Raw genomic sequence first — 72089 nt, 5'->3', positions numbered from 1 at the left:
GGTAAAACACAGATCCATCTTATATTGTTTTCATTTAAGAATCACTAACAGAACAAATACCAGAGAAATACCAGACTTATTTTAATAGTGCAGCCTCTCCTACCACTTAATGAATGTATTATATGTACTTATTCTTGCTAATTATATATATATATATACTTCACTAATGATTGCAGACATGCAACTCTGCACCGTAGGGGTGAGTAGTAATACTCTTTAAAACAACATCAAAATTACTCAGCCTCAAGAGAAAAGAAAGAACATATTGGAACACACTAGATAAAAACATAATATTACCGTCATTTTCGGAGGCAACTAGTTTTTTGTGTTTGGGCATCACTGCTGTTCTCCTGGTGGATGGTTTCACCTATTTAATGTGGAAGCGTTACTCTTAGAAAGGATGGTATTAGGATAAATGTCTAGCACTTCAGTACACTTTTATCTGCCAATGAAAGGATGCTGGTGTCATTTCACTTGTTGAAATATGAGAATGTACTAATTTCCTATCTCATTAACTTTTCATGAATGTTTAGTTTACCACTTAGAGTTGCAGCGCTAAGGTCAAAAGGGTAAAAAGTTTCCTTTGTTAACTTCTGACGAACAAAGCCAAATTAAAATCAGAATGTTTTTTTTAACGACATACATATATTTGTTAATTGAGCTTCTTACTTCAGTGTAGTTGGCTGAAATCATGCCCAAAACATTCATCTTGCTCTAAAAGCTTATTAAAGGTTGGAAAGTACAGTAAGTGTCCCCAGATAAATTAGGTCAAATTAATTACTAGATATTTCAATGACTTTTTACAATTGGTATTGCAACCTTCAACATGAACTGCATGGTTTGGGCTGCATTTTGGAAAACCTTCATCTTATAAGCTGTATAAAATAACTTTAACAACTCATTGTGGTATTTATAAACAATGTGGATCTGTACTCTTGTTGTTTAAACCCCATAACATGCATATAAAATAAAGATGCCAAGTGTTTACATGTTACAGTCACCACACTGTCTTGCCAACCCATGAGATATCCCAACCATGCATCTCACATGAACCTCTAAATAAATGTTACAGTATCTGAGTGAAGACAGATATGAGAGTGATACACAACGATCAATTGCCTTGATGCTGCCAAACAGCTTCTAAGAGCTTTCAACCTCTCACTGTTAGAGACAGGGTTCTTTATTGGCCATCAGATAAGTGCATGTTACATCATCATGGTAAAAAAATCCTTTATATTTTATACATGTACGAAACAATAGTAGGACTTATCTTCTTCAGTATGTAGCCTACAATAACGCAATGATTTCTGGTCTTTTATACAGGTAGCATGGTATTTTCACTAACTGCTCCTTGGTTACCAAATACTCATAATATAGAATGTAAAAGTAATTTTAATGTTACTAATATGTCTTGACTATTTCTCTCCAAGTTTGTTCAAACTACTAGGGATATAGAGGTTTCAAATGATACTTTACTACCTCTTCCTATGTCAACAGTTCATATAGCTTATTATCAGTGTTCTTGCTTTGTAGATGGTTTTGTTTGCTTTCGTCACTCACAAATTGTTGTTGTTCTACAGTCAACATTTCTGTCTGGTGACAAAGATCTAGTCAGTGGACGGAAACACTGACATTAGTAATAATAATATTAATCAAAATAACCACTGTTTTCACACCAGATGCCTTTTTCATTTACCCTTCCCACCTCATATAGCTGAAAACTCTTAACATTGGTTTCCAAGTTACAGTATTGCTGTCATACCAGTGTAACACGTGTACCTCCACCCTCTGGGAGATACTGCTTTAGTTACAAGGTATTGTGGTGCGGCGTACCTGTGAGGGTCCAGGAGAGCTGAGCTGTCTGCGATGGAATGGAGACCAGAACAGGCTTTTGATGACCTGATGTTCCTCAAGGTGTCAGTGCCTCCGGCTTAAGTGGCATCCAGGGGTTCTGGAAGTATTTCCCACCAAAGCAACTCTTTTACACCCCTGCCCAACAGACTGGGACATCAGGCAGGGGTATGTAGAATAGAAAGGAATTTATTTAATCAGTCACTGTAGATGGTATAATACAGTGGATACAGGGGTCTCAGAGGATCCCAGGCCTCTGGAAGGTGCTTTCTCAAGCATTGTGGAGCCTTAGATCTTCTATACCAGCTAGCCTATGAACTACTAAACATGGGTTTTAGTATATATTAGAAACATTAGGATTAATTCATTACAATTTGAGAAAATATATACATTATATCAAACATGTTGTATCCAATACATAGTTACATAAAAACACACAATCCTAAAAGAATACTTTTGGTTAAAAACTGGAGTATATATGGCAAAGAGTGAAGTAAATGTGTGGAGGGGGGACAGGAGGGTGGTGAGGGGCAGAAGAGAAATAAAGGGGGAAGAGTGTTGGAGTGGGGCGAAGGGAGGTTAAGGGTAATAAATGGAGGTAAAGAAGAGGATAAAAGATGTTGGAAGAAGTGAACTCAAAGGTGCTGACAAGAATAAGCAAAATGCAAGAGACTATATGGTTTAGACTGGTTGACACCATGGGGTATAGAATGAAAGACTTAGATGGACAATTCATCAAGATTTATTTTTCTTCTTTTTGTAACCGTGTTTCTCTTTTCCTATTTTTAGAGTTTTTTGGTATGCCGACTGTATAAGATGTTCATTATATCCCTTGTGTATGAACCTTTCACTGAGAAATTCTGATTGTTCTTTGAATGTTGTATCGTCCACACAGTTTCGTCTTAAAAGAAGGAAATGGCTGAATGGAATGTTATCAATGCATTTATGTTTATGGCCACTAGTCGGATGTAGGAATGAGTTGACACTGGTGCTTTTGAAGTGGGTTTTGGTAAAAAATACTATTTTTTTTTTTAAATGTATATCTCCAGATCAAGGAAGTGTGAGGACTCTGGATTCGCAGCACCCGCGCCCTGGTCCCTCCTCGCCTTCATTAACCCCCGCTGCCGTGGCGCGCACTCCTCGCTGGCGTCACTTACCTCCGGCGGCTCTGGGGGTTCCCCGTCGTCCTCTGCGGTCTCGCGCTCCTGCGGGATCTTCCCTCTCTCATGCGGCTGCTACCGTTTACGAGCGCGCGCCCGTCTCTGTTACAGAGCACGCGCAGGACTCTCTTAATTTATTCACTGCTCCTGCAGTGAGGCTCCGCCCCAACACACACAAGGATCAATCAGGCATAAAGAATACTCATCTGTATCCTCCTTTGGACAGCCTATCCAGGACAGCTCCATGCACTCCTCCAGGCCTGCCTCCTCTTCCTATTGGTCAGCCACGCTTTATATTGCCTGTCCTGCCATTCAGTCATTGCTCGACATAGTTTCCACTAGGATCACTATTCTGGCATTCTCTCTCTCATTCACTCAGGTTACGACTTGGCTTGGCGGACGTCCTTCTCTGGCTCTCGACCCCTGCTTGGACAACGACCTACCGGAATTTTCCAATCCCTGACCTTGGCTAAAACGGCAACGACGACGGCAATTCTACACCGGTACCGGCAAGTATTGCTAGCTAAACGTCACCTGGCCTGGCAACGCCAAAATCACCACACTCCGGACACGCTCCTTTTGCTGCGGGTGCATGCCCATATACGTTCCTCACCTCAGTAGAAGGGACGGGTCTGGTCTGCGGGCAGTACCGGCGTAACATTATGTCGAGCCCACAAGACGCAGACCAGACTGATGTGGACTCTATGATGATGGCCATGTATCAACAAATCCAGGCCTTAACGGATCAAGTGGTTCTCCTCTCCCAACAGGTACAGGACCTATCTCCACAGGCACCACCTGCGTCTGCGCCGCCGGCGCAGTCCGATTCTACTTCCACTTTGTCCTCAGCTCCGAAGATTCCGGCTCCGAAGCCCTACGCAGGGGATCCCCACGCTTGTCGCGGCTTTCTCAACCAGTGTGAGATCCAGTTCGAGATGGCTCCACAACTGTATTCTACTGGTCGGAAAAAGGTAGCTTATGTATACAGTCTGCTCACAGGTAACGCACTGGCATGGGCTTCCCCGCTCTGCGAACTGCGACCTGAGATTACCTGAGATTACGCAGTCTTCAGACGTGACTTTCGACAGGTCTTCGATACCCCCGCACGACAAGAAACTGCTTCTGATTCCCTGCTGCACCTTACACAGGGACGTCGGCCTGTGGCCCAATATGCCTTGGAATTCAGGACCATAGCAGCTGAGACTCGTTGGGGTCAGGAGGCCTTAGTCTCCGTCTTCTGGAATGGCCTATCGGATTCCCTGAAGGATGAACTCGCCTCTCAACCCATGCCAGGACTGCTGGAGGACCTCATCACCCAGGCCAATCGTATGGATCAGCGCCTTCAGGTACGCCGCGCTCAGCGTCAGCAATCCCGGTCTACGCCTTTTCGTGCTTCCTTCTCCAGGTTTTCTACTACCCCGAGACCCGCTTTCTCTCCGCTGCCTGCGCTGGAAACTCCAGAGCCGATGCAACTCGGAGTCCAACAACCTCAGGTGCCCTTGCGACAGCTTCGCTCAGCTGGAGAGTCGTGCCTTCATTGCGGATCTTCTCAACAGCGTACCTGTGACAATCCACCACCTTCGGGAAACGACCAAACCCAGTGAGTACGAAGGGGCACTTTCTGGGTGCTAAATCTCCTTGCCCCCTACTCAGAAGGGAACTCCCCAAAAGATTGACCATTCCCGTTTCCCTTTCTGGTCCTACCTTCCGTACCTCCACAGCAGCGTTTATCGATTCCGGCGCAGGAGGGAACTTCATGGATCAGACATTTTCTGAACAAAATCAGATCCCACTTTCCAAGAAGAACTCCCCCGTTGCCTTGGTCGGGATTGATAATCGTCCTCTCACTCCGGCATATATATCCTTGGAGACCGGACCTATCACCCTTTCTACTCATTCCCACGAAGAGACCGTAGGCTTTGACGTGATTCATGCCCCGGGTACACCGATTACGCTCGGACTGCCCTGGTTACAGAAGCACAATCCGCTCATCGATTGGGTATCTCCTAATCCCATTGACTGGAGGTCAAGGTCAGAAGAATCTTCAGTGTCTACGGAGCGACCGTCCTTTCTTTTAGCTAACACATCCAATTCTCAGAGGGAGTTACCTTCTCCTTACGCTGAATTTTTGGACGTTTTTAGCAAGACGCAGTCTGAGCTCCTACCTCCTCATCGTTCCTACGATTGTCCGATTGACCTGGTACCCGGATACACCTTGCCAAAGACCAAATCTTACCCTCTCTCGTTGCCCAAGACGGAAGCCATGGACGAATATATTCGTGAGAACCTTAAGCGGGGCTTTATACGTCATTCCAACTCTCCCGCGGGGGGCGGATTCTTCTTCGTCAAGATGAAGGATGGTACTCTCAGACCATGTATTGATTACCGGGGTCTGAACCATATTACGGTGAAAAATCGTTATCCACTCCCACTCATCTCCGAACTCTTCGACAGACTTCAGGGGGCCAACCTCTTTACCAAACTTGACCTCCGTGGGGCATACAACCTCATCCGCATCCGAGAGGGCGATGAATGGAAAACTGCTTTCAACACCCGTAGTGGACACTACGAATACCTAGTGATGCCCTTCGGTTTGTGCAATGCACCAGCAGTTTTTCAGGACTTTATTAATGACATCTTTCGGAATGTTCTCAAACGTTTTGTCATTGTCTACCTGGATGACATTCTTATTTTTTCCCAAAACTTACAGGATCATATCATTCACACGAAGTTTGTGCTTTCACGCCTCCGAGAGAACCGGTTATATGCTAAAATGGAGAAATGCCTTTTTCACCAGTCTACCACTTCCTTTCTTGGGTATATTATCTCCAACAGAGGCTTAGTCATGGACCCAGAGAAGCTGAAAGCCGTCATGGATTGGCCGCAACCCAATTCCCTCAAATCCATTCAACGATTTTTAGGTTTTTCCAACTATTACCAGAAATTTATCCGTAATTTTTCTACTATCATCGCTCCTATCACTACACTGACCAAAAAAGGGGCAGATCCTTCATCTTGGTCACCAGAGGCAGTCTCGGCTTTCAAAACACTGAATCAAGCCTTTGTCTCCGCTCCCATCCTTCGACATCCGAACACTAATTTCCCATTCACCCTAGAGGTTGATGCTTCGGACTGTGGGGCAGGTGCGGTTCTCTCTCAGAAATGTTCTCCCCAGGACAAGCTTCACCCTTGCGGGTTTTTCTCCAAAAAGTTTTCTCCTGCAGAAAGAAATTATGACGTGGGCAATAGGGAACTTATGGCCATCAAGATGGCTCTTCAAGAATGGAGACATCTTGTGGAGGGGTCAAAAGAGCCATTCATTATTCTCACGGACCATAAAAACCTATTGTACATTGAGAATGCCCGTCGTTTAGGTCCTCGCCAAGCCCGATGGTCGTTATTTTTCTCCAGGTTTAATTTTGTTCTCTCATATATTCCCGGCACAAAGAACGTCAAAGCGGATGCCCTCTCTAGGCAATACTCTTCTGAAGAGAGACTGGAAAAGACCACCGAGTCCATCCTTCCTAAACAAAGGATCATTGCGGCTGTGGCGTTGAAGAATCTTGAGAAGATCATTAAATCACAAAAACATCTTCCGACCGGTCTTGAGGTTCCGAAAGACTCTTTGTACGTAGAACCCAGATTCGTTCCTGAGGTACTGGAATGGGGACATGCCGTCTGCTCGGCAGGGCATCCAGGATTCAAGAAGACTTCGGATCTCATCCGTCGCACTTTCTGGTGGCCCAATATGGTTAAAACCATTCTTGAATTTACACGGTCCTGTCCGGTATGTGCACGTAACAAAATTCCTCGTCAGAAACCTCAGGGTCTTCTCTTTCCCTTACCCATTTCGGAGCGTCCCTGGTCCCACATATCGATGGATTTTATTGTGGAGTTGCCTAGGTCGAATGGCATGAACACCATTCTTGTGGTAGTGGACCGGTTTTCCAAGATGGCACATTTTATTCCTCTCAAAGGATTACCCTCCTCACCCGCCCTGGCTGATATTTTCTCCAAAGAGATTTTCCGTATCCATGGGACTCCCACATCCATCGTGTCTGATCGGGGCTCCCAGTTCGTCTCCAAATTCTGGAGGAATTTCCCCAAGAGACTGGGTATCTCATCTTCCTTTTCTTCTGGATATCACCCCCAATCCAACGGACAGACCTAGAGGGTTAATCAATCCCTTGAGAAATACTTAAGGTGCTTTGTCTCTAATTCTCAGGATGACTGGGCAGAATTACTTATCTGGGCTGAGTACGCTTTTAATTCTTCCAGGAATGAGTCTACCCGTGAGACCCCCTTCTTCATCAACTACGGATTCCATCCGGCTCGCCTACCGATTGCTAAAGACTCCTCTGGAGTACCAGCCGTGGACGAGCATATTGCTCTCCTACAAGATTCTTGGTCCAGAATCCAATCTGCACTACAAAAAGCATCCTTGACAGCTAAAACCCAGGCTGATCGTCACCGTCGTCCGGCACCCAACTACAAACCCGGGGACAAGGTTTGGCTATCATCCAAGAACATCCATCTCAAAACTCCTTCCCTCAAATTGGCTCCTAGGTTTCTGGGTCCTTTTTCCATCATGGAGCAGGTAAATCCAGTTTCCTTCCGACTCCAACTTCCTCAAAGCATGAAGATTCCGAATGTCTTTCACACCTCGCTTCTCAAGCCATTCATCTCCAGTAGCCTCTTTCCGGACCACACTTCTAAACCAGATCCTGTGATGGTATAGGGGAAGAGTACGATATACAGGCTTTACTGGATTCCCTGAGAAACTTATGGTGTGCCCCCGCTTCAGCTTGGATATATTACACACGGAGTGGTGCTGTAAGGGGCATGCAACTTGGTACACACAAATAGACAGACAGAGCCCCTGGTGGTAGCACTCTATTCCAAATTGATATGGTGATTTATTAAAATAACTTTATTAATGACAATAACGTTAAAATATTGGGGTCTAAAATAAGGATTAAATATTCCAAGTGTGTGCGTCTCTATTGGATAGATGTGTCCAGAAGAGTGTACATAATTGGGTTAATGTCCAGTGTTTGGGTAGATCACTGGCCCTAGTGTTCCTCGTGTAGAGTGAATTGACTAGAGTAATGTTTGATTGTCAGCAGTTTGAGCCACACATGCAGTGCCCCAGTATATTATACTAGTTGGTGCTCTTAGGTATGGGACCTATGCTGTGCTATTGTGTGATGGCATAAAGCATATTAAAGTTGTTGTATTAAACAAAACTTGGTCAAAGTGCACCTGTTATATGTTTCCGTCACCTCCCTATACAATATATGGTGTGCCCCCGCTTCAGCTTGGATTCCCGTCTTTCGAGAGGTAAAGTTCACTTCTTGGTCCACTGGAAAGGTTTTGGACCCAAAGAGAGGTCATGGGTACCCCTGAAAGATATTCATGCTCCAGGACTCCTCAAACGTTTCCGAAAGAAGTTTCCATCAAAACCATGAACCAGGAACGACCTTCCGGAATTCTCCAATCCCTGACCTTGGCTAAAATGGCAACGACGACGGCACTTCTACACCGGTACCGGCAAGTATTGCTAGCTAAACGTCACCTGGCCTGGCAACGCCAAAATCACCACACTCCGGACACGCTCCTTTTGCTGCGGGTGCGTGCCCATATACGTTCCTCACCTCAGTAGAAGGGACGGGTCTGGTCTGCGGGCAGTACTGGCGTAACAGGAAGTTTATATGATCCTGATTTAATTTGCTGGTGAATTTTTTATTGAAATTGTTGGAATTAATCTGCTGAACAAAGGAATTAAATGATTCTTCATCACCATTCCATATTACAAGAATGTCATTGATGTATCTCCTCCACAGCATTAGCTGTGGAGGAGAAACATCTACCCTCCATATATGGAAGGACTCCCACCATCCCATATAAAGATTGGCAAATGATGGTGCAAAACATGTCCCCATTGCAGTGCCACAAAGTTGTAAATAAAATTTGTGATTAAATAGGAAATACATTTTGTTTAAGAATGAATTCAATAGAATTGTGAACAAATTGACAATGTCTAAGTCAGGCCTGCACAACTCCAGTCCTTGAGGGCTTCAAACAGGCCACATTTTCAGTATGACTGAGCCACTAATTGAGCCAGCTGTGCTGAAGTAGGGGTATCCTGAAAACCTGGCCTGTTTGCGGCCCTCGAGGACTGGAGTTGTGCAGGACTAGTCTAAGTGGTAGTGTGCCATGTAATAATAAATAATAATCAATAGTGTAAAGAGCCTGAACATCTAGCGTGGCTAATTTATATGTGGGTTCCCAGGTGATGGTATTTAAAAGGGACAAAACAGATGTGGGGCCTCATGCACGAAGCGCCGAAAAAATCTCTTCGGCAAGTGTTGCCGATAGGCATGATTTTGGCGATTTGCCCTCGCAGTATTCAGTAAGGGACGAATCCATGCCGATCCCTGACGAATCTCTGCGAAAGCAAAACGCAGATGAGCCGGTGATAAAAAATCCTGGCTCCCGATAACCTGGCGATATGCTGTTTCTGCCGATATGTGTTTGAAGCAGAGAGAGACCCGCCGCTCTCTCTGCGCAAACATCGGTAAAATAAAAACATATCAAAACAACTTTTACTGATAGTGTACATGTTCCGCATTGGTTTCAGGTCCGGGGACCCCCTGCTTTCTGAGATACAGGCCTCTTTATGAGGTGCCGGTATCCCTCTGCATTTAAATGTCCCGATCACGTGACCGCGGAATGTAAACAAACCTCAGAGGGATACCGGCACCCCATAAAGGTGCCTGTATCTCGGGAAGCAGGGGGTCCCCGGACCTAAAACCAAAGCGGTTAAGCTCCGGAGACCCTCTGCACATCTACACTATGAGTAAAACACATAAATAAATAAACAATCATTCCTTACCTTTGCGGCTATGTGCTATGGTAACGAAGCAGCATGAATGTATTTTTAATAATAGTGTACTGTGAGCAGGGGATCCCCTGAGCTGAACCGCATTGCTTTGTGGACCAGGGACCCCCTGCTTCCCGAGTTACAGGCCCCGGTATGTGTCATCGGGTGGCAGTGTCGCCGCCATCTTTATAGCATCCCATTCGCGCCGTGCCCGCTATAAATATGGCGGCGACACTGTAACCGATGCCCCAAACCGGGGCCTGTAACTCGGGAAGCAGGGGGTCTCTGAGCCACAAATCAATGCGGTTCAGCTCAGGAGCCCCCCTGCTCCCGCACAATATTATTAAAATACATAAATGCTGCTTCATTACCATAGCGGATATCGGCTAAGGCAATGAAGGGTTTAAGGCAGAATAGCATGTCTATTGGGGACATTTGCCCCCAGTAAATATTGCAATAAACAACATACACACCTGTGTATTTAAAATACATAAACACCAATCAATACATTACACCCATCAATACATAGCACTCACCCTTTTCCGGTGGCCATCCTCATCTTCATCCTGGCCATGCCCCCTCTGCTGCTGCAAAACATACACAAGAATGAAAACATCCAATGTAATGTCCCTTAACCCCTTAATCACCATAGCGGTTATTAACCGCTACAATCATTAAGGGGTTAACCCACCCTCACCACCACTCGGGAGGCCTACTTACCCTGCCAATCTAACCCCCCACCCTGTGAGGACTAACCTCCCTCACCCACTACCCACAAGGGAGGCCTACCCACATACCCTTGGGGCCAATACCCCCTCCCCCCACCCCCAGTACCCACAATAAAAACAATACACTGCCCCACAATAAGCATCATTCTATTTATTCAATACATTACCCACCCCCTGTGCCCCCCCATAAATACATGACTTATTCTTTTACATACAGGGTTCATACCCCAGCCCCACGCGAGTCAACGGCGGGCTGGCGGGTCACCTGACAGACCTACAGGGTACCAGCAACTTGTTTCACACAGGTTCTGGAGGCCTGTTGGTGGGTTACGCCAAGCGCCATGGCCCCCAGGTGGTCTCCTTGGGACACCGTGGGCCACAATTGAGTCCCCACGGTAGGCCCGCGGATGTCTGGAAGCCCCAGGTCAGACCCACAGGTGTCTGCGGGGCCTCGGGTGGTTCTCACAGGGGTCTGGGGAACTCACGAGTGCTCACTACGGGTCTGCGGTGCCCCCACGGATGTGGGACCACTGATTCATCCCCGCACACTACGGGTCCGCTGTGCCCCCACGGACGTGGGACCACCAGTTCTTCCCCGCAGACTACGGGTCCGGGGTGCCCCCACAGATGTGGGACCACCGCTTCATCCCCGCAGGTGTCACCCGTGGAACCACCAGCCTGATACCCGTGAGATACCCGAAGATACCACAGGTGGTATCCAGAGGTCTCACGCAGAACCAAGGAACCAACCCTGAACGTAAAAAAAATAAACCTGGCCTATATATTCAATACATACATCCCCCCTACATACAACACCTACAGTACAATAATGTGCAAAATAACTATTACCCAGATAGGGATAATAGATTATTTGCCCATTATTAAACACATTAACTAGTATATTAAAATAAATAAAGTACTAGTGACCTCATCAATAAGAAGCCCCCGTCGCCAGCAACATCCTTGTCTTTCGTTGCCCACAAAATACATAGCCAATACATAGCCAATACATTGCAATTACATTCAGATATCAACTAACCCCTTAAACACCTTATCGGATATTAACCGCAAAGGTAATTAAGGGGTTAAGCCACACTGGCCCGATACCCACCCTTCACCCATTCATTTGTACAGTGGCTTCATCATGCAACTATATATATATATACAGATATATATATATATACAGTGTTCGACAATCCTATACATTTACACGCCCGGGGCGAGAGGATTTAACTTCCGGGCAAGTAAATATTGGCCCAAGCAGCACATGTGTTTGTTTTTTTAATTTCCCCCGCTCGCGCTGCTGTTTTTCCCACGCTCGCGCTGGAGAAATAAAAAAAGCCGGAGGCGGGTTCATGTTGTTGGGGGATAGTAACAGGGGACTTATCCCTGTTCAGTAATGTGCCTTTAATCTAGCAGTGTGGTAGTTAATTACTAAACACCACCTGCCTGATTAGATTGCTTACAAAAACCTGTCTGTTCAGACAGGAAGTAACTCCTCCCTAGCTCTGACTGAGAGCTGACCTTTGGAGAGACAGAGCAGAGGTTCTTGAGTCCCAGGAGAGACTGACCAAAAGAAACCCAGATCTCTGGAGCTGACGGGTCTTGAGCTCTGCACAGCAGAGCTGAATTCAAGACACAGGGAAAACTACTACACCTGAAGCTGAACCAGGAAGTGAGGTTTTCCCTCCAAGAAACAGATAAGACTTTTATTCTTAAGATACTGCTTATATCTGCTTATTTCATGTTATATGTTTTGGGGCTGCAAGAACTGCTTGACTAAGGAAGATGTGAATTATTGCATAGTGTTTCACTAGAAATACTCCCAAGTGAATGGAAGCTTTGTTCCCCCCCTGTGTTTGGATAATTTTCCTGATGAAAAGGAACAGGCACAATAAAGCCTATTATAATTTCACATTATAAAGCCTCCTAATTGTGTACTTCTGTAAACGTCCGTCCACATTGAGATTACCCCGCATCCGTCTCTCTGAGCAGTGCCTTCGCTCCTCCCCCGCCTCTCAGCAATACTTTCCCTCCTCAGCGCTTTCACTCCTCCCCCTTCCGGCAGCCAGCCCCTTCCGCGCCTGTCTGCCTCAGGCCCCTGCAGACCCCCCTCACCCCAATCTCTCCCGGCCTCCATGAGCCCCCTCACCCCAATCTCTCCCGGCCTCCGTGACCCCCCCTCACCCCAATCTCTCCCGGCCTCCGTGACCCCCCCTCACCCCAATCTCTCCCGGCCTCCGTGACCCCCTCCCACTGACACCCCAATCTCCCCCCCGACACCCCAAATCTCCCCACTCACTCCCGATCTCACCTCCAACTCCGTGTCCCCGGCCTCCGTGACCCCGCGTGGCAGCTCCGCCAGGTCGGTGACCCCCATCAGCCCGTCGTGAGAAGATGGTCTCCACTGTGTGTGTGTGTGTGTGTGTGTGTGTGTGTGTGTGTGTGTGTGTGTGTGTAGGGGGGGAGAGAGACCACAAGTAGTCAGTCACCAACCCACCCACCCCGTCATTCACCTACCCACCCACCCAGTCAGTCAGTCACCTACCCACCCACCCAGTCAGTCACCTACCCACCCAGTCAGTCAGTCACCTACCCACCCAGTCAGTCAGTCACCTACCCACCCAGTCAGTCAGTCACCTACCCACCCACCCAGTCAGTCAGTCATCTAAAGTCAGTCACCTAAGTCAGTCACCCATCCACCCACCCATCCACCCACCCACCCACCCAGTCAGTCAGTCAGTCACCTACCCAGTCAGTCACCTACCCAGTCAGTCACCTACCCAGTCAGTCAGTCACCTACCCAGTCAGTCAGTCACCTACCCAGTCAGTCAGTCAGTCACCTACCCAGTCAGTCACTTATCCAGTCAGTCAGTCACCTACCCAGTCAGTCAGTCACCTACCCAGTCATTCAGTCACCTACCCAGTCAGTCAGTCAGTCAACTACCCAGTCAGTCAGTCACCTACCCAGTCAGTCAGTCAGTCACCTACCCAGTCAGTCAGTCAGTCAGTCAGTCAGTCACCTTCCCAGTCAGTCAGTCACCTACCCAGTCAGTCAGTCACCTACCCAGTCAGTCAGTCAGTCACCTACCCAGTCAGTCACCTACCCAGTCAGTCAGTCAGTCACCTACCCAGTCAGTCAGTCAGTCACCTACCCAGTCAGTCAGTCAGTCACCTACCCAGTCAGTCACCTACCCAGTCAGTCAGTCTCCCTCTCTCCCCCACACTCTCTCTCCCCCACACTCTCTCTCCCCCCACACTCTCTCTCCCCCCACACTCTCTCCCTCCCACACTCTCACTCCCCCACACTCTCTCTCTCCCCCTCCCCCACACTCTCCCTCTCCCTCTCCCCCTCCCCGTCTCCCTCTCCCCGTCTCCCTCTCCCCCTCTCCCTCTCCCCCTCTCCCTCACTCCCTCTCCCTCTCTCTCTCCCTCACACTCTCTCTCTCCCTCACACTCTCTCTCCCGCACACTCTCTGTCACCCACACTCTGGATCTGGATATCTTATTTACCCTATATATCTTAACTGCCCTATACTACACTGAAATAATCTATACTGCTTTCTTCCAGATCTGACTCAAGCTTCACACGGAAGACATCGGAAGACAGGTAGGGAACACATCCCCTCTAATGTATAACATTGCGGGAGTGAGGGTACCTGGACATTGTGGGACTGCGGATCAGGTAAGATCCCAGGCGGGATTGCTGCTTTAGATATTGTGAAGCGGGGACGTCCAGACACTAGTTATGGGGTTCAGGAAACTAGTCATTCCCACCTGGCTTCTATTTCTAGATCCGACATTTACACACACACAAAACAAGGACTAATTGTAGTATAATGTAATACAATAAATACATTTATGTCAAAAATGAATGTTGTTCTGACTAGGAATTTATTAAATGTATTTTATTTATATATTTTATTTTAAAGCGGGGTTGGAGGCGGGACTAGGGGCGGGGTTGGGGCGGGACTAGGGGTGGGGTTGGGGGCGGGACTAGGTGGCGAGTAGATTTTTTGGTTGGGCGAGTAGATTTTTGGGTGATTTGTCGAACACTGTATATATATATATATATATATATATATATATATATATATATATATATATATATATATATATATATATATATATATATATATACACACACACACATGATGAACCAATATACAAATAAATGTAGAAGGGTTATCAAAAACATGCTGTACTACAAATACCACTTCTCCATACAGACACACTACAATAAAATCAATTTCCTTTAATAATCCAATCTGATCTTCGAATCAAAAGCCACAAATGCCAATCAAAAGCCACAAATGCCACTTAAAACATTGCATTTACATTGTATACATGATGCATCCAATCTATGCACCATATACATTCTGCAAATGAATGTTAACAATAACATATTCCAAACAAAATACCAAGACATCCAAACAAGTTTACTATTTAAACCAATCCAGTAACCATAAATCAATTAGCATTCATTAATTAAATCACTAAACAATTTACATTCCATCCCTAACAATTAAACAATTAACTAATTCAAGCGTTGAACAGAACAAGTTATCCTCTGACAAAATATAAGTACCAACAAGAATACAATATACAAAAGCAAGCCTCACCCTGACCTAAAGTACACCATACAATAGCAAAAATTACATCTATATAATTTTAAAATACATGATACACACATTTATGCATAGCAGCATAGCCAAAATAATTTAAAACACAGCAAATCAAGGTTTTAAAACAACATCATTTCTTACCCTGTATGTATATATCGATCTAGACATACATAAATACATACATAAATAAATACAGTGGCAAGAAATGATATACCAAAAATAAATAAATACACATGTAAAAAAACTTTTAAAAAAAAGTTAAAAGTTAAATAAAATACATTTCTTTAGTTCACTTACCATTACTTGACCCACTCACCGACTCCCGTTGAACAGCTTACTCTCGAACCAATCCACCACGCACAGGAACTCATAAAATAAAAAAACATAAAATAATAAACATTAAAATAAAAATCCAAAACAATCCACGGGTCTTCTATTTGTAATCCATCTTCATCTGTATTCTTCTTTCTTCTATATGCGGCTCTCTTCCGGGGTCTTCATGTCTTCTACAGCCACGCCCTGGCCTTTTTCTTCTGTAGGAGGTCCTTCCTCCTCGGCGTCTGCCTTAAAAATGAGACGACATAGGCTTTTAAAGGCCTATGACGTCACATTTTTGTAATGGTTCCCACGGCCCTGATTGGGCCGTGAAAAGCATGTGGTTTGGCAGAGAAAAAAAAATGATGACGTCACTTAAAGGCAATGAAAGCACAGCCAATCAGAATGGCTTTGCTTCAATTGCCTTTAAGATGATGTCATGAAAAGAAACATGGCTGGCCTCACATGGTACGGTAGCCAATCAGAGCGTGGGAAGTCTATCCCTACTCTGATTGGCTCTAGTACCATGTGACAGGCTTTCAATGATGTCACATCCGTTCTCCCCCAAGCCTCTGTCACATGGTATACTAGATCCAATCAGAGTTGGGATGGAGTTCCCATGCTCTGATTGGCTACCGTACTATGTGAGGCCGGCCATGTTTCTTTTCATGATGTCATCTTTTGTGGGCAACGAAAGACAAGGATGTTGCTGGCGACGGGGGCTTCATATTGATGTGGTCAGAAATACTTTATTTATTTTAATAATCTAGTTAATGTGTTTAATAATGGGCAAATAATCTATTATCCCTATCTGGATAATACAGTAGTTATTTTGCACATTATTGTACTGTAGGTGTTGGGGGGGGGGTGTATGTATTGAATGTATAGGCCAGGTTTATTTTTTTTACATTCAGTGTTGGTTCCTTCATTCTGCGTGAGACCTCTGGAGACCACCTGCGGTATCCTCGTGTATCTCCATGGTATCAGGCTGGTGGTTCCACGGGTGACACCTGCGGGGATGAAGCGGTGGTCCCACATCTGTGGGGGCACTGCGGACCCGTAGTCTGTGGGGAAGAACCGGTGGTCCCACATCCGTGGGGGCACCGCGGACACATAGTGAGCACCCCAGAACCCCGTGAGAACCACCCAAGGCCCCGCAGACACCTGTGGTTCTAACCCGGGGCTCCCAGACATCCGCGGGCCTACCGTGGGGACCCAATTGTGGCCCACGGTGCCCCAAGGAGACCACCTGGGGGCCATGGCGCTTGGCAGGACCCACCAACAGGCCTCCAGAACCTGTGTAAAACAAGTTGCTGGTACCCTGTAGGTCTTTCAGGTGACCCGCCAGCCCGCCGGGGACTCGCGTGGGGATGGGGTATGAACCCTGTATGTAAAAGAATAAATCATGTATTTATGGGGGGCGCAGGGGTGGGTAATGTATTGAATAAATAGAATAATGGGTACTGGGGGTGGGGGGATGGGGTATTGGCCCCAAGGGTATGTGGGTAGGCCTCCCTTGTGGGTAGTGGGTGAGGGTGGTTAGGCCTCACGGGGTGGGGGGTTAGAGTGGGAGGGTATGTAGGACTCTCGAGTGGTGGGTGAGGGTGGGTTAACCCCTTAATGTCTGTAGCGGTTAACAACCGCTATGGTGATTAAGGGGTTAGGGGACATTACATTGGATGTTTTCATTCTTGTGTCTGTTTTGCAGCAGCGGAGGGGGCATGAACAGGATGAAGAGGAGGATGGCCTTCATCGTGGCAGGCGGACATGGGTGAGTGCTATATGTATTTAATGTATTGATTGGTGTTTATGTATTTAAAATGGGCACATTCACTATTATCCATTTGTGGATAATAGTAATTGTGCCCATTACTATACTGTATGTGTTAAGGGGGGGGGGGGGAGGATTATTTATTTATAAGTATGTAGGTGTTTTGACATTAATTTGGGGGGGCACATAATTGGTACTGCAAGCCTGCGGTTAACACTCGAGGGCCCCCGCCGGCCTATAGTATCATTGATGTGCATATATGTGTATGTTAGGGGTTATAGGGGTTGTTGGGGTAATATATATATATTTATTTATTTAGATATATTTATTTATTTATTTAGTGTGGGGCTGTTGTGTGTGATTTTTTATTATTGTGGGTAGCGGGTGTGTGTGAAGGGGGTATTAGCCCCAACGGTGGTTGTTTAGGGCTTGCGGGTGGGTAGCGGGAGGCATTAACCCCTTCATGACCGTAGCGGTATTAACTGCTACGGCTGTGAAGGGGTTAAGTGCACCCGCAACCCCCCCGCAAGCCCTAAACAAACAACAAGTGCCAAATACCCCCTTCCCCCACCCCCGCTACCCACAATAAAGCTGGCACGGTGGGTTAACCCCTTCATTGCCTTAGCGGTTAGCCGCTAAGGTAATGAAGTGGGCTTTACATGCATTTTTCCTGCCTCGGATGCATGCCGGGGGGCTCCGGTGCTGGTATCAGCTCCAGAGACCCCCGGCGTCAATCACAGGCAGGAAAAAGGCCTGTTTTTTTCTAAGTGTCGCCCTTGCTGATGCTTCTCCCCACCGACCCGCCAACTTTGAGTTGGCGGGACGATTTGCCGGAGAAATGGCTTTTCGAGACTGCCGATCAGCTCCGATAAGAACCGAAAAAAAGGATCGGGGCTACTAGAATACAGCCGATTTAAAAAAGTGGTGAAAGGTGCCGAAAAGTGGCTTATCGCCAGCCGCCTGACGATAATTTTTTATCGGGGACAAAAAATGCCGATTTTGGCAAATTATCGGCGCTTACTGAATACCAAAGGCATTTTGTGGCGATAAAAAACTTTTTGGCGCTTTGTGCATAGAGCCCCTGGTATCAAGTAGGTGTGAGGGAAGTGTGAGCACTAGTGGTTGCAGATAATAATCCAAGTAATGAGAAAGATTAGCAGTAAGTGAGTTGATTCCTTAAATAATAGGTTGCCCAGGTAGATTAAAAGTGAAGTGAATTTTATAAAAGTAAGAAAATATGGGAATGGTGGGAGTTGGATCGTATAAGTTCTCAAACTCTGATTTGGTGAGCACTCCTGAGGATGGAACTCAGCTGCCTCTCATCTGTTGTTAATCCTATTCCCTCCTATTGGCTTGTAGCATGTGTATGATCTCACATCCTGCCGTTCCTTGATTGGTTGCTACCTTCTTTTATAGCCTGTGAGCCCTATGCTAGTTCCTGAGCATAAACTGTTGTTTATGTCTCGTGCTTACTGATTCCTAGCATTGCCTGTTCCTGTAAATTGAAAACAGGAGAACTGTCATGCGCTCAAGTGAGCAATTCCGGCACTCTAGCCAGTGAGGACGGAGTGTATCAGAGCAATGAAGACCACTACTTGAAATCGGTGCTGGGAAGGTTTAAAGTCCTTACCTCAATGTAGTCTCCGATCTGGGTCCTGCTCTGATGTTCCTCTGCTGCTCTTGCGTGCGTCCGGCAGAGAGAGTGAACTGAAGTGAAGGAGAATCCAGCGCCACTGCAGAGGCAAAGATCCAGGCAACTTCCGGTATACAATTGAAAAAACTTTATTCTAACAGCATAAAGCATACACAAGAACCCAGTTTACACCACAGTCTCCCCCTCAACGCGTTTCACGCTATGGAACAGCGCTTCGTCTTGGAGTCGGAGGGGGAGGCTATGGTGTAACGTGGGTTCTTGTGTATGCTGTATGCTGTCGGAATAAAGTTTTTTCAATTGTATACCGGAAGTTGCCTCGATCTTTGCCTCTGCAGTGGCGCTGGATTCTCCTTCACTTCTGTTCCTGTACATTGCCTGACCTGTGTTGTGACCCCTGATCATACCTGAACCCTTCTCTTCTATACCCCTGGACCTCGGCTTGATTTTGGGCTCCCGCTCTCTCCTCTCCTCGACCACTGCTAACGGATAACGACTGCTCTTCTCACTCCAATCCTGGACCACGGCAAGTAATACGACCTACCCAAACTCTCCTACCCTGACCCGGCTACACGACACTGACTCTGCAATCCGGACCTGGTAAGGCAGCGGTTATATACATCCCCACGTCAGCCCCGCGGTCTAGTCCAGTTTTTGGTGAGCACTCGTCACATTTGCCTCATGGATAATAATATTGGTGTTTACATTTTTTTTAGTGCTGTTTTTTTCTTGAATGGTAAGATTAGAATTGACACGCTTTCTTAAATCATGAGATTGAAAAAGGTCCAAAAAGTCCTTTTCAACTTCAGCGTGTGGGATACACTGTTTAAAGACCCATTCTATATCATAGTTCTGATTACTAACCAGGCAGCACGGACAGTCTACGATCCACTGAATTGCAGACACTTTATGTGTTTATTTGTACTACTGAATATATTTGTTCTTCACCCTTGGTGCCTCTGTGTTTGTCTTTTTTCCGGATAATACAAATGTGCTCACTCTGTTTATACATCTTAAACAGATCATGTACAGTTTTTCCTTGATTTGTGCAGCATCCTTAATTCTAATTATTTACCTACTTATGTAGATGAATCTCATAATGTATGTGGATAAACAAGCAAACAAAGTCAAATTGGGTCATAAACATATATTTATTTATTTTTTGGCCACAAATCTAACATCATTTATTATGAAGCCTTTTTGACAGTGTTGTTGGTAGCACTGCAGCTGTTGGTGACCTAGAACAGGGGTGCGCAAACTGGGGAGGGCAACCCCCAGGGGGGTGGGAGCTTTTGCTGGGGGGCGCTGTTGCAGAGGCCCCGCGCTCTTCCCCACGGCATTTAAATTAAAGGCCTCTGCAACACTTTAGTTACCCAGATTCAGCCGCTCTGTGACGCATCACCATGGCAATGCAGTGGGGTCATGTGACATGACGTCACACACGTCAAATGATGCCGCGGGTCACATGACGTGACATCACATGACCCCGCAGCATCATTTGACACAGCTCTAAGGTAGGGAGGGGGGTGCAGGAGACCCAGCAGGGAAGACAGGGGGGCGCAGCAAAAAAAGTTTGCGTGGACGTGAGTCCCAGCACAAAGCCCCAGGTATTTTTGGTGGAGGACTACTTAATATGGGTTGTTCAGTTAATGCTTCACTGCGTGTTTCTTCTCCATGTGTTCCTGCTGTCCTGTTTTGTAAAATGCGGCACATTTCTTTTAATGTATGTGCTATGTCAGGCCTGCACAACTCCAGTCCTCACGGATCACAAACAGGTCAGGTTTTCAGGATATCCCTACTTCAGCACAGCTGGCTCAATTAGTGGCTCATTATGACTGAGCCACTAATTGAGCCAGCTGTGCTGAGTAGGGATATCCTGAAAAGCTGGCCTGTTTACGGCCCTCGAGGACAAGAGTTGTGCAGGCCTGTGCTATGCTATCATTAGCTTCGACCTGTCTGAGCTGTGATTCATGCACCTTGTTTAAAATAGCATTAGTCTCATTGAGTTCACTTCTGATAGCTCTTTTCAGAACAATGCGTTCCCGGTGGTATTGCTTTTGTTTGATAAAAATACGCTCTTCCCTGGGTTGAGGCACCACCTGAGGACCTGTTGCTTGTGCAGGTCTTACTGGGACAGCTGCTGTGTGTGCTTCGAATATGGGTGGTTCAGCCAGCGGAAGGTCCTCCTACTTCTGCTCATCCTGCTTCAAACATTCAGAACCAGGATTGATGACCTGCTGTGGGTACTTGATCTCGATGTATATTCTGATGTCCTGAAGCAGTTTCTGTAAAAAAAATCAGAAAAGGACCACAAGGTTAGTAAAGTTTGTTGGCCAAATAAATAAATGGCTTTAGAGCACTGCATGACATTCAACACAATTTAGGTAACAATATGTAAATATGCACACACTTTTTAATGTTACTTTTTTTTTTAATAATAATAATTTGTTGGCTGGTCAAATTTTATATTGACTAATGTGACTAAAGCTCATTGGAATAAAGTAGAAGGTGGACAACAAACATCCATATACAGTAAACAAAGATTAAGGAAATACTGCAAACCTTTCACACTTCTTTACTATCATTATACTCAATGGGTGGAAATATGGGCTAACTTGGCCTAACTTTTGTTCGAGTGGACATCCTTATTTTAAACAAACACACTAAAGACTATTGTTATTGAAACAGACCATATCTAAATATTTTCAGATGTCTACATTTCTAAATTAAGTCAGTTTGTAATTAGTAGCAATTACATACGGTATGTATCTTCCTTGAGCTACCATTTTGTATTTAAGGGGGGGGGGGGTGGTTAAATCCTACCTGACCCAGAAGGGCTGATGATCTGATAGTCCTCTGAATTCCGCCTGTCCTCCCCCCTTCTGTGTACTGTATATATAAATATGTATTTACTTAATATTTGCCAAGGTAGAACCTTTTACATGGACTTGAAATATGGCCACCAAGGTCATCAAGAGAAAGCTGGAATGTCATAGCCTGATACTCCCATTTTTCCTATTGTCTAAAGTCCACAATCTTGCCCCTCGCTGCATATTGCTAACCTTGGATTGTCAGAGTGGGCAGACCATCTAGTGGCCAATGATGTGGACTGTGTGCTTAAATGGTGTCGTGGGCGCATGACCTCAATATCCTGCTGCAATATGCAGACCGTCTGGTTTACCATGCTGGTGATGGACTGTACAACATGAGACCCCATTGCCATGAGCTTCCTGTGTTGGCGACAACAGTGCTCGATTTGGATACTCGATGTTTAGAGTGATACCCAGACTCCCTGTCTGTGCTTTGTCGACATGGTGACGATGCAGCCAGTGGAGGCTATTTCACCCACATCCTCTCTTCCATTCTCCTCTTGCATTCAAAAGTTAGCTAAATCCTGTCGTTTTTGTCCTCTGCAATATTACAAAGATACGCCTTTTTCTTAGTTGCTCGACTGCTAAAACTCTGACACAGGCTCTCATTCTCTCCCATCTCTACTGTGGTAACCTCCTGCTGTCTGGCCTTCCTGCCTGTCACCTACAATCTATCCTTAACACTGCTGACAGAATCACTCTACGCTTTCCTAAATCTGTCTCCGCATCTCCCCTGCTGAAATCCCCCACCTAGCTTCCTATCAAATCCTGTATCACACACTCAATTCTCCTCACTTTAAAAGCTTTACACTCTTCTGCCCCTCCATACATCTAAGCCCTAATTTCTCGTTATACACCAACCAACTCTTGCATTCTGCTCAAGGATGTCTTCTCTCTACCCTTTTTGTGCCTATAGTCCTCTCCCGCTTTAAACCTTTCTCACTGACTATCCCACACATCTGGAATGCCCTTCCCATCAATATCTGACTAGCACCTTCTCTATCCACCTTTAAGACTCATCTTAAAACAAAGCATATGAGAAGCTCTGTGGCTGATACTATACACCTCTTACATAAACCTTGGCCCCTTGCAGACACACTTACCAGAACACATTACTACTGTCTCTGTACGTTCTTCCTATTTACCAATTAGATTATAATACAAAATACTGGAAGGCGCTATAACACTCCCCCATTAATCCCAGTGAGGATATTTATGGTCATATAAATATCTTAGTGTAATAAACCAAATGAAACAGTCTATAATATAAGTGCAGTGTGACATATACCTAAAACACTAAAGTAATGAAAAAGGTGATCAAAAAATATATAGGAGTATAAACCTTGGCTCAACCTACAAATAGGGGCCTATTCTAGTAGCTTCGATGACTTTCATCGAACGGTTAGTCATTTGTGTTATGACGGTATTCAGAAAGAATCTGAAACCATCTCAAACCATGAGGTAGGAAAATACCAATACCGCTCGGCGTAGCAGCAGAATGATATGAGATTTTTTTTCTGTTCTTCCCCTTCGACCTTCTCGCAACCTGAAATGCACAGAGTCCCCTCTCCCTGCACATCTCTCACAGGCGATCGCAGTGTTTATATTGAAATTTGAATACTAGTGTGCGGGAGCAAGGAGTCTCCGTAGCTGAATCGCATTTAATTCAGGTCCGGGTATCCCCTGCTTCCCGAGTTACAGGCATGGGGTGCCAGTATCTCCTATGCATTTAAATGTCCCGGTCACGTGACGTGGGAGATTTAAACATGAGGATACTGGCACCCCATAACGGGGCCTGTAACTCGGGAAGCAGGGGGTCCCCGGAGCTGAAATTAATGTGGTTCAGTTCCGGACACCCCCTGCTCCCGCACACTAGTATTCAAATTTCAATAAAAACACTGTGATCGGGGCGCTATGAGATTTCCTAGCCAGCTCAAATCTGAAGAGATTGACGGAAACAGATAGAGCAGCCTTAAGCGCAGACTTCTCTGTCAAGGAATTTATTATTTATTTATTTATAAAATATTTTACCAGGAAGTAATACATTGAGAGTTACCTCTCGTTTTCAAGTATGTCCTGGGCACAGAGTTAAGACAAATAATACATGGTTACAAATACAGTTACATAAATGAACAGGGTATACATTATATACAAGACATTGCATGCACAATTAAAGAAAATATATATTATGGGCGTATGAAACAGTTACAGACCAGATTAAAATGTGAGACAGCCTTAGATTTGAAATAACTTAAACTGGTGGTGGATGTGAGAGTCTCTGGTTGGCTGTTCCAGTTTTGGGGTGCACGGTAAGAGAAGGAGGAACGGCCGGATACTTTGTTGAGCCTTGGGACCATGAACAGTCTCTTGGAGTCTGATCTCAGGTGATAAGTGCTGCATGTGTTAGGGGTGAGGAGCTTGTTCAGATAGCTGGGTAGCTTGCCCATAAAGAATTTAAAGGCAAGACAGGAAAGGTGAACTTTGCGCCTAGACTCTAGAATTGGAACAGGCCATCAAGTAACTAAAACCATCCAAGGCCCCGGGGCCAGATGGCTTTTCGGGGCTACATTACAATGATCAGAGGTATCCCGAAAGGACAATATCTGAGACTTCGGAGACTGTGTTCAACAGATGAGTCATTTCTGAGTCAGGCACACGAACTATCGGAAAGGTTCAGATGTAGGGGTTATAGGGATGAAGACATCAATAGTGCCCTAGATCATGCACTAAAAATGGACAGGTCGACACTTCTAACACAAAAAACCAAGTCTAATAAACAATTAAAAATGCAAAATCAATTGACATCCACTGAGGGTTCACCATTGTTTATTACCACCTATTCTAGACAGGCCAATCAGATTAGAACAATTTTGAAAAAGCATTGGGACATACTGAAACTAGACAAAGACCTAGAGACATATATACAAGATCAGCCAAAAATGGTGTTCAAGAAGGCGAAAACAATAGCCAATAAAGTGTCGCCTAGTTTATTTGATCCCAATAAAAAGAATTATAAACTAAAAGTTAAAGGCTTTTTCAGATGTGGAGATTGTAGAATGTGCCGACATGCTTCCCCTATAAAACACATACTAAATGTGAACACAAAGAGAACTCATACTCTCAACTCCCTGATGACATGTAATACAAAATTTGTGATATATCTCCTTAGATGTACATGTGGTAGTTCATATGTAGGCAGGACAATCCGCCCACTAAGAGAGAGGATTTAGAACATGTTAGAACAATTAAAAATAAGGATGTGAGATACCCAGTTGCACGTCCTTTTGCAAAATGCCAATCTGGTTCCCTACAGAATTTCTCTTTTAGCGCGCTTGAACACATACGCCTTCATGTGCATGGAGGAGATAGAGAATCCCTCCTCAATAAAAGAGAAATGTTCTGGATTTATGCCCTTGGGACATTGGCACCCGGGGGCATGAATCTAGACTGGGAACTGAAACATTTTTTGGATTAAACTATATAGCACATGTACCTTGCACGATCACCTGCAACACAGAATATTATATTTATATACATGTATTAATTATGGTCATGTTATATTTATGTCTACATGTGACATAGAATATTGGTATAACCCATTAGAGATGTATATCTGAGATAATATCTGTTACAGTATATCTGATTATGGTCCTTCATAATAGCAAAAAATGTCTATCCTCATGAATTTGCTCTCCATTGTTTTCAAATGACATCATCATATATGTATAGTTATTAGTATCATAGACTTACATTGCCTCTTTCTTGATTAGAAATATGTAATTATTACAAGAGGGTCTGAATCAGATGAGCAGATTAATGATGTTGTTTCTGTGGGATTATGTTAGATATTGAACATGAATGATCATTTTGATGGGAGTGTACAGTACTCTCCAGATATCAACATAAGTACGCTTCTAACATATTGTCTTCCACCTTTTTTGCTTTGTTTTTAAACGTTGCGTTTTTGTAGTTTTTTGAATTTTTAATTAGAATACTGTAATATAGTATGTTTTAATGTCACTTATTTAGTGTTTTGTTTCATTCTGAGTGTTTCTCCGTTATGGAATATACTCCGTAGCCTTTCCTATTAAGAAAATATTTCCCCACTAGCTGCGCTATTGGTTTAAGTTATCTACCAATGAGCAGGCCGTTTCATAAAGTCACGCGATATCCATACAATGTGTGACGTCACCATTGGGGGCGGGAGCAAGAGTCTTTAACTCCAATGCTACTCCCATAAGGAAATTATTCACCCACGCCTTGCGCAATTGGCTAACAGGGCATCCAATGAGAAGGGTATCTTACCAAATCACGCGATAGTTACTGAGCGTGTGACGTCACTGTTGGGGGCGGGAGTAAGAGTACATAACGGAGAACCCAGTAGACGCGCAGCTACTCTTTGATAAAGGGACAACAGTCCTGAAACGCGTCAGAGTGTTCAATTGTACTCCAGATGACCACCAAATAAAGCCGTTTTTAACTGGAACTGGTGTGCAGCCCCCATATTCTACAGCAGCAGTGCTCCGCCATCGGACCCCACGGGACCACCCACTGCCTATTCAAGATATTGGCGTGATGCACGCACACTTCTGAGTCAGAGCAGCTGTTCTACTGAGGCTCCATCACAGATCAATTGATCAATAGGTATGTACTTTGGTTTACGGGGGATTTAGACAGTGCCTTTATGGTATATATAGAGTTCTGTGTCACTCCTCCAGTTGTACCTGTACACCTATCTGTATTACATTATATTGAGCCTCATACAGCTTATTACATGCTCTAATGACCAGATGTATTGTGATTGAAACTTCAATCAAGAAATTTCCATACAGCTGAGCCCTGAGGATTGGGATTATATCCCACATACACAACATACATTACAAGAAATTTGTTAAATCGCTCGCCCCAAGGTTGCTCCAAATGTTCAACGCAATTTTAGCGGGAGCTCCCATCCCCAGGGAGATGCAGCAGGCGTCTATATCTCTAATTCATAAGCCTGGTAAAGATCCGCTGGACCGCAAAAGCTATAGGCCCATAGAACAGGGTTTTTTCTAACATTTAATTTTGCAGTGTCTTAACATGCCAAACCACGCCACTTGGCAATGACAACTTCGGAGCTACTAGCTGCAAACATTAATTGAAAAACCCCTGCCGGCTTTCCCCTCACCTCCGCACCCCCCTCACCCCAGCTCCGGCGTCATGACGTCACGTTGCCATAGCAACGTGACGTCACATGACTTTACGGCGTCATTTGATGCCGCGTTGCCATGGCGACACGTGTGAGAAGCCGCCGGAGCCAAGGTAAGTTAGGTTTACAGAGGACCTGCAGCTCCCCCGGCACTTAATTTAAGTGCCTTTGGGAAGCGCGCGGGGCATCTGTAAACCCAGCACCCCCCGCACTCTGTCTCACAACCGCCCCTGGGGGTCGCGCCCCCCGTTTGCGCACCGCTGCCGTAACTAACACATTTATATTTTTTGCCCAACACTTTTATTTCTGCTATTTCTGTTTGTCTCCCAGCAAACCATTAGCAGTAGCTTACATGCTATTTGGGGTTTACCTCTGTATACTTTGGTGTCTTATACTCATATCCCAGTTTTGTATAGGTTCTCATTTTGTGGATTCTTAGGCCTCGTTCAGGGTGCTGGCTTCGGAGGGAGTGTGTGCTGCCGTGCGTGCTGCCGTGAGAAACAAAGTATTCAATTTGAATACTGGTTGTCAGGGTAGCAACCGCCCTGTCTCCGAAGCCAGGAGTTGAAGCTGACTACAGTTTCAATAAACAAAAATTTCGTTTTTTGGAGCTGCAGCAGCGTCACAGGGCCCTAGGCAGCCAATGAAATCATTCTTCAGAATGATTTCATGACTGCAACTTGGATACTTACCCTGCTGTGTGTAACCCCGCCCCCTCCCCAACGCTGAAAAGTCTGCTGGGGGATAAACACAGATCGCCCAGCAAACTGCAGCACTTCTTCCCTCCCGCCCTCCCTCCGAGTCCTGCAACTAGCACCCTGAACGAGGCCTTAGACTGAAATGCACTGCGTACAGATGCAGCCAGTTGTATCTCCAACCTGCCACAGCACATGTGCTGTGAACCGCGGACCAAACGTGGAGCGTTCACAGCAAAGTGTCGAGCAGGGGGAAATCCCCATCAGGATTAACACTGCAGGCGTCACTGCTTCTGAATGGGACTCCCACTGTGTGTATCCTACTGGGCTGCATTAGTCTAGAAGAGACATGCAGTGAGAGTAGACAGAATCAATCACTCTTTCTGCGCACCTCTACCAGGCGATCGCGTGGCTTTTATTTTATTAACATATTATTGAAGCAGGCATTAATTTCAGCCCCGGAGACCCTTTGCTTCCCAAGTTACAGGCCCTGATATCTCCAGCATGTTTAATTCTCCCGCGTCACGTGACCAGGGAGAATTAAACATGCAGGAGATACCGGGACCTGTAACTTGGGAAGCAAAGGGTCCCCAGGGCTGAAATGAATGCGATTCAGCTCCGGAGACCCCTTGCTTCAATACTATTGTCCCCATGCAGGCTCCTCTGTGATGGACAGAGGTGAGTTGGTGACTCATAGCCTGGGTAGGACTATCAGTATAGGTCTAGTCCATCCCCTCTGAACCCTAATCAGGGAAGTATCCCAAATTTAGTTAGTCTTGCTCTGGAGAGAATGGAGAAAGCATGGGCTATCAGTCTCTCCCATTGTGAGGATGAGTTGTCCCACCCCAGGCGCAGGTCTGGGGAATATCAAGACTCATTACCCCTACTACCGGAGTAGGCACCCTCGAGATGTCTGGGACTACAAAGATCTTACAGCACTGTAGGAGGAATTCCAGTGGCTGTCTATCAGGATGCACAATAAAGATCCTTGTTCACTTTTCACCTGCCTGAGTGTCAGTTCATGGGCAGAGTGGAATAAGTATGCAGTAGTGGGAACTGATCTTCGGAATACCCTGGAGCCGTTGAGTACCATGATAAGAACTGCAATAACAAGAACCCAAAAGCTTGTCCTGTTCTCCCTATAACAACGCGGCAGCTCAAGATCTCCTGCTCCAAACAGGTATGCACCATGACACCCCATGTAGCAGTAGAATCTCCCAGAGAAGGGGGGAAACAGGGCTACAAATGAAAACAGCAAAGGTGATCTCACATCTTTAACACAGAATTACACACTTACAACCTAGGACTACATGCAGACAGTTGAAACCCCCTCCTGTTTCTCCTGGAGTCATCCTGATGTTGTTGGGGCACTCCTGCGGCCCTCCTGGGGGTCTAGAGCCCAACCCCCTATACTTCCATTTTTATACTAACTAGTGACCACACAAGTCACCATAGCTACAGGGGAGTGACTGGCTCCTCACCACATAACTCCACCCCATGTGAGAGGGTGAGTTCCTTCTGGAATAGCAGTGGGGCTTAATCTTCAATTGGCTGAGTTGCAACAATATTCAAAAGGTCACCATTTAGCAACATCCCAGCAGAACTTAACCCCTCGTATACCTTTAGTAACCCAAAGTGGGTTACATGTGTAACGGGTTTCCCCCACCCCCCAATCGCAGATTGGCCCCTCTAGGGAAATACTACTCTGGTTACACATGGCTATAGTGTGGTGCACCTGCTGGCTTACAGGACTCCTGAGTCTCCCGCTTGATGGTATTAAGGGGAATGGCATCAGGACTAGCTAATGAGGTAATGCTGAGTTATACACTCATGGTACAGCGTCTCCATCTCTTCCAGCTCACCAGCGTAGTAGGGAGGAGTCTCTGAAGGAGAACTTCTATGTGCACCTTCTTCCTTAGTGACTCCACACACAGGACAGAAGCGATATCTTTCTTTGACATCCTTTATTAACATCAGACATGGACAGCCGCCCATCATAGTGGCTGGTCGTCTAGCCACTCATTCTCAGGTTGCCAACCCAAAGGAAGTCCCTGACCTTACACTCCCAGGCAAGGGCCCCGAAAGCAGGTCTAGCTCTTCCCTTACTCCCTAATGAAGTAAGAGGTATAGCCTTCCACACCTCTCCCTGAAGGGAGGGCCACAAACACTGCCAGAGCCCTGACAGGTTGCTGGATAGACTCACCTCACTCAGATGGTGAGGCACACACACTAAATTAGGAAGTTCTGCATATTATATAGCTTCAGTAGGCACCACCCCTGTGTCACTGTTAGTGGACACAGAGCCTGATGCCACTTCCTTCACTAAATAATACACAGCATATGAAGTGAGGGCAAACCCCATGATTACTCCTGGCAAACATGCCCTTTTAATAGGGATTATTGCACAGGAGGAGGAAGGCATGTAACCCCAAAATTACACAGGGCTACACATGAATAAAATTAAAGCCGCGTCATCGGCTGTTAGAGGTGCGCAGAGAGAGTGACTGCTTCTGCCTACTCACACTGTGTGTCTCTTCCAGACTGATGCAGCCCAGTATGATTCACACAGCGGAAGTCCCATTCAGAAACAGGGACCCCCGCTCTGTTAAACCTGGTGGGCCATTAGTCTGGGGATTCTGCGAGCAGGCAGGCAATTGTAAGGAAGTTGCCATCTGCACTATCCTGACCGACTATGTGACAAACCATCTGGCTGCATCTGTGCATAATTGTGACTATATAAAAAAAAAAGTAAAGCAACCCTAAGTAGTAATATAATATTCTTAGAGATGCTCTCTTCCCCTGGTGTTCTAGGTTTGCCTCAAACATTTTTCTTAGGGTCTTGGTTGTGCCTAAAGTCTGTTTGTTTGGGTTCTGGTTTTAGAAGTCAAAGATTAGTCATCTCAGCATCAAACATTAAGGAGGGGACAGGGACAACATGATTTAAGTTGAAATAGCAGTGTTAGTCCAGTTACATAGTAAATGAGTACTTCCGTATTTTATTAAGACTAACAATTGATATTATAGGACATGCTTTTGAGAGTTCTCTCTTCCTCAGGTCGGCAATACTGATTTACAAATGAATTCCTAGACCTGAGAAAGAGCGGAGGACTCTTGAAAGTTTGTCTTATAATATCAATTGTTAGTCCAAATAAAAAAGGTATCGCCTAATACTCAAGTACTCATTTACACAGAGGAACAAATAATGGGGATGATGTCATATACATGATTTCATTGAAAAACACAAGGGGGCAGTATTTCCAAGCTTTCATCACAATTGAACTAAATTTAGTACTGTATTATTGATGTAAATTGACTTGCTTTAAAAACGACTTAAAAAAATATCCCAATTGTAATATTTACTACAAATTGACAAAGCTTCACATTTGTTATTGGGAACTTAAAATTTGATGTGTGGGCAGAGGTGTGGGACATGTGTGCACCTCCACCATGCTGCTGCTTCAGCTGGGAACAATTCCTAGAAGATCCGATGTAGTGGACCGGGCCTCCCCACCCCACCTCTCCCCCCCTGCTGTGGCTGAAAGTGTGTGTGTGTGTGTGTGTGTGTGCGCGCATTTTGGACCCAAGAAACCACTTTTTGTGATTCTCTTGTGCTGTACTGGTATATTGAATCTCTAGAGATCCTTACAGACTGTGTGTGTGTGTGTGTGTATCTCTCTATCTCTTTCTATCAAAAAACAGAAGCGCATTCCCCATAGTGAATTACAGTTTAATACAATAATGGATTAGAGAGCATCCTTACACACTCACAAACCATATCTTTGAAAAATAGCACTATTGAAAACCTGCCAACAGGTAGGGATTAGCTGCTGGGCTGTGAAGCAGAAGATTAGATGGTACACCTCACTACCACTTTCCCTAGACCAGGACGACCTTCGTTCAGTCCAATCCGGATGTATTTCGGATGTCCTGGGGTATAGAAAAGGGTCGGGTAGACTCCCAGCGAAGCCACATGGAATCCTCTCCACAACATCGAATGTTTAAACACAGGAGCCGGCAAAACAGCTGATTTTAAAAGTGCCTGGTTGAGCAGGTGATAGAGGGGCATGGCTTGGCACACAGCGTTAGATTACGTGCCTGCTGGAGCACCAATGAAAACGGCCCTGCGGCTTCGCTGGAGCCTATTCGCCACCTTCTACACCCCAGGACATCCGAAATACATCCAGATTGGACTCGATGGAGGTTGTCCTGATCTGGGGCAACTGGTAGTGAGGTGTTCGATCTAATCTCCTGCTTCACAGCCCAGCAGCTAGTCCATACCTGTTGGCAGGTTTTCAATATTGCAATTTTTCAAAGATATGGTTTGTGAGTGTGCATTTGTAAGGATTCTCTCTAATCCATTATTGTATTAAACTGTAATACCCTATGGGGCATGCACTTCTGTTTTTTGTCTTTTAGATTTGTTTGGAACTGGTTAACTCCACAGAAGATGCTCAGACCCCTTATCACACCTGGGCCATCCATCCAATATCCTTTTTCATGAAACTTGAACTTATTTTCATGTTGATATATTATTTATGTTGATTTAATTAATTATTTTATATATCTTATAGCGCCGTCATTTTCCATATATTCTAATTTTCAAATAAACCAAAGTAACCAAATGTTTGCTTTAGAAATGAGAGCAAGTATTTAAGGAAGCCTGTACATCACTGGGTTACTTTCAAATTGCTGTGTCTGGGAAGTGAGTGGGAGTATACATTACCAGAAACAAGTAAAATAAACCAAAAAGTTATATCCAGTAAGTAAAAGGATTTAACTGCATGGGAAAACCCAGCATATAGCATTTGGTTTTTCTTTTGAAGCTGGGGATCTAATTCATATGTTCAACAATAAAGGTGTAGCCCTGTTTCCCCCCACTCTATGGAAATATGTTGTTGCTGGTTCTACTGGTGTTTTGGTGTGTGCATACCTGTGAGGATCCAGGAGAGCTGAGATGTCCGCGATGGAGTGGGGACCTGGACAGTCATGTTCTTTCTATGGTGATACAGCACTTCCAGAGATGGCAGGCTACAGCAAGGCTGCAGGCAATCCCTACCATGACAGTTCTTTCTCTCCAATACCTCTGGCTAATAGACTGCAACTCAGCCAGGGGTATATAAATTAGGTCTTTATTTGTAGAAACCACTGCAGATGGTAAACAGTGTTGCATATAGTAGAGAAGGGGTCTCCGATCAATGGATGGTGCTGGCCAGCAGTAAATGGTTGAGGCCTTGTGCCATGCACAGATCTTGCTCTCCCAGCCCCCGGAGGGTATGAGCTCCTCTATCTTCTCTGGGGGAAGGACGACTGACACACGCTCCTCTCCCCAGGAGGGGTGGAGGAGGACTGACTCACACTACAATTTGGAAAGCCTCCTCCCTGCTGCAAAGGGGAAGGGCATGGGGTCTGCACCAGGATTGGCTGCAACACATGACACCACCTTTGTGGCCAATCAGGGAGGCTGTGTGAGGGGGGGGGGGGTAAACCCAACAGGATAGCCTGTCACTGCATGTAGCTACTGGGACTTACGTGACAGGAGGGCCAGAAAGATAGCTGGACCAGCCATGGCAATACTCACCCCATAGGTGAAATATCCCATGTCCTCACTGGGATCCAATTTGGGCACCATCCAGTAACCTGAAGCCTGCAAACCATAACAGGTTATTGCAGATGATTAACATAACCATTACACATTTATACAGACCATTTCCCACGTCACTCACTGAGTTACAGCGATGAAAATTATGTAGCCCTGGTACCTTCCATGCTCCGGAGACCCCCCTCCCGAGGTGCCGAGCGGTTGCGAGTGCCGCCGGAGGCAGTGGTGGACCCGCTGGCACAACACGAGGGTGGGGGCCAGTGCAGGGAGCGCTGGGAGTCTCGGCGGCGCACTGGGCTAGCGGGGGCCGCCATTGCAGATACTCGCGCATGCGCAGTGATCGCGCATGTGCAGAAGGTACTCCAGAGCTAGGGAGAAGTCACGCGAGGATGAGAATAGGCAGGGAAGGGTTGCGGCGGCCCCTAAATGTTCACGCATGTGCAGGAGAATTGCGCACGCGGCCCCGATGTATTTACAGGCGCCCCAGGACTACAATTCCCATAGGGTCTAGCGAGGGAGACACCAGGTGCCTGATAGTGGCCAATGAGGGCCAAGGATTCCCAGGCAGGAGTCGATACATTTTGCGCGCTGAGCCCATGCTAGGGAGTCAGAGCCAGGAACAGCCACAGGAAGGAGGTAGGGTACAGGAGTCAGTCACTCCATGTACTAGGCCAGCAACCCCCAAGGCCCGAGATAGCCCAGACTCACCCAATAGAGTGAGTGTTGCCAGGGAAAGCCCTCAGGTTAGGGACCATGTCACTTACGTTACTTGGAGCTGGGGAGCTGTAGGGGAAGGAAGGGTGTAGGGAGCGAGTGAAGCTCCCGCACCGCGTAAGGTCCCCTATATCCCAGGTAGGCCCCAACTCACTCTCAGGCTAGTGGGTAATTGACCAGGGATGTCCCTAGGTTAGGGACGCTGCCCGAAGGATCGTGAGGTGCCTTATTGTCTGGTCGCAGCGGTCAGTGTTGTGAGGGCGGACAAACAGGCTTAGTGTTAAGTTGCAGTGCGTTGCTGCAGGCGCTGCTAGTTATCAGTTAGAGTGAGGACTGGGAAGAGCTAGGAGAATGGAGCAGGCCATTAACCCCTTAGGTCCCAGAGAGGTCCTCACTCCCCTGTTTGTGGTGCTACAGGGACAGGCCCTAGGTTACAGTAGCGCTAGAGTTAGATAGGGACACAGCGGACACTGCGGTTCCAGTGAAGAGGTTCGGGCTCAAGTCGGGGCCCACAGAGACTATTTCCAGGGTGGGATCGGCCCTGGGGTCTGTGTGCAAGGAACCAGCTTGGGATCACATGGAATCACCGACAGATCCTTTGCGAAGCCGTTGCTGATCCGAGCACTGGAGTGCTCGGGCAGGTACTTTAAAGCCACAAGTGCACCAACTGGCCATTAGCTTTAATAGTGACTGCACAGTCACCCATATCCTCTCTCTGCAAGAGTGTGGGACATTGGGTGGGGATCCTATGGACACGGGTGAGATCATCCGGTGTTGGGGAAGCGTCCTGTGTGACGCCGTTGTCAGTGTCGCCTCTAGAGAGGGACACGTATATATTTTATGTTGACAGTTGCATGTGTGGTATGCTGTTTCCTAAGTAAACGTTATTGGTTATCATACTTAAGGTGTGCGAGTATTTGTATGTGTCCTGCGAGGAACAATTCCTGCTCTGCTAGGAACCATCGCAGGTGGAGGCGCTGCACCGAGTACAAGGTTACTCTTATTAGTACAATAATTGCCCCAGGTTCCCAGTGGCGGAAGCTTAGCCCTCCTGTGAGCCAAGTAGGTAAAGCACCACACCTGGTAACACCGAATGTTCTCCGCACCCACACTATATCTGCGATTGGGTGGGGTGGAATACCCGTTACAATTACATATCTATTCTTCCAACGGGAAGAAACAGGGAACCCTCACTTATAGTTTTTAGGATCAGGCTTTTTGACCACTCTCCCATCGAATAACTTGGTCTAGATATAATACACTTTACGAGAACCAGGGCACTGTCTAACCTCTGCCCTGTCTTTGAAAATACATGTGCCCATAAGCCATTCCTCCATTACAGAACGAACCTTGTCATCCTTAATAAATCTGTCCTCACTCATTTTGGTCTTAAGATTCTCTATGACTGCTAACCTCAATCACTCGTGATGGTGTTGATCTATCTCGTCCATAATGGGTTCAGGTACATACGGAAAGGGATATCCGTGAGATTGGCGGTACCTAAGGAAAATAGCTCTACTTAACCTTTGAGTTTTATGGCCATGTCCCTGGCCAGGTAATACCCAGAACTGAGGTTCACTGATCTCAACCTCCTGGTAGAAAATGGAGGGGCCCTTGGGGATTCTCACTCCTAAATTTATCTCACCCATTCTCTTGCGAAGGGTTTCTGCTATTGCTATTTCTTCCAGAGACAGTTGACCTTCCTCCCACCAGTGATCCACAATAGAACAATTTACCTGTAGCAGTCTCTTTCTCTTTAGACTAGGGGCATAACCCGTGAACATTGGGTCCTACCAATTAAGGAGTTCCCTGAACTCAGGTGGACTACTGGACCTTGTGTCCATCTGGGAGGACAAACAAGAAGTAGCAGATCTCTGGGACAGGGATGAGTCCCTAAATTACTTAAACGACCTGGGAGACCTATTCAGAGGAATGTGGCTAGAATAAGGTATTTCATCCTCAGAATCAGCAAAACCACAGAGCATGACTGCTCAAAACACCGGTGCTCAATAGAGTAATACTCATAAGTCTCTTGTTGATAGGAGAATATTAGCTCTCAGTGAAAATCAAATTATTTACTCACAGCTTGATGAAATGGTAAACGATCACGCATGTATATCCCCGCGGGTCCGCAGGTCAACAACTCCACGCGTCCTTTTGAGGTGCAGTCGTCTACTAGCATAACCAATAGCACAATGATGTCGAGCTGCAAAGCACTCACAAACTGCTATGCTGGATTGGACCTCGGATGTGTGTTGTCCCGTGAGCTCCACGACTCAGTGTCTCCACGTATGGCCAGTCAGACAGTACTCTCTGGGTACCACAGCCAACCAGCTTGACGATAAGCACGATATTGCTGGACTGCAATAAACACTCACAAGCCACTGAATAGTCTCCTATCTGGCGTGCTCCCAGGAGGATTTAATGCAGCAAACAAACATCCCATACAGGAAGTCCCGTGTAGGAAAAAATATCGGTGCATTGCGTCTCACAAAAGGAAAAAATGGGATATGATAATCAAAAGGATTTGTTCATATAAAAAACATGGACAAATAGTACTGATGCAGACACTCTTACGCGTTTCACACCCAAAAGCACCCTACACTGGTGACACACTTTATTCGAGCTCGGCTAGTCCCAAGAATTCGGGTATACTCGGGTGTATTGAGGTTTGTGACTGTTTTCTGCCCGAGTGCATTGCGTTATTTTCCAGGCAGGGATTGAAGCATTTTATTCCCGCTGGCTGCAATACTGCACAGTATATATATATATATACTGCATTACAATTCATGAATTTATGCCATCTGGTAGACACGCGAAGCATTGCAGCCTATTAAATCCTAATCATTATCATTTAACAGATCAGCCGCCCGTCAGCCAGGCATGAACCATGGCTGGGAAGGCAAACGCAACGGGGCTTGTCAGAGGTGAGGAGCGGCGCATTTCAGGCATCTGCCAGGTACATACTGGGTATTTGCTCGAATAAAGTGTGTCGCAGCAGTATGTGTGAAACGCATCGATGACGCGCGGCACGCCGAGGGAAAAAAACGAGCAAGCCGGGAAACCTCCCGGCTTGCGGCACTAGCCAAGTGAGGATAAAGTGTGCCGCCTCTGTACATGAATCTTGTGAAAAGATTCACAGTGACTCCTTCCCCAGGTTGGGGTCTGTAGTGGAGCTTGGTCCGAAGAGCACCTTCCGGCACTCGCGCCAATGGGTAGCAATGGAGGTTCCGCATCTGAGATGGCAGCCATATTTGTGATGTCATCGGTCAGGGTCAAGTTCACGAGAGTCTCAGGCAGGTCCAAGCCCAGCGCCTGCAGTGACATCACTTCCAGTTGCACTGGAAGTGCCTCATCCCGCGGCACGGAAAACAAAGCTCAGCCTCGTTCCTCATCCAGCAAGGCCGATGCGGACTCATGTTGGGCAGAAGAATATGTCATCTCACCCAATTGAAGGTAGGAGATGTCATCTGACTTGGTCTTGTCCTCAGCAGTAGGGTCTTGGGCAGCGCTGATGTCCTCCTCCGGCACGGGACTCCTCCAGACCTCCGGTAGCACCACAGCCTTCAAGACAGACGTCGCTGTCTCTGGACACAGTCGCTGGACGCAGGTAGGAGACACTTTTCTCTCACCAGGCTTCTCTTGACTGGCTTCTCCGTTGGAAGAAGACAATGGCAAAGACACATCCTCCGAGCCGCGATGTCAGGGCGCCCCCTGGCAGTAATCGGCATGAATCAGGCCTTCAGCAATTGACAAATCAGCTGACGAACCTCTGTGGAGCTGCGCAATCCGGACCCTGGTAGGCACGGAATTGGAGGGTTGAAACAAACCTGGGGAGCCACCGTCAAGCAGAGACTAAGAGGGATCCAGGAGCAGATGAGGAAATTACCACAAAGCAACCCCGGAGATTTAGGGCAGAGGGACAGACTGGGAAAGTGAACCAAAATAAGGCTGAGAAGTTATTCACTTATGCCATTTTTATGAGCTATTTGTGAGCGCATTCTTTTTTTATCTACCTATTGTTATTAAAATTATATTAAGCTATGTTCCTTTCTCTCTGCCTTCTTTAAGCTGTTCTCTGGTTGCTGTGGCAGTATACATCCCTGTGCCCAGTGTGATGCAGCACATGTAAGTGTGTGTCTGTTTAGCATTTTGAGGTAGTCTATGCGCTGGAGGACTTCTCTTTTCTACACATGCTGCTTTTTTGGAGTGATTGGAATACCTCCATTGGACTCTAGCAGTAGGACTCTGCAGACACTAATAATTTAGTATTTATTTGTTTATCTTTATTGAACTGCAATTGTCTTGTATCCTGATATTTGGTTGGCGCCACCTTTTATTATTTTATCTACTGGACTAACACAGCTATTTCTATTTAGTTCATACTATTTGTATGCATATCCAGCTAAAATGTATCACTTGTTTTGTGACAGTCTGAGTGCGTGAGTAATTATTACTTTGTGTTACTTCCACATGAATAGGGAAGTAGGTAAAATGTAAGATAAGCTTCTGGTTTATAAGGTTGACAAACATATCAATAATACCATTTTTGCAATTATTTAAAAATACTTCTACCTTCATGATTTTATAGCACTCGCATTACTAAGATAAACCCATTAAGTACAAATGGCCTCTAGTTTACTTTGATCATATTCATAGGTAAGATAGCAGCTTTAAGATGTCACAAAAATAATGAATTTTCCAGCAATGTCATAGGGGCCACATTTCATGTGAGGTTTATGGCGTGATCCATTCATATGCCCCTCTGTCTTTCACTTATTCACAGTCCACCTTGTCCCATTATTCCATTTTGTCTTTGATTGCTTCTCCTGCCTACAGTATGTTAATTCACTTGGAGCTTCAGAGTAAATCCCTTTGAAGGGTACATCAATATACTGTACGGTAACTAAAACTACAGTGCAAAACCCCATAAATCAAATCTTTTATACTGTGTACTACTGCTTAATTAGTAGCTATTAAGCATCCATATTTACACGATAGGCGCAACAGAATATATAAAGGGAGGCACAATGATTTGTACGAAAACATATTTCCTACCACAACATTGAACCATAGCTGACATCAGCTCTAATAGGACGTTAATACTTTCTTAGGCATTTTAAATTAATAAACATTACCAGGTAATGAGAGCCAATAATGACTCAGTAAAACTATTTATAATTGTGTGACTTATCTACAAGATGACAAAACACAACTTCCTCCTTTCAGTGCTTGGTAATATCCACAACAAGCATGAACATGTGTCAAAAAAACAAGTTGCCATTGAGACATCCAAATAAGATATAATTTTTCTACAAAATCCTGATTTGCAGTACCTAGAACATACTGTAAATTCCTTTTTCTCTTTTCAGGATATATTATCTAAATCCCATTAAAATTACCAAAACATGTATGAGTGACTACAATGTGCCAAAAAATTAGCCCTTCTAATTGATGACATGGGGGCTTGACCAGTAGAGTCTTGTATGGAGCATACAATTAAGGAGATTGAGATTATGAGAGATATTGTACAGTGGGGTGATTTGGTAGGTCGTGGTTTAACTGCCAAAAGGATGGTAAATTGAAGAATGCGAAACAGTGTTGTGAACATGGTTATTAAAGGGATGTGCATTGTCAGACCAGAAGAGAAGTTGGGGAAGCAAGCAATACATTCATCGAGAGTAACGGTTAGGGCATTAAAGAGAAAATGGGACTAATTTTCAGTCACAAGTGTAGTGTATTTGTATAATGTGTTATTATATGTACTTGTATATTTTGATAACATTATATTAATATATGTAGCCGAGTCCGCCTCCTTAACTCCGGTGAGGGGTAACTGCTCGACTGGTCGGCGGAGCGCCACGCAACTAGGGAGTTGTGTGTCCAGTTATATTGTGGAGCTTGGCGCGCATGCGCAGTGACTGCTGGAGTGGAGGCCATTTTGGGACAACTCAGAAGGGATTGAAAGGACTATAAGTCCCAGAAGGACTTGCAGGAAAGGGTGCGAGTGGCCATTTTGGATAAGCGAATATCCTCTGCAGGGCTGGAGATAGTGAGGCAGTCTGACAGAGGCACCAAGGAGACAGGTAGTGTCCAGGGAGCAGTAGCTTCCTGGACAAGGCCTAGGCCTTGCCCCCTAGGCCCCAGTTAGGCCCTGAGCCATATCAATTCAGTATTGTAGGGACCCTCCCCACATTAGAGTGATCGATGCCTTACTGCGTCAGTGGACAGACGTCCAAACGGCAAACTGCGGCCTTGGACAAGAGTTGCACGAGGCAGCACAGAGGTGGAACCCTGCATTCACTGCAGACCACTTCCTGGATAAAGTGTGAGGGGAGTTGTGTTGGAGGCCCCACTGTGTGGCACCTGATCCAGCATCTTCATCTCAATATTTCCTGGTCTGGCCTGTGACCAGGAAGGTACCAACATGCACCTACACATCACAGGGGGGGTAGCGCTACCTCACACTTGGTTGGGATTGCTTGTGCGGACACCTGGGATTATTCATGCCACGGCACCCTCAGTACTTTGGGGGAACCACTCAGGGTGTGGACTACTGCCTTGTACTATTATATTGTATTTGTGTGATCTACTGTTATATCCTGTATAGTAAATACGAGTTATATGACACATTGGTTGTGGTAGTATTATTGCTATTGTATTGGATCCTATGAGGAGCATATCCTGCTTATGCTGGGATCCTCATAGGTGGAGGCGCTGCACAAAAGTGAGAGCTCACCCCAGGCTCCCAAAAGTGGAGGCTCAGGCCTCCTTTGAGCTACAGGTATTAGCAGCATGCATAAATCGCCTGCAGTTTCCCATAAGCATAAGGAAAAGGGGTTACATATATAAAATATTAAGAGTCAAAATCTTAATATATAAACTTGAAATTTGTGAGGTTGAAAGTAGATGTGGTGAATCTGATTGGTCCTCAGCCTCTGGCCAATCAGATTGGTGGCTCTATGACGTCACCCAACTGCCACCTCACCCAACTGCCACACACACCACCACACACACACACCACCACCCGCCCAGGTAAGTAAGTAAACCGCCGCCTCACACCCCTGCACCTCCAGCCTCCCCTCCCAGCTCACACCCCTGCCCGCAGCCCGCCACCTCAAACCCCTGCGCCTCCCCTCCCAGCTCACACCCCTGCCGCCGGGGCCTCAAACCCCTGCGCCTCCAGCCTCTGTTCCTGCCTTGCCTCCCAGCTCACACCCCTGCCGCAGGGCCGCCGCCTCCCACCCCGGTGCCTCCCGCTGCCTCACACCCTGGCGCCTCCCGCCTCAACCGGCCGGGACCAGGCGGCGGAGCGGACGGCCGGGAGGGGGAGGGGGCAGCCTGAGGGAGCGCGAGCTGAGGGCCGCGTGCACAGGAGCCTGCACCTGAGGGAGTGCGAGCTGAGGGCCGCGTGCACGGGAGCCTGCACCTGAGGGAGCGCGAGCTGAGGGCCGCGTGCACGGGAGCCTGCTTGCCCGCATGGGGAGGGAGATGGGCGCTGGGGCGCGGGGAGGTGGGGTGGTGGTGCGCAGTCACGGCTGGCGGGAGGTGGAGAGCCACCTGTTAGGATCGCCGGACGTTCCACTCTCCCTACCCCCCCCCCTCCTCCTGTCCAGTGTGTGTGTGTGTGTGTGTGTGTGTGTGTGTGTGTGTGTGTGTGTGTGTGTGTGTGTGTGTGTGTGTGTGTGTGTGTGTGTGTGTGTGTGTGTGTGCGTGTGTGTGCGTGTGACACTGTGTGTGTGTGTGCGTGTGTGTGTGTGTGTGTGTGTGTGTGTGTGTGTGTGTGTGTGTGTGTGTGTGTGTGTGTGTGTGTGTGTGTGTGTGTGTGTGTGTGTGTGTGTGTGTGTGTGTGTGTGTGTGTGACAGTGTGTGTGACAATGTGTGTGTATGTGTGTGTCACTGTTTGTGTGTGTGTGTGGGAAACTGTAGGGTGGGGAACGGAGCTGCGCCTGGGTGGGGAGCGGAGAAACAGACAGGGGGAGTGGAGAGGAGGGAGCGGGAAATGTTAAGCCCGGGCAACGCCGGGTGTCTGTCCTGTCCACTGCCCCCCCCTCCTGTCCACTGCCCCCCCCCCTCCTGTCCACTGTCCCCCCCCTCCTGTCCACTGCCCCCCCCCCCTGTCCACTGTCCCTCCCTCCCTCTGGGGGGTGGGGGAACGGAGAAAGAGGGGGAGACCAGAAATAGGGGGAGAGGAGGGAGCGGGAAATTTAACTCACGGGCAACGCCGGGTCTCTCAGCTAGTCATTAATAAAAACCATAATCATTGTATGGATACAAAATAGAACAATAAAAAAATGTTGGCTGTGAAAATACAACAATGTTTGAATATTTTTGGGATGTGGTATTATTATGTGAAACCAGCTGGTCCCCTACTATCACGGTGTTCATCATCTTTAAAGCAACCATCATTGCTGCAAGCCATTTCTCTTACATTGTGTAAGAACTTCTCACACTCCTCCATGCTTAGTTATCATAACTGAGGCAAAATAAACTTCCTCCTTATTGTGATCTTGGCAGAACTTGGTCCACATAAATGTCCTGAAAGAGCAATGAGTCTGTTTATTACTTGAGCAGAAAGCTGTCCTCATCCTCTTTTGTAGTTGGAAAACCACTTTTTCCTGTTTGTCTAGTTTATTTTAGTCTGGATAGTGACTCAATAGTCCTTGTTACTAGGTACTGTTGCTATCGCTCTTTGCATGAGCCAGTGGCAACACCCTCAACACTTTAACAGCTAAATCTATTTTACCATTATTTGAGATTATGAAAAGTAAAGCAAAGCCATTTACTTTGTAATCTATCTGCCATACCAAAGCAACACAGAACATGGCATTACCCCTTGCAGTAGTCAACACTTAAAACGTAACGCTTCAAGGCTTTGACGAGGTGCAATACTATAAAAACATATATTTAAGGGAATTTATTTATTACAATATTATTGCAAAGTAAAAACAATCCTTTTGAAGAGCAAAATAGTTAATTTAAAGGAGGCAAAAAACAAAGGCTATGAACTGCTATGGATCAAACGTTGCTTCAAAAATAACACTATTTTGACTGTGTGTCACTTTAGCATCAATGTGTCAAGGCACTTTACTTCCATTGGTTATTTATTTGGGAAGGTTGTATTAAACCCTACTTGTGTAAGGACACTTGGGTATGGTGGGTTTTTATACGTGATGAGCATTCTTTGGGGTCTTTATTAATTGACTTGTATTTCATGCATTATTTGCATGAAGTACAGCTGCCCCTTGACATTTTTTTGTTTTGATATATTCAGAAGTATCTGTTGGACTTATGTAGTTTTATCATAATAATTCTATCTTGTTCTCTAACTATTTTGCATACATGTGGCTTTACACGTTATTTTCATTTGAGTTTTTCCACTAACTGACAATTTAAACTTGGCTCTTTATCTATTTACACTCTGACTTTATTTCAAAGATGTATATTTAATTTTGTTGATTAGTTGATGTTTTCTTGTGATGTGTTATATTCAGAGGAATTTGTGATACAGATGCTTATTTGTACAGTGGAGAGAGGTGACGGATACCCTAAAATCCCTTAATTTAGTGATATACACTATAGATTTTGGAAGTACCAGTCAGTGGGTCAGTTTTTGACTAATTCGCTGATTGAGTCACCTGTGCTGAAGAAGGGAGAGCCTGAAACCCTGATCTGTGTGACCCTTGAGGACTGGAGTTATCCAGCCTTAGCATAGACACTTCCATGCTGGAAGACCCCTTAAAGGCGTCAATGTGCATTAAAGTGTTTACTAAGGGGTGCAAGGTCAGAAAAAAGTGGTTCGTATCCGGAGGGTACTTGCCACTTGCAGAAATACCTAATATATTGGTGCACAACTGACCATGAAGTATAAATATATAGGTCCAATGATGCACACACTGAATGTGTTAAAAGATTACATTTTATTATGACCAAATGTCAACATAATTTTTTTTTTGCTGATGTTTTCAAATAAAAATAATAATAAAAAATGGTTTCCTTGCTTAGTGTTTCTTGTATTTAGTAGTGCGCAAAAACCACAGCAACTCACGTTTATACCACCAATAGATAGACCTTTTGTTTGGAAGGTCAGAGCGTGGCTAATTATACATCCAAAAAAATCGTTTAGCAGTAACTCTATTGCTTATGATGTATATGAACCGGATTGAAACAGTCTTAATGCTGGTGAAGTAGGTCTTGCCAAATTGAGATGTCTTGTTGCAATAGTCTCAATGAATTAGACGCCACATAGATTTAGTATGAGTAGTGGTGTTTACGTACTGTATGGGTTGGCAGATATATATATATATCCTAAATGCCTACTTATGAAAAGAGGGGTATTGCGACCCCTAGTGAGATCTATGGTGATTAACGATTCGCTGTGTATGGCATATATACACCATACATAGTGGTTGCTTGGAGAGTTTGGTAATAGAACTCTCTTGGTTCTGCTGTGCGTTATATATGCTTAGGATCAGTGCCCAGCTATATTCCGCTGGTTCCTATCCTCTCTCCATATGCCCTAATTATTGTCTTGCGGCACCTATATGTTATGACACAACGTGAATCTTTTGTATTTAATTATTTATTTGTTCCACATTTAGGTGTGTTTGAGCATGTTAAAATTAGGTGCTTGCACAGGGATCTTGTGTGGTCTTAGCAGACCCTGCAAACTGTAGTGAAGTATTTGCGAGGTATCCCAACATATTTCCAATTTTCCTTTCTAAGGGGTGCAAGGAAGTGTCTTACAAAGTAGAACAACTTAATACATATGGCCAATAACATTTCTAATTAAATGTAACATGTGGAATGACATAAGTGTTTACAATTCGCCAAAGGTAAATGAGAGTCTGTAACACACATACAGTATAACATTTTGAATTCTGCTATTGGGTCACTGTTTTGTTTACCCCTGAAATGTTGTACATTTTATGGTTTAAGCTATCAAACGCCATTAAAACAAAGACGATATCGCACCCGGGGACAGAAAATACTGGGTAGCAATATAGCAATTTGATTACTGAAGTCATCAAGATTGCGGTAATATTTTCCGGGGTGACATTTTTTAGATTGGCCACAATGCAGCAATTAACAGAACTGATAGTAACAGGTTAATTACAGCATAGTGATCCAACGGGGGAGGGTTATGTAATATTTGTAACATAGGGTTGTGTAATATAAATGCTACCAAGGTATACCACAGGCGTCAAAGGGGTTAATATTACTAAAATCACACTACCTGACCCCCTTGGCAATCTAAGTGACTAGTAAAGCATTGCCAAATGTCGCTAATAGGGCTTTTTGCCACATAAGAAAATATATACAGTAATTACACACAATAATCATCAACATTAATAATAAAATAAAAGTTGTTTACAAAAATACATTTCCAACATAAATCCATTGATTGTCACTGGCTACATAGGGCCTCTCAATGGGAGCCTAGATAACCACATTGGCAATCTATGGAAAGCTGTAAGAAAATGTGGTAACTAGAGATAGGCACTTTTTTTTTTTTTTGCGAATTTGGATCCGCAGTGGATCGGCCGATTCCTTTGGTCCACGGATTTTAGCGGATAAATGTCAAAAAGGAAGATTTCCTTTTTTGCAGATTTTTTATTATTCCCATACACTAAAAATCCGTGAATTCAGCAATCTGTTGGCAGATTCTTAAACGATTTAAAAACAAAACAAAATATAAGTAAATAGAAGAGAATTACTGTAGATTAAAAAAAGGAAAAGAAAATAATATTACTAGAACTATTTTTCTGTTATTATTTTTTCTCCTTTTCCTTTCTTTTTTTTTTTATATTTGCAGAAGCAGGAGGCAGAGAGGGGGCTGAGAGCCCATGACTGCTGTACCTGGGCCAGTGAAGGCCCTACTTGTCTCTCACCGTCCCTGGACCACCAGCAGCTTTCCACACCCCAGGCACTTGCAAGCATCTAGAGCCCCAGGAATCCTCTCGGCGGGTCTGTAAAGTAGGTTTTTGTTTCAGCTATTGCCCCTATTGAGAGCACAATTCCTGATGTTTCTGAAAGTCCCATTAAAGGCGCAATCCAAGCTGTTTTTGTTTTTTGTTTTCCTTTTTTAATGCAGGGTTGAAGAAGGGGGACTCCGGATCTGAACTCCATTAATTTCACCTCAGAACACCCCCTGCTTCCTGAGATACTTACCTCCGAATTAGCTGCCGGTATCTTCTGCAGTTTTTGGCAGATTAACGCCCCTGGTCACTATGTATGTATGTATGTATGTATGTATGTATGTATGTATGTATGTACAGTATGTAATCAATCAGCTTGGATTGCCTCTTTAAGTATCACACTAGCTGTGGCATCCATTTAGAAATAGGAGGGGAGGGGAGTTCCAAATAACTTGATAGAAAGAGGCAGTCATAGGGACAATAATTAACAGAGCACATCTCATAGCAACTATCAAATGTACCAGGTCTGTGGGTACATTTACCTGTTAGACATGTTTTGAGCCAAAATTAATATACACACACAGTGCCACTGCACTACAAACTCACCTTACATAGAAACCACCCATAACTGTTGAAAAATATCTTAGTATCTCTTGGATTTTATTTGCCAACTGAATTGTTGACCAACAGTGGCCACCAACAAATAAAGGCCAATTAGCTAGTCATACAGTATACTCACAGAAGCATTTTATACACTACAGTTCTAGATAAGAGATATGATGATATTGCTGATATGCATACATTACTGACACAACACAGCAGCTGGAGTAGACACTTGTAGTGACAGAATTAAGCGTGCAAGCCAGCCCCTTCACTCATTTTGAGGAGGGAGGTGACATGGTGATATCATGAGATATTGTGCATTTTAATCAATCTGGTGCTTCAGAGGTTAATGCTTAAAAAAAATACAATTGTCATGGCAGACCAGGACTTTTAGCACCTTTTAACAGGGATCATTCAGTGGGCATAACAAGTTAGTAGAATAAAATGTAGTTTATTTGGGTAAAGCACAATGAATATACAAAATACAGACAGAATACACACTTACTGGGGGTCTGGGGTCGAAAACTAGCCTCAAATAGGTGCATGGCACCTGCTTCGGAAGGCTTACTCTGACCGGGAAATCGTTCCCGGCTTCCTGGTCCTCTTTTCGGCTTGAAACCCTAGCCACTACCGCTACATTCTATTTTCAAAACTTGGTCCTCGGGTCTGACTTAGTCTTTGCTGGGCAGCCTTTCCTAGCTCCAAAAATGATGCCGGCTGCTCTGCTATTCGTAACAGAGCAACTTTGAAAAGCCCACACTTGCATCACCGACTTAAGCCACAGGATGGTCTGGTTCTCTGCTTCAGCTGTCTCCTAACATACCCTCAGCTGTTTTATCTCCAGCATGGAAGTCGGGGCGGCGACCAATCAGAGTGTGGGAATTCCCTCCCGCTAGACAATAGAAACAGGGGCTCATCTCTTGGCTGACGTCAGAGGAGGAGCCGTGCCAAGCAAGCTCAAAGCCGGGTAGCGGGAAATATGAATTAGCCAATGGAAAATGCGCCTATGAGCTGCATCTTCCCCCAGCTAACCCATTGCCATCCACTGGGCAGGCTCCACCAGGTCTGGCAGTCTCAAAAGGTGTCCCCACAAGGTTCCCTTTGTACTCCGGACCTGGAAAATCACCCTTCCCCTCTCACCAAATGATTTTGTCAGCTCTGGACATACTCTATCCTTTGAACTCCGATGTCTATGCAGACACCCCGGCACCTATGTAGATGCCAGGGCTGACTGTATAGACTTTTATACAGTACTAGCTGAGAGACCCGGCGTTGCCCGTGAGTGAAATTTCCCGCTAGGAAAAGGGGATGGGGAGAGGGGGGAGGGACAGTGGACAGGAGGAGGGGAGGGGTGGAGGGGAGGGGTGAGAGGGGAGGGACAGTGGATAGGAGGAGGGGAGGGGGGAGGGACAGTGGACAGGAGGAGGGGGGGGAGGGACAGTGGACAGGAGGAGGGGGGGACAGTGGACGGGAAGGGGGGACAGTGGACGGGAGGGGGGAACAGTGGACAGGAGGGGGAGACAGTGGACAGGAGGGGGGGGAAAGTGGCAGGAGGGGGGGGACAGTGGACAGGAGGGGGGGACAGTGGACAGGAGGGGGGACAGTGGACAGGAGGGGGGGACAGTGGACAGGAGGGAGGGACAGTGGACAGGAGGGGGGGACAGTGGACAGGAGGGGGGGGACAGTGGACAGGAGGGGGGGACAGTGGACAGGAGGGGGGGGACAGTGGACAGGAGGGAGGGGACACTGGACAGGAGGGGGGGGGACAGTGGACAGGAGGGGGGGGACAGTGGACAGGAGGGGGGGGACAGTGGACAGGAGGGGGGTGGGACAGTGGACAGGAGGGGGGGGACAGCGGACAGGAGGGGGGGACAGTGGACAGGAGGGGGGACAGCGGACAGGAGGGGGGGACAGTGGACAGGAGGGGGGGACAGTGGACAGGAGGGGGGACAGTGGACAGGAGGGGGGGACAGTGGACAGGAGGGGGGGTGGGTTGCTTACAATTTCCATGTCCCTCCTCTCCATTCCCCCTGTATGTTTCTCCGCTCCCCCCTCTCTCTCCGCTCCTGCTCCCCCTCCCCCCATGCGTAGCTCTGGTCCCCACCCTAGAGTGTCTGACACACACACAGTGACACACACACACAGTGTAACACACACACACAGTGTAACACACACACACACAGTGTAACACACACACACACACAGTGTCACACACACACACACACACACACAGTGTCCCCCCCACACACAGTGTCACACACACACACACACACACAGTGACACACTCACACACACAGTGATACACACACACACACAGTGTCCCCCCCACACACAGTGTCACACACACACAGTGTAACACACACACACAGTGAAACACACACACACACAGTGTCCCCCCCCCACACACACACACACACACACAGTGTCACACACAGTGTCACACACACACAGTGTCACACACACACAGTGTCCCCACCACACACAGTGTCACACACAAACACACAGTGACACACACACACACAGTGACACACACACACACACACACACGTCACCTCTCCTTCCGTCCGCCGCCATCTTACTCCACGAGGGAGGAAGGGGGTCCTTCCGGGCGCCGCCATCTTAGGCGCCGCGTGTCCACTGCCTGTCGGAGCACCGGGGGGGAGGTGAGTGGAGCACTGGGGGGGAGGTGAGCGGAGCACCGGAGGAGAGGTGAGCGGAGCACCGGGGGGAGGTGAGCGGAGCACCGGTGGGGAGCTGAGCGGAGCACCCGGGGGGAGAGCTGAGCGGAGCTCTGGGGGGGAGAGCTGAGCGGAGCACCAGGAGGGAGCTGACACGGAGAGAGGAGAAGAGCGCGGGGGCGCGCGGCGCGTGCTTGAGAGCAGTGGGGGGTGTCCCGGGCGCTCGCTCCGCTCCCCCGCTGACTGTACAAAACATTCCAAAACATGTTTTAATAGAGTATATGTCTTGGGGAACCTTATATTGTAAGGGAAATGGGTCTGGGATACTTGGGCTCGAAAACCAGGATTCTGGGGGACATTGTGTAGCCTCGGTGAAATTCACCTCGCGTACCTGCAGATCCTGCCTGCACATCGGGAGAATTACGGGACTACCGGTAACTTTGTCCCGTGAACCCTGCAAATAAGATAAATGCATTTTGACCCAAATATCCCACCTAAAACTTACACTCCCAATGTTTTATGTTTCTGGGACAAGTGGAACAGTAAAGCACAAAACAGGTCAGGTTTTCCCTATACTTTGCATGGGACTTCCATACATATACCCCGCCTTCATCTACAGACAGGTCCCCGTAAATTATACGTGATTTGTGAGTAAAATACCAGTAACCCCGGTCAGCAACATTTTATACACTTTGTCTAGTTGCCCCCCAATATCCACCCTTAACCTCCCGTTCCAAAAACCCTGTTCTGTAGCTATCTCCTTCCAGGGGACCTAACTACTACACATGGTATGTCTAGCTATGGAGCTTACAGGAGACAGTAAAATGGGAGCTGAAATACAGGGAAACATATCAGAGTGCATTACTAGACCCAAGAGCTCTTTAGCTCTTGACACACAGTCTTAGGGGCAGTCAGCTGGGCTTCACCTTTTATTTATGAAGGCCGGCTACCCCCTAGCGTCACAACAATATATTGGTTTTATGATAGGTTAAGAGTCTTTCTCGGTCTGTCCAAAGCTTCAAAGATTGCTTAATTGGTGGGTTATTACTTATGAACCACTAAAAGTTCATGGAATGTTTTATTGACCTGTGAAACCCTTTGCCAGGCTTAGTTTTAGGACTAATAGAATCTGTTATGCCAGAGTGGGGATTAATTTATGGCCATCCTGACATCCAAGAAAACAGAAACTTTTGGAGGTACTTTCAAAAGCATTCTTTGGAGGGTTCTGGAGGGTTCTGCAAGGTTCAGGGGGGCGTGGCTATGAAAGTATTCCACAAAATAATGAATTTATTAAAATTGAGGATATCCGGTGATAACCTCTTGAATACTGTTTTGAATACTGTTCAAATATCTGTAATCATTGCAAGGAGACGGATGTAATAAGACCACACACACACATGGGTAAGAGGTACCAAGGACAAATATCCATTTGTCACTCAAATTAAAGAGCAAAATGGCCAACATTAGTCTGGTTACATCTGTCATAATCGCCTGAATCTATTGATATGACTCACATGTGTCTAAGTATTAGAGAAATGAAGTTATGAGTGCTTTTATATATTGAGGCAAGAACTGAAACGTCTTTCAGAAGTTTTTTTCTCTGTTGTAAAACCAGCAAACTAGAGCCCCTTTACGACAGGGATGAGGTTATGTTGTTTCAACGGGAAAAAATGGTATGTCGGGCTTGCCCTGAAGTTATGAAATTAGAATTCAACAGAGGTGTGTTTATGTCAAAAAACATGAATTTACCTATTTCTATGCCAGTGACACCTCTAGGGGAAAACCTATGACATATGGTAACATACTGTAGAGGGATTTCTGTTTTATGTTTTATCCTGTTACTGTATCTTAAGAAACCGTTCGGCATTTATTGTATTTGTATGTTCTTGTAATCCTTTTTCTGTAATCTAAGCACTGTATTTTATATATATATATATATATATATATATATATATATATATATATATATATATATATATATACATATATTAAAACATATAATAAATTATGCTTTGGTGCTCTGAATGAACTGTTGCATTCTTTGTAGCGAGAATTTATATTTGCGGACACATTTTGCTACAACAGATTGAGGGGAGATATTGTTCATTTGAGAGACCTCTGTGAAGGTGAAAAGTGGGCCAGCCTGCGAGCTGTGTATTAACCCTTGTCCCGAATACAGGTCACATGCATACAGGTGTGCTGTACATGACCCATACAGTACATTACTGGCACAACATAGCAGCTGCAGTAGACACTTGCAGTGACAGAATTAAACAACCAGACCAAAAGCATGCATCATGTTCTGCATAAACATGTTTCATGAATTATTTCATGTAATTATTGACTGAATGTTTCTGCGGTCTGTGTGTTAAGGCAAAAGAGGAGCCAACCTGAAGCAAATACATGTATGTGATGTATTAAAGAAAACAATTCCATTGCTTTTAACGCTATTTTTTCTTTGATGCATTCGAGTCAATCTTTCTGCTCTAGAGTTGCTCCACTTTTGCCTTAACACATAAACCCCTCTGTGTGTGCACTGAGCATCAGAGCACCAATAATAGCTGCAAACAATAACTAGTTTGCCCTTAGCATCCTCCCACCTCAACACTACTACACATAATAACAGGGGGCATTTATTCATGTGCTCTACTTATAATAGCTGGAAGCAACATAATTTGGGCCAAATTTGTGTCATCAAGTGATTTTTTTGAGCACTAATTACTCAATGAGTTTGTGATTGGAGTTTTTTGGTGAATGTTTTTTTTTGCATTAGTAAGTGTAATAATGTTCGAGATTCACAGTATTTGTGAATGTGTGCAAATTTGTCACACAACTGTAGATACGAGCACATGATACCTAAAAAAATGGCCATGGACCACCTAATACTTTTTCCCCTATACTGTAAATAGGCCTTCCCTATACTGCAAACATGATTAGCTCCATTATGGAGAATGGGCCAAAACTCATCTACAGCACAGAGAACACACCTTTACAGTAACTTTAATACGGACCTAAAAAATCAAGATAATAGCAACTAAGTATCTCTTAAACTATATATAAAACGTAGGCTACAATATCTCCATTTTTAACTCCACTTAATCTTAAAAAGTGTCTAAAGTACTTAAATTAACATATTTTTTCAAATACTTCCCCCCCTAATTAACTACATGTAATACTTGATAGATTGATAGTCTTCTAATATCTCTATTAGGCACTTTTTAGAATGCTGTGAAGCTGGACAAGCGAACTACTTCATTCAAATGGATGGGAATAAAATATTTTTCAGCACATGGCTGCCTTCAGAGCAGACAGTATTACAAATGTGCCTGGGTCTTTCTGAAAGTTTAGTTGAGCGCTGACCTAATCAAACATTTTGCCAGAAAGCAAGTCTAGTCCTGTAGATGGAAAGGGAGGACAGACTGCTTACAAGCAGCATTTTGACTTTCTATATTCCATAGAGCATAACCATGATTAGTGTGGGAGTAAAGCCGCATGTAACGCCTTTTCCCTTATTCTTGCATTTCAGTATAATTTGCTTTACCGCTAAATCCAGTGCAGTTGAGATCATATGCTAACAATGTGTGCTGCATTTACACTGGTGACTAATTCCCTTAGATAAAAACAATATTTGTACAGTAGCCAGGTCTTTTTTCAGAGGCAATTATCTACGTAAGACAACTGTTTCAATTGATTCAGCCTCCTCACAGCCCATCCTTCAATCCTTCGGTAAGGTAGATTGTTTCAGGTTTGTCCCTTTTACAACCTCCCCCATCACACCTGTTGGTTTAATAATAAGCCAGTGGATGCAAGCTGGCCGTGTGACTCTATGGTTAGAGTTAGACAGGTTATAAATCCCTCCATTCTCTGCATTGGCAATCTGGCTTTCCTGTTAAAAAGCAGCTGTTCAGTGTTCTCTCATTTTACGTGTCAAGCAAATCAGCCTTTGATTATCTAGAAGCATTTACAGTGTATCTCTGTTATAAAACACAGTTCTGAAAGGGTTTTCCATCTATCCCTGGAGACATTATACAACACATGGTGCATATACTATTACCAGCAGAATTGCCAAGATCTTTTCAGCATTTTTGTAATATTTATATTTCAGGCCATTTTGTAAGAAATCTGCATACCTGTCCAGGCCACAGGGCATCAATGTTATTTCACCACTTAATAAAATGCAAAGCTTTTTATTTAGCTGGAACAAGCAGAATAAAAAAATATAATTATTTATTTGACTATTATGAACTTGTTTGAGTAATCTTTTTTTGTACTGCTGTCTCTTTTTTTTTTTTTTTACCCCTTTTCCTATTTCTGTACCCCAAATATATTTACCCAAAAAAGAAGAACTAAATAAACAGTTAAAACTTTTTTTTTTAATTATGTTCTTCACTAAAAAATTGAAATGCACAAGTGAAACCTTTACTAGCGTTCTGTTTGCAAATGCATCCAAAATATATTATTAGACATTTTCCAGGCATAATAAAAACAATCAATAGTCTGAATCGTCTTACACTTTTTAATTAGAACATTTTGCAAATGTGCAAGTAGCAATGGGACACAATTTGTAAACAATTTGCCCATAATCTGCTTCCAACATAAAGTGGTAAATAGTGAGCAATGAGAATATTATTAAATTACATCATGATAAACTGAAACAATGAGAGTACAAAGCCCAGAACAAAGACTTATTGACAGAAACTTAGGCTCAGCATTCCCAAGTGACTCAAACTAATGGAAATTATGCACCTGTGTCATCGATTCTCCATCGTATTTACTCCTTGACAGCTGAAGCTTCACTACTGTACAGAAAACCTGGGGTGGACAATATGTTGAGTGTTACTGTTACTTTCAATTACCAGAATTTTGGACATCTGTGGCAGGTGAAAAGGTTTAAAAGATACAGTGCAAGAAACTTTGCTAAAAATAAAATAAAAAAATACACAAAAGACAGCCACACACATCTTATCTGGAGAGGATTTTTACCTCAGTAATTTTGTGTACAAATTGACAAACTTTTGTACAGAGAAATATGTGCTCTTTTGACCCTACAAATCAACTCACATAAATACATAATAATTTCAGTAATTACTTAAAAATTGTATTGAAAACTTTCATGAAGCAAACCGAGATAGCTTTCTATATCTCTATAATAAACAAGATTTATTTCAAGAGAGCAGCTTTCCATTTAGTTCTGTTTAAAATGATTGGGCACTATACAGAAGAAGTGCCAATACATGTGCCATGTATAAAAAGATCATCAACATTCACTTGATTGTACAAGTGGTTCACTATCCCTCTCTCATAGCTAAGGAACCCCTATTTAGAGGAAATGAAGAAGCAGGCTCACGGTCTTAATCAGCAACATGTGTGATTAACAACGTGTGCCTGCTTCTTCATTTCCTACTGGACTGTTTTGGGACGTCAGGAGCTCCCTAGAACCAGTGCACCGGCAGCTAAGTACCCCCCCCTATTACCAGTGTGACAGAGTGCATGCACTACCCTCTACCCCTATTTAGAGGACCACTTATTCTAGCTGGAATACCTGAACTAGTACCTTAGTTTACAGGTGAAGCTAACCTAGCTGCTCTGATATGAGTAATGTTGATGGCACATCTGCAAATCTATAGACAAATTCTATCATGGGCCTTTCACTTATCGTAGTTGTTTTATACTGTGCATACTACTTTCACTATTGTGTTAACCCATGACAGACTGGGTAATATAGCTTAGCTCCCGACATTTAATGGAGCACAAAGCAGACACTGTATACCAGAATCACTAAATGTTGCTAGGCCTTATTCTTTCCTAAATTCCATTCATTTGAATGGGTCTTAAGAATTGAAAAGTCTTTGCATTGATTAGTGGAATCTGGGCCATAGGGCCTTATTTTATAAAGTGTGATGACGCCATTAAAGTCAATGGGGCTTTCTGTGCATTATCCCTGGATTGGCGCTTAGTATCTTATTCACTTTAGTAGACTACAATTTCCACTATTTTGAGACTAAGGCCATAGTAATTCAACAGTCATAGACAAGAGAAAAAAAACATTTTAATTATGGCCTGAGAGACAGTTTCATAAAAATTGAAGTGCATTATCTATGTCTATTTGAGTTACCAAAGGGCATAAGTATAATTCCATTCACTATTTGGATGTTACTATGAAAAAATTGTAGTAACAAATACATGATCTTCTTTGTATATAAAACCTAGGCACCGAACAGGGGGTAACATCACCCCCATCTCTCAGGCCATACCATCTGTTTGCCCCTCCTTCAAACCCCTACCTTTTTCAACCCCATGGTCACTACCTTCTTCTCCTCCCAGGGGGCAGACCGTCTCTTCCCCCTGTGCTCCAACAGGTCCTTGTCATCACCGCATCCCACTCCCAGATCCCTACCTTTTCTACCTTCTAGACCTATACCTCCCCCCCACCCCCCATCCCCAGAACCCTACCTTCTTCACCTTCCGGTTCTCCCACCTTATTTTCTCCCCCCCCCCAGTCCCCTACATTCTTCTCACCCCCAGGCCCCTATCTTCTCCCACCCCCCAGGCAACTACCTTCTCTCCCCTCCCCAGTGCCCTACCTTCTTATTCACCTTCCCTCAGGTCTGAACCTCTTTCTTCTCCAACCCCAGGTCCCTACATTCTTCCCCCTTATCCAGAGTTTTACCTTCCCCACTCTCAGACCCCTACCTTTTCCTTTCCCTTGTTCCCATTCCAGAACATTCCTTCGCCTCCCCCTACCGCATGCTTCTACCTAATTAGATGTTTTACGGCTGTTCTATTTGCATACAATTAGCTTTCTGGACATGGGTTAACCACAGGGAAAATAACGTCTGTTACTGTTTTAGGAAAACTGATGATATAAGCCCTAACTAAACAAAGCTCTGTGGATCTGGCTCTTCTAATTCTGTAACCCCCTCATAAGTGAATGCAACTGTACACTGTCCCCTGGCTGCAATAGGACAACTACAACTCCCTGGGGCAGGAGGATGTGTCCCAGGATAGCCAGAGAAGCAGCCAGTAGGAAATGCTGTGGAAGAAGAGAGGAATCTTGGAGAGAGGCTGCAACAGGACATGGAGGCAGCCGGGGAGCCTGAGTGATCTCAGGATGGACTGGCTGAGACTAAGGGTGAGTACTTCCTGCAAGGAGGCCCAGCGGAATGTGCAGAGAAAGAAAGATGCATGGAGATGTGAGCAGTTGCAGAGAGAGAGAAAGCTGAGGTGGTCTTTTGGAGGTTGGGATGATCAACAGCCAGTCAGGTTACCAGTGTCATGAGTAATGAAAAAGGGAATTCTCATTCACAGACAAGGGTACTGAAGGCTTTGTGAAGAACAGGTCTGCCATATGTTACATCCACAGTTACTATATTTCCAACGTTGTTCAAAAACTAACACGTGCCCCTCATACATACTGTAACACAGGGGTCGTGGAGACTTGGGATACGACTGCGTAGCATTTTATAAATACAGTAATAGTGTGTATATGATCATCCGATTGGGGATCACTGTTATGTCTGTATATCTGTGGCAATAAGGGGTTTCAAAATGCATTTTGTTATTCAAGGCCTAGTTGTGACAGTAAGGGGGTAACCAGGCTCTAAATAAAGGTTAAGCCTGTTTTTAGTTACCCCTGATCCGAGTATAAGGGTTCAAGAGAGTTCGTTCTTGAGCCCAGTAACAATGTATGCTTTACAGTGCATGTACCTTGCGTAAACAAAGTATTTGATGTGTTTTTATCTTTCTGGGCATGTCAGCGAGCAGGGATTGCTAGGGCATGAGTTTTAAGAGGGGTTTTGCGGAGGAATTGTTGTTAGAATGTGCCTAGGTTGTTGGGGTCCGGAGTTGTCGGTTCCCCTAATCATGCCTGATTCTCGGACACATGTTGGCACATTTTACCGGCAATACCTCCCCTTAAAAACGCTTGCGTAACTCACCACTAGGATTCCCTGCTTCAGCATAGCCCACAAAAGTAAATGGGGCAAAGGATGAAAAGTGTCCCTATAACTGAAGGGTCCCTAGGTTAAGGGGGATACCCACTTAATGTCCAGGTAGCCCAGAATCTGTATTGGGTTCATGGGTGCTCCAACCATAGATAAGGTTGTGAGGGGATTCTCAGAGTCCAGAGTCCAGTCTAAGTCCAGTAGTGGGGAATACAGGCTGATAGAAATATAAAATTAGAAAAATAAGAGTACACTTTTCTATTCTATTCCCCATACCCAGTTCTTAGGGATGTATTAAAGTAAATTTTATTAATACATTGAAATGTACTGTAGTGTACTGTAATGAGCTGGAACTTTCGGAACCGATGTTCAGACGTTCAGACAGGCTGCCAGGGCTAACCCATACGTGCCAGTAAGTCTGCTGGACATCGGAGTCCAAAGTAGCCAGAGGATGCAGAAGGTGTGAAACACATTTGGGTAGCAGGGAAGGGCTCAAGTACCCAAGTCCGGGGCACAATGGCATCTGAGCAGCCATTTGTTCTACAGACTTAGTGGAGCCTGACCCAGGGGTTGGCATGAGATAGCAGGGACGGAGGTGGCAAACTTGTGCATGTCCCTTGGCAATTTCAGATTTTCCACTGACCAGGCTTTCTATACCGACTTGGCTCTGATGGCTACTGAGAAAGTTCCCACGTGATGATTGGCTGCTGAGTTTCATGAATGAAACTCAGAATACTATAAGAATCGTCTGAGCCAATCAGCTTTGAGATTTCTTGCGGTAGAAGTGTGGGCGGGCTTTTCAAATCGAGACTAAGTCCCGTTTTTAGCGCCCAAGTTCTCAAAATCGAACTTAGCGGTTGCGGCTGGGATTTGATGCCGATTTCGGTTCCAGAGGATCGGTTGTAGCTCATGATCAAAAAAGTCCATGTTCTCACAAGAGAAGGGAGCGGTGGTGTGTGGAACTTCATGCCGATTTGGGAACCAGGAGATTCCGGGCTAAGTTCTGGTCAGGGTAAAACTCTTATTTACAGTATAGTTCCCTGAACCTAGGAGAGTCTAGTTTTTGACCCCTAATAAGTGTGCTTTTCGTCTGTATTTTGTGTTTCAGTGTGTATGCAAATTTATGTAGAATAAATTACAATGTATTTCATTACATTGTTTGCTCAATGAATGATCCTGGTAAAAAGGTGTAAACTGCCTGTTCTCCCGTGACACTAGTGTCCCGTAATACTGTTTGACCTTTTGGGCCACGTGCTGTAACGGACCGGGGGACTCGCGCTTCCCAGCGTGTCCCTGTCACCTCTGTTCCCACAACTTCCAATCACCCCTCTTTCCTGCATTCTCACTCTCTCCCTTCCTTCTCTCGCCATCGCTCCTCCACGGCGCGGTTTGTGTACCCTGATGCGTGTTCGGGTCACGTGCGCGGCTCCCGCACTGCGTGCACACGTTCCCGGCCACTCGCTACCCTCCGCGGTACCAGCACCCCTCGGCGTATGCCTGTCTCCCCAGCCCTTACATTACCTGGCTCCTCTGCCTCTCCTTCCCTTCTGCCTCCAGGGCCAAGCGTCCCCCTGGCGGTGCGTTCCTCGCGCCCTATGACATGTGCGGTGCACGCGCATAACACAGTTATAGAAGGCGCGCGCACCCGCTCCAGTTATTTGCCGCCCCTAAACTCAAGCTCCACCCCCCGTGGCTTACAAGCTATTTACCTTGATTATTTCCCTGTCTCCTCCCCTGCTCTCCCCGACCTATCCCTGCAAACTCTCACTCAAGCCTCTGCTCCACCTCTCTTCCCTATTGGTCCTCCTTCCTTTATAACCCCTCTCTGTCCTCTTAGTCATTGCTCTGCATAGCTTTCCTGTAGCTCCTGTGTGTGCAGTGTCTATGCCTAGCTCCCTTGTCTATTTCAGCGCTGGTTCCTGTCCCTGCCCCTGTTTGGATTCCCTTGGTTTGAACTTGTGTACTGCTTTGGATTTGACTACTTTACCTTCTCCTGCCCTTGAACCCTGGTTTACGGACATCACTACGCTGCTTTCTCCAACCCTTGAACTCTGGCTTACGGACATTACTCTCCGATCTCTGGCACCCCGGACTCAGCAAGTATACGTTAACCCTTTCTTACCAGGCCCGGCAACGCATTACCACACTCCGGGCATGCCCTCACTGCTGTGGGTGCGTATTAAACCCTTACCCACCTCAGTACTGGGGACTGGCCAAGTCTGCGGGCATACAGGCGTTACACGTGCCCAGCACGGGGGATAGAACTGTTATAATGGGGAGTAGAACTTGGGCCACCACCTTAGAGAATATGAGTCAGTCTAAGGAGACAGAAAAGAAGGATTACAATAGTACTGGACTTTCAAAGAAAAAAAGATTCTATGGATTTTTTTATTATTACTAAATTTGGTACTATTTTTTGCACCATTTCTTGACTTTGTTTTGCAGTCCGAAAGCATTGATACATAACTCCCTCCATCCTGTTGTCTGAATTATTACATAAGTTATTAATTCAAGCTTTATGTGTCCACTCACCTTTGTGCAAGTCTTTTATTCTTACCTATCTGTCTGTACACAATTTATTGATGAACTTATTGCTGACTTTATTACCTCAGTAATGTATTTAAGAATAGTCATTGTCTTTTACATTAAACTGGTTTTAATAATAATGTTTATTTTTATTATTTTTATGAATGTAATTGATATGAAATTGCCAACATCCCAGTTTAGAAATATTTTCTTAACAAACCTTGCCGGAAATAAGACACTCGCCATTCACCCCCTCCTCCCCCCCCCCCCCACTCCCGTTGTCGAGTGTTTACCGGCGGCGTGGTGCGGTGTCTACCGGCATTCTCCTGCAAGTCCTGTCACGCAGCGTTAAGCTGCCATGGCAATGTGACGCTGTGTTCCATCACGTCACTTCCTGTTGTCATGGCAAAGTGGCGGCAATTGACGCCGCACATCCATTTTCATTGAATTTGCAGAGGGAGACACAGGACTTGCAGGAGAATGCCGGGAGACGCCGCCGGTAAGAAAGGAAGGAAAGAGAGAAAGAGAAAGAGAGAGAGAAGAGAGAGAGAGAGAGAGAGAGAGAGAGAGAGAGAGAGAGAGAGAGAGAGAGAGAGAGAGAGAGAGAGAGAGAGAGAGAGAGAGAGAGGGAGAGAGGGAGAGAGGGAGAGAGGAGAGAGAGAGAGAGAGAGAGAGAGAGAGAGAGAGAGAGAGAGAGAGAGAGAGAGAGAGAGAGAGAGAGAGAGAGAGAGAGAGAGAGAGAGAGAGAGAGAGAGAGAGGAAGAGAGGGAGAGAGAGAGACTGTTTCCCCCAAAGAGCAAACAAGAAACAGCACTCAATATATAATGCAAATAAAGCCTGTTTTTAAAAATACATAGCACACTTAATCCAGTGTAATCAAAAGAAGCTAACTGACTAATTAGAAAACCCCATGACATCACGAGGCATATGTCTGCTGTTCAGAGCTCTCAGGCCCTGTTCTCAGGCCCAATAGGTATCCGGGACATCATCGATACGACTTACTATTGGCCCATGTGACACGAAAGCTTCAAATCTGAAATCCCTGCTTGCTGAGAAAGAGCAGCTACTGGCACCTACTTTCGAGGTAAGTATCTCTAGAAGTACGGGGGTCCCCGGAGCTGAAATTAACGGGGTTCAGGTCCGGAGACATCCTGCTTCAATTCTATATATCTTTTTAAAAATCACCATCTGGTATTGCTCCTTTAATACTTAAAAATGAGGACGAAGTATCACATGTACTTGTGACTGAGAACATAGGTTGCAGTGATAATCAATCAGTTCGGTTTACTATACCAGGGGTGCAGAATGTTCCTGCGCTGTGCCCCTCTGCCTGGCAGCCAAAGCCCTCATGCCCCCCCCTTCTCCTAGGACCCGGCATCAAATGACGCTGCGGGTCATGTAACATGGCGAAGCGTAGATGAAGAGCCGGTAAGTGAGTTACAGAGGCCTCACGCCTCCCACGGCATTTCATTTAAATGCCGTGGGGAAGAGCTCGGAGCCTCTGTAACCGCCATGCCCACCCTAGAAAATCTTGTGCCCTCCTTGGGGGGCACAACCCCAAGTTTGCATACCCCTGTACCATACTATAGTCATACCATCCAAAAAGTACAGTATTAGCAGGGCTTTGCGGAGATGGAAAAAAAAAATATTATTTGTCAGGAAATAGGTATTTGAGTCGAATGCAGGATCAGAGGGAGACAACAAAAAGATAAATAGCAACAGACCTGTGTGACAGGCAGGTAGCAAAAGCACAAGAAAAAGAAAGCTGTTTGCGGTTCTCGGAGGAGGTCGAAAATGAGGCAAAAAAGACAGAGTCTAGAAATTATAGGCAGACTTAGAAGAAGGAAGACAGAGAACGTATCAGGTAAGATAGGAGGCTAAGCAAAGTACTGTAATCAGATACACAGAGGCCCAACCAGAAGAGCAAATTGCATAGTCAGTAAAGAACAAGGACAAAATGTTTTTTTAGGTATCTACAGTACTGTAAGAAAAAGGAAGAATAGCTGGATTGATAATATTGAAGACAGAAGGGCTACGCAGAAAGAAACAAAGATATGGCATGCACTCAAAATAATTACTTTTACTTTTGTCTTCAGAGCAGAGATCTTTGTCATTCTTCTCCCAAATCCCTGAGAGGATATTTAACATGCTGTCTAGTGTGTTTATGACTAGCATTGCGATAATGGAACCATACAGTAGAACAAAAATAAGACCTGTGTGCAGATCACATAGCACTTCTTATTAAGGGTGGGTACGCGCACTGGTATTTTGGTTCTAATTTTTTTTTTAATGTTTTTGTTCTGTTCCACACATTCCCCCCCCCCCCCTGTTTTGCTTCTAAAACTTATTCCATGTTTTTGGATTTGACAAAACGTGTTTGTTTTCGGTTTTGATTTCTTTTTAAATAACTAATGAAAACAACAAACTTTTTAGAACTTTGCTTGAACTTTTTCACAGACATTTGCAGATTCTTTGAGAAGTGTCATCATTATATAAAAAATTTAAAAAAAAAAATAAAAACAACAAAAAAAAACTTAATCCGAGAACAAGCTTTTGTGGGGTTATAGTTTCAAGCTGTTTGAGTCGAAGTTTGAATAAAATGCTCAAATTCACAAAGTTTGGATTTAGGACTCATGAACGTGCCCACTAACTTTTCATAGAAGTCATGTTTCAATTCGAGCGCTCCCTTAAACCTTTACCGATAAAATCATTGTGATCCCTTATGCTTTAGACACACACCATTATAGAGGACCCATTAGCAGAAAATCTGTTGTTGATCTGATATATGCATTAGCATTGATATATTACTGTTTGTCTACTGAGTGATCCGTTTTTTCAAGGTCGGAGCTAGATACATGGTTTTATTTGTCTCACTGGGAGTATGAAGACGGTCAGCGCAAAACTCATGGACCTCACGATGGAATGAAGTTGAGTAAAAGATGGAATAAAAGATGGAATAAAACACAGTGTTAGTGCATACATCCACATGTGTGGGGGATGAGGAGGGGGGAGGGGGTGGGGGTGGGGGTGGAGGATAAGATGGATGGGGTGATAGTGGATTTCCACTAGATATACAATCAATGAAACATAAACATATAGTTTCAATGACTCACACGGGCTTGTGTGAGACTTCGCCCTCAGCGCAGACTGTAGTTGATAAGTGCAGACTCCTATAGTGGAGTGACAATATACAAAAAAACTCACACGGCCTAATGTGAGTTCATTCCCTCAGAGGGTGATGTCAGCCTGTATAGGTGATGTGGAATCGTCTCAGCAAAATATCCCCCAATAGGTGTGGTGTGTGTGTGGCTCCTCTCCCCGTTGCCCATAGACCAAAAAATGTGTGCAAAACCAGGGTTAGCAATATAACAGGTCTTTATTGGTAACAGTTAAAACATAAACATAAACATAAAAATAAACATGCCAGTGTGAGTCATTGAAACTATATGTTTATGTTTCATTGATTGTATATCTAGTGGAAATCCACTATCACCCCATCCATCTTATCCTCCACCCCCACCCCCACCCCTCCCCCCTCCTCATCCCCCACACATGTGGATGTATGCACTAACACTGTGTTTTATTCCATCTTTTATTCCATCTTTTACTCAACTTCATTCCATCGTGAGGTCCATGAGTTTTGCGCTGACCGTCTTCATACTCCCATTGCCACGATAAGAAGGACTCGGGGTTCCCTTCTTCAAGGTCAAGCAGCAGCCAAAAAAACATCAAAAAGGGCCAGTATATATTTTTATACTCTTTTACACCACAACATAATTTTTTATAAATATATTTTTTAATATTTTAATACATCCTAGGCGTTGTAGCATTTTCCAGCCACACATCCCAGGGAGCGCCCCAGTTCAAACATCCACTTACTCTTTTATTTTTTATATGTGCTTTATTTGTCTAGTCACTGGTTTAATATAACTTGATTGCATAGTGTTATTATACCACATTTCTGCATATTTGCTGTCACACCTGTGTGTAATCCACATACCACCAACCTATGATTGTGTTTAGTCCTCCACCCCAATTGAAGTGTGTTAGTCCCCACCCTATATTAATTGATATTGTGATTTGCACAGGCACTGGCTTATCATCTTCAGTATCCATTAGTATCAACAATAGTGGTGGACTTTATACTTAGCGATCATAGGTTGGTTTGATCGGTATGCTGTATTAGTGACTGCATTTTTGTTACATTGCACATCTTTACATCACAATCCTATACAGCATAGTGATACCTTACCCTTCTTGAATTTGGTCCTTTGGTTGTCCCTAAGCGTGTATTTATTCACATAAAGCAAGATAACGCTTATTGGGTATCTTATTTCAACCTTACTCCATCACTGCAACAACCTCCATTTTAAATGAATATTGTTTTCCTTATTTTCAATATATGCAAACTTTATTTTATATGAGACCTAATAAAAGTTATATTTTAACTGTCCCAGGAGTGCTACACTGAATGAGCTTCTAGCTAGAGGGTATACACTGGCGACACGTTTTATTCTTTGTTGGCTAGTTCCGCAAGCCGGGAGATGTCCCGGCTTGCTAGCCAAATCCCCTCGGCGTGCCGCGCGTCACCGATGCGCGGTCACGCTTCATCGGGTGCCTGCGCCCCATGCACGCGTGCCCAGGGCTCCCCGATGGAGCCCTGGTGTCCCGCGATGTGGGGGACGGTGGTGGGGGGTTCCGGGGGACCCGGCGGACCCGGAGAGGGGAGGGGGAAGCCCCGATCGGAGGACCGCTCCTCCGAGGCTTCGGCGCGCGCCCGGGACACCCCGGCGCGCGCCCGGTTACTGTCGCGGCCGAGACCAGGCAAAGGTAAGAATAAACTCGGCCGCGACAGTAGGTGTCAAAAACATCTTTCCTTCTAATTTTTGATATATCTCCCTTAAATTTTGTTGTAACATCATTGCTAATAGTATTATTTATTTATTTATTTATTTATCAAATGTTTTACCAGGAAGTAATACATTGAGAGTTACCTCTCGTTTTCAAGTATGTCCTGGGCACAGAGTTATGATGACAAATACATGGCTACAAATACAGTACATGGTTACATTAAGTGAGCAGAGTTATACATTATATACATTGCACAGTTAAAGATAATATATATTATAGGCATATGTTACAGTTACAGACCTGGTTAAAATGTATGGTAGCTTTAGTTTTGAAAGAACTAAGACTGGTGGCGGCTGTGAGAGTTGTAAAGTTGTAAAGAAAGAGAATGTCGGACCTCTCAAACTATAACATTAAACCCTATTGCAATATGCTGTAAAGCCATCTCCCCATTTAAATTCAAAAAGAGATCAGAGCTTCCCTAACATGGAGAAGCATATTGAAATAAAGGCTAATATGTCTGTCAAAAAAGGCAAAGGAATCAGGAAATAAAATGCACATTTCTCTGTTACTATTACATTGAAAAATCAAACAATTCAAATTTAGGACAGTTCGTGTGTTGAACAAAAATGTACATTAAGAATAAAAAAAAAAAAAATCTTCAGCTGTGTGTAAATGTAACGTCAGTGTTCAGCAGTAACACAGGGCAGAGTGAAACACCAAAAAACAAGGATAGGAATAAACAGCTGCTCTCCATGAAATAATCAGGGGACACTTGTGCCATGAAAGAGTTTTCTTTTAAGAATTAGTCATACTTCCCAAACTAAAGAAGTATTGTAGGGGTGGACAAGGAGCGCTGACAATGTGCATTGTGAGTAGTGCGTTAGAATGACATGTACTGGATATATGCTGCAGCTTTATTGGTGTTCAGATCCTAACAGTGAACTGGTCTGTTCTACTCTTCTGTATATTTAGTCTTTTCCCCTGTTTGAATCTAACAAAACTACCATCACTTTTTTTTTGCGGTCATAGAATATATTGACTCTTTTGCAATACACATAGTATACTGCGGTGCAAGATACTGAAACATTTTCATAACTTTTATATACAGTATGCATGTGTAGGGATGTGGTAGGAACCTCATATGTGTGTTCAGTTGGTGTTTTGACTCTGTTCAGGAGAGTCATGTGGAGGTCTGCAACAGTGTTGCAGAGGCTGATGCAATAGCTGTGAGTCTGCAGCTCAAGGCAGAGAGGCTCTGTTGAGGAACTACAACTCCCATGAGCTCCTGGGCAGTCACCTGACTTGAGGAGCCAATCGGAAGGCTAGAATTACGGGAGGAGGAAAGGGAAGCGTGGGGGAGAGGCCACACTAGTCAGAGGGGATCTGGAAGGTAAAGGAGGAGGGTGTATGCGTGCAGGGGGTCCGTGACCCACCTGCATAGGCTAGCTTTACCCCACAGGCCCTTAGGAGAAACCCCTGAGCCACAGTAGGTTGCTGTGCTGCAGGGACGCCCATAGTGGTAGCGATCAGTCACCTTACTGTGTAGACAGCTAGGGACAAGCGTGCGGAGCACGTTTGCTGGCGAGCTGCTTGGGACCAGACAGCTGCACTGTGGACATCCAAGGCAAGCAAGGATTCGGCTGATCCTTTTCGAAGCATTACCGGTCACCGCCATGACCGGAAGGTATTTACGTTAAGTGCACCAACACCGGTCAACAGGCGCTGATCCCGCCTTAGGCGTAACTCTTTGAGGACACTAGTGAGTGACCAAAGGCCTAATACACGGAGTTATTCTAGCTACTAGTGCAAGGACACGGTGTGTGGGGCACGCGGTGGCGGGACCCGGACATACTCATTAAGAGCGTGGCTGAGCCACTACTGTACAGGACAATACTCATTAAGAGCGTGGCCGAACCACTCACGTTATAAGGACATTATCATTTAGCTGCTTTAAGGTTATATTGCATTATAGGTTATGTGTTGGGTTACATGCTGCGTGTGAATTAATATGATAGAGTGCTAAGATTATTGTGCATATAGTAAAGTTGGTTGCATCATACATGTGTGTGTATATGTTTCTTGCCCAGGGGAATCTCACATCACGGGGATCCTGGGTAAGTGGAGGCGCTGCGCTATAAGTGTTACCCCAGGCTCCCAGCTAGTGGAGGCTCAGATCTCCTGGAGCCGCAGGTGCGTGCAGTTACCCGTAGTCGCTTTAGCGTGTCAGAAAAAGGGCTACATTTGGAGGCGCTGCTGAGATCTCAGACCTGGGGTGCCCTATATTTTTTTATTACTGTGCAACCATTTTTTTTCTCCCGCCATGTTGGTGCCCTCGCAGCCTGAGGTGTGCAAATGGGCCCAACAGCATGACATTCTCCTGACACGTGCCTTCGGCCTGGGACACGTCCCCGCTACCCTCTCCCTGGGCACTGTGACCGATCTTGTCAGGAAACTCCCGCTCATGGACACTGCCCGAGTACAAGATCACTATTACGACCGGGAACAGGACTAGCACAAAATACTATTTGTCACTGACCAGGACATATGCCCCAAAGCCCTGCCCTTAGTATTACTTCTGCCCGAGGCTCCCGGCATCCACTGTCCGATAGTACAGGTGGATTCCACAGAACCACTGGCTGCGTCCACACCCCAGAGGGGATACCCCAGCTAGTTAGGTACCATCACAACCAGCTCTGATCGCACCCCTGAGAAAAGTTTGTAGTCAGGACAGATAATAACCCAATGACTTACATCAACACGTCCGCCAAATTGGATGCGACAGGTCACCGGTGGTTGGCGGCACTGGCCAACTATCGGTTCAACCTTAAGTATAAACCAGGGCCCACTAACATAGGGGCCGATGCTCTGTCATGGAGGCCGGGGCTTCAACCCACCATGGATGAGGAAGTATGGGAGGAAATTCCGGGGCCTGGCATACGTGCTCTATGTTCGCTAGCAGCAGTGGTCAACGATCAGGTGGCGTTCTCAGAGCTAAGAGTAGCTGATTCATTAGGGTGTCAATCCCGAGCCATTCCCCGGGCCTACCGAGGTCAGGAAGGAATGAACATTACCGAAGATAAAATCATTTCCTGGAAAGAATTGGTGCAACACCAGATCCAAGATCCAGTGGTGGAACTAGCTCGCAAGCTCTGCAGCAAGAGAACCCCTCTATTCTTAAGCAAGCCCCCAGAGAACTGGTGAAGCTATTGTTGAATGAGTTCGGGAAGTTCGAACTGGACAATTGCCTATTGTACTGGGTCATTCCATACCACAATCATCCTGATCGGCGACAACTATTCTTGCCTGAAAGTCTGAGAAATATGGTCCTCTGGGCCCTTCACGATGATCATGGCCATCTGGGCATTGACAAGACATTCGGGTTACTTCGGGACCGGTTCTATTGGCCAAAATTGAGAGAATCAGTGGAAATGCATTGCCGAAGGTGTACCCGCTGTATACAGAGGAAAACACACCCACACGGGCGGCCCCCATTGCCCATCTGAAAAGCTCTGGTCCTATGGATTTGGTGTGCATGGATTTCTTGTGTATCAAGCCAGACACCCGGGGCATCGGTAACGTACTAGTGATTACAGTCCACTATACAAGGTACGCCCAAGCGTTCCCCACCAAAGATCAACGGGCGGTGACAGTGGCTAGAGTATTGTGGGAGAAATACTTCATTCATTATGGATTACCGAACCGACTCCACACTGATCAAGGCAGGGATTTCGAGAGTACTCTCATTAGAGAACTGCTGAAGTTGTTAAACATAGCTAAGTCACGGACTACCCCGTACCACCCAAAAGGGGATGCTATGCCCGAACGGTTCAACCTAACACTGCTGGACATGCTGGGGACATTAAAAGGCTCTCAGAAGACGGAGTGGAGCAAGCATGTGGAGACGTTGGTGCATGCCTATAACTGTACTCGACACGAGTCTACAGGGTATACTCCGTACTTCTTAATGTTTGGGAGAGAAGCCCGACTACCTGTGGATGTGCGACTGCGGATATCTACTGATGCGGTATCCAACAGAACGCATTTCCGTTATGTACAGAGGTTACAGGACAGCCTGCAGCAGGCCTATAAATTGGCTGAAAAGGCGGCGGCGCAATTAAATGCGGGTAACAAAAGGCGCTATGACCACAAGGTGCGACATAAGGAGATTCGCCCGGGGGATGCTGTTCTCCTTTGTAATTTAGTCATTCCTGGAAAGCACAAACTGGCTGATCAGTGGAGAGATGGGGTGTATGAGGTAGAATCACAGATGCCTGGCCTCCCGGTATACCGCATCAAGGACTCCGAAGGCCGGGTAAAGGTGTGGCATAGGAATCACCTACTCCCCATATCTCAAGTAGGGGACAACGAATTGGAGGTACCCACTGTTTCAATTGATGGAGAAACTGAAAGTACAGAGGATGGCCTACAGACTGTAATAAATGCCACCTCTGAGAATCCTATTGAGGGAACCTCTCAAAGGGGCCTTCCGGCCGCGGGGGCATCTCCCGAAGGAGCTACGGTTAAAGAGCCCCTTGGTCCAATGACAGATACGCTGACTCCCGTGAGCCAGCCACTAGACCCGCAGAGCCCGTGCTTTGTGCCCCAAAAAGACTTTGTAGACCTATCAGGCAGCTCAAGGGCAGAATTGGAAATGCCATACGAGGCTTACTACTCTCCCGAGGGGGTAGCTGAAGAGCAACTTCGCCGAAGCCAAATAGCTGGTCAACCTCCAATTAGGATGGCTTATGAAAGATTCGGGGCACCCCATTATGAGGCTCAGCAGTGGTCTCACAGCCGAGTGCATTCTGTTGCTGCAATGTTCAACGAAATGTGCAATTTGATATAGAGTGATAAGTAGGATGTACTGTGTTGCGTTTTTTTTATGATATAACATTCTGTGTATAGTTATGTAGGTTAGCCCAAGCGGACGTTAGATTCTGCAAGGGGGAGAATGTAGGGATGTGGTAGGAACCTCATATGTGTGTTCAGTTGGTGTTTTGACTCTGTTCAGGAGAGTCATGTGGAGGTCTGCAACAGTGTTGCAGAGGCTGATGCAATAGCCGTGAGTCTGCAGCTCAAGGCAGAGAGGCTCTGTTGAGGAACTACAACTCCCATGAGCTCCTGGACCTCCTGGACAGTCACCTGACTTGAGTAGCCAATCGGAAGACTAGAATTACAGGAGGAGGAAAGAGAAGCATGGGGGAGAGGCCACACTAGTCAGAGGGGATCTGGAAGGTAAAGGAGGAGGGTGTATGCGTGCAGGGGGTCCGTGACCCACCTGCATAGGCTAGCTTTACCCCACAGGCCCTTAGGAGAAACCCCTGAGCCACAGTAGATTGCTGTGCTGCAGGGACGCCCATAGTGGTAGCGATCAATCACCTTACTGTGTAGACAGCTAGGGACAAGCGTGCGGAGCACGTTTGCTGGTGAGCTGCTTGGGACCAGACAGCTGCACTGTGGACATCCAAGGCAAGCAAGGATTCGGCTGATCCTTTTCGAAGCATTACCGGTCACCGCCGTGACCGGAAGGTATTTACGTTAAGTGCACCAACACCGGTCAACAGGCGCTGATCCCGCCTTAGGCGTAACTCTTTGAGGACACTAGTGAGTGACCAAAGGCCTAATACACGGAGTTATTCTAGCTACTAGCGCAAGGACACGGTGTGCGGGGCACGCGGTGGCGTACTCATTAAGAGCGTGGCTGAGCCACTACTGTACAGGACAATACTCATTAAGAGCGTGGCCGAACCACTCACGTTATAAGGACATTATCATTTAGCTGTGTTAAGGTTATATTGCATTATAGGTTATGTGTTGGGTTACATGCTGCGTGTGTATTAATATGATAGAGTGCTAAGGTTATTGTGCATATAGTAAAGTTGGTTGCATCATACATGTGTGTGTATATGTTTCTTGCCCAGGGGAATCTCACATCACGGCGATCCTGGGTAAGTGGAGGCGCTGCGCTATAAGTGTTACCCCAGGCTCCCAGCTAGCGGAGGCTCAGATCTCCTGGAGCCGCAGGTGCGTGCAGTTACCCGTAGTCGCTTTAGCGTGTCAGAAAAAGGGCTACACATGTAATGCTTTTAACTCTTTCTGGGTTTTAGCCCCATACAAAGTGATAGGTGCCTTTGTGGTTATTCTCACGTAGATGTAGTATATTTTTCATGTATACAACCCTTTTAAATATGTAGTTTTCTATAAATCACATTTAAAAATTAGCCGTAAATCATTATGGGGCGTATGTCCATTTTAAGGTATTTTAAAGGTAACAGCCAAACCTCCGGTACCATGGCAATGTTTGCAAGCTAGTTGCCATGGAATACAAAATGGTATGTAAGTATTAGGAAGGCCATAGAGAACTACACCCCTGACGAAGTGACAATTCCTCAAAATGCGTAAGGGTAGTTCTCTTCTTGCCATTATTTTGTGAGGGTGACCGGCTCTTTTTATCTTATCTTTTATATATGGATGTAAGGTTTTTAACTCTTTCAATGGCTGCAACACGAATGTCTAGCTATTTGAGACTTTTAGTCATCTGGTCAAGTACGTTTAGTCATGATCAGTTTAATGCATGTTCCTCGGAATTTCACATACTGTAGGTTTCCTTAACCAAAAAAAGGTTGGGAACCACTGACCTAGAGGTAAAAGGGTATAGCCCCTCCTGGAATTCATGTGAACTGAAGATAGTGGCATGTTTATTAGGTAAATGTAGCTGATTTGCACATTTTCTAAAAAAATAAATAAATACTTGACAAGTTCAAGTATTTTGAATAGTTTTTTATAAACATTATCTAATGTGTTAATGTGATACGTCCTTACAAATAGAGGTGAGTTGTTGTTGTTTCTGTTTTGTCCATTGTTTGTTTAGTAATAACAAAGCCATCATTGGTCAAACAGTAGCGCGGGAACAGTAGAGTCCTTGGAGGTCCATGGATCAGCTCCGGATAGCCCCGGGTTCAGATAAGAAAACAACACATTATATCGAGCAGTGCGGATGTCTGCTTTAACCTCCCATTCCTTTGGAGCATGCTGTTCTCCTGTTAGCTTAGGTTGACTAAGAAGTGTTTATTATTGCCACAAGGTGGCAACATGGTAAAGTTAACATGGATATAGGTAGATTTACAATTGGTCGTAAACAACACTACAGGTAGTAAGGTACATCCAGTGTTCATCTAAAGTGGCCTAAAAAAAAGTTGGGTAACATGTATCTAAGTGGGGCAATGAGGCACAGTATTTTAAAAGGCTTCAGGTAATATTTAACATCAGACGGTTGTGAGACTTTCTAAAATAAATCCCTTTTTCGTTTAGAATAAAGTGGGCTTGTAAACACGCAGTTACAAAAATAGTAGTATTCTGGGAGTGAAAATAAATAAGTACAGGTACCTCTTAGTACCATGACCCATGTTTGATATTACAGTATGTCATGAAGAATAGGTTGAGTTCATGGGATGGAATGGGTTTTATACAGCATGTTAAAGTACAGACACATTAAGTTCTGCACATCTGAATTTTAGACT

This window comes from Ascaphus truei, chromosome 1, assembly GCF_040206685.1.
Source record: "Ascaphus truei isolate aAscTru1 chromosome 1, aAscTru1.hap1, whole genome shotgun sequence".
NCBI lineage: Eukaryota > Metazoa > Chordata > Amphibia > Anura > Ascaphidae > Ascaphus > Ascaphus truei.
The sequence above is the reverse complement of the archived record's forward strand: the minus strand, read 5'-3'. Positions refer to the sequence as shown.